The sequence below is a fragment of the Pinus tabuliformis genome, chromosome J (genome assembly GCF_031772625.1).
Source record: "Pinus tabuliformis cultivar Carrire ecotype Pingquan chromosome J, CPIR1, whole genome shotgun sequence".
NCBI classification, from domain to species: domain Eukaryota; kingdom Viridiplantae; phylum Streptophyta; class Pinopsida; order Pinales; family Pinaceae; genus Pinus; species Pinus tabuliformis.
The window spans coordinates 1,245,487,135-1,245,559,223 of record NC_142295.1 but is presented as its reverse complement, the minus strand read 5'-3'; the positions used below and the strand labels follow the sequence as shown (position 1 = coordinate 1,245,559,223).

Sequence of the window (72,089 nt, the reverse complement as noted above, 5' to 3'; positions counted from 1 at the left end):
TAATATAAATGTAACAATGTCCCCTCATAAGGGGGGAATCTAGGCCTGGTGATGTCACCCCTCCTTTGGATAATTAGTATGTTAGTTCGTAATGTTGTCAAATTGTTTATGTTTTTTTGCACCTATATGCATATACAAATGGTAGTTTTGATATAAAGGAACTCATGATTTTTGACATAGTGGGAATTCCAAATATGGATAAGGTTGAGCATGGAAATAGCCCCTCATTTGATGTAATTGTTTTGTTCACAACACATATTTTCATTAATATAAATGTTCTCGTTTTGGTTAAAAAGAAAAGGATGCAAAGTTTTTCCTCTTCATAGTTTGGTACAAATGTGAAAGGAAGGTCACAAAGACCACCTCAACCTTAGCATATGGCCTCTCTACACAACAAAATCATGTGGACAAGATTGTAGAGACTTACGGAGATATCTTCGCTCCATCTGTGGGGGTGACTCTACAGTGCCATGTCAGACACTAAATTGACTTGATACATGGTGATCCTCTACCTGATGGCCCAATATATTGATGTTATCTCTTAGAGAAAGAGGAAATAAAACATCAAATTCATGAGCCCATCCAAAATGGACACATTCAACCAACCTCCTCACCTTGTGGGAGTCCAATTATGTTGGCACAAAATAAATACAGGACATGGAGACTCTATATCAATTATAGAACCTTGAGAAAAACCATTTTCATGAACAAATATATGATCACCTATATTGATTATATTCTTAATAAACTTAAATGTTCCATGTTCTTTAGTAAGATTGAATTGAATTTAGGCTACCACCAGTTTCCAATTGAATAAACTCATGAATGGAAGATAGGATTCAAATCCGAAGAAGGAATTTTTTAAAGGTTGGTCATTGTCTTTGGCTTGATTAATGTGTTAATTTTTCTTAGGGATATATTTTTATTTTCTTTTATAATTGTATTTATTCTTTACACATTAAATTCACCCTATAACGTCATAATATTATTTAGATTTACATCATTATTCAACAACATATGCAACTATGTAGAAAGAACAATATCATCATCATCAATGCAGCGGAACATAAAGGAACAATAGAAGAAAAACATTCATACACAGTGTTGTAAATAACACTGAGAGGGGGGGTGAATCAGTATTTATCAAATCAATAACTTTTTCATTTCATACTAAGATTTATATATGCTACTTCAATGAAGTTAACTTGCGTGTACACACAAATGTCTTTAAAGCACCCAGCGTATATCCAACAAACTTATGATTCAATTAGTTCATCATATGTTGATCTTTAATTAGTGCATCAATACTTAATTAAGCATATAAACAGTAACCATGTGTAGTAATAACATAATAAACCATCACACATAAGAAACACACATGAACACCAAGATTTAAGGTGGAAACCCAATGCGGGACAAAAACCACCTGCTGATATCTTCTTTTAATATAAGAAAACTTGTTTACAATCTTGTATTGGTGCAGACTCATACTAGTATGCAAGCACCCATCTGCAGAAGGCTACAAAATTCTCTCGTTCTCCAGCTTCTACTGGAAGGGAGCTACAACCCCCTAGCTCTTGTACTAGCTGATCCGTTTACTAGTACGTAGGTGCCAGCCTACAGAAGGCTCCAACCTTCACTCGTTTTCCAGCTGCTACTAGAAGGGAGCTCCAACCCCTTGGCTCTTGTACTAGCTGATCCATTTACTAGTACGTAGGCACCGGCCTATAGAAGGCTCCAACTTTCACTCATTTTCCAGCTGCTATTGGAAGGGAGCTCCAACCCCCTGGCTCTTGTACTGGCTAATATGTCTACCAGTACGTAGGTGTCTTCCTACAAAAGGCTACGACCTTCAATTCTTCCTCCAGGGACCATGTTTCATAAATCTTCAGACTGGATGCTCCTGGTACACAACAATACACATGAAGGCCTCGTTTCATCAAATTTTCATACTGGACCCATCATCAACATTGAAGCTCAAAATCAATTACCATTGCAATACATCCATCAAATACATCTACGTCAAACAATCATTGAAACTCAATTGTCAATCTTTGAATCAGCCACAACTGAATCAATCAATCACTGAACACCCATCATCACTGAAGAAAATCACAATCAATCAATCTAAACATTCAGAACACTGTTATCAGAATACAGTCACCAGAACACAAAGCAGAACCCAAAACTCTACATCAACAACCAGAACCAACTGCAACTTCAAACATCATATTTCATAATGTATACATTACTTAGATGTGCTGAACCAGTGTATATACGTGATTTTACCAAAGTGAACCAGTGTACAGATCTACTAATACTAACTTAAAACATCAAAACTGTTCCAAACTTTAGTCATGCCCAAATTAGAACATTTATAGTGTAAATCATGCATTAGTATTTAGATCTAGACTATCCATGATTAGACCACATAGTGATAATTCATTTCAGGCCTTATGACCTCGATCCGTTATCCATCGTCAACCATGTTGGGCATGTAATCCCCCCAAGGCATGTTTTGGGCCTTAAAGCCCAAGTTTTGACTAAATCTATTGTAAAGACTGCAAATTGTGGGCGCGGAGCATGAAGTCATAATAGAGTCATAGGGTTGTCCACCCATGTTTTGTAATGTAATGTCGGCTTGATAAACCTACCCATGGTCCGCGGACCATGGGATTGTATAAATAGAGTGAGGCTCTAAGTATAGAGAAGAACATAACTAAGAATGGAAGCATGATAAGTCTAAGTGATTGATTCAAAGTGTAGAAGGTGTCTTTGGGTCGTACAGTAGGAGAAGGCTCTGCAGCGGAGTGCGCAGGGGCCTAGTAGTCTGCAGCTGAGTGTGCAGGGCAGGTCGAGTCTGTAACCGTCGAAAGAAGTAATAAAGAGAAGTTTACCATATTCCTATGTATATTTTCCTGTTTTAATGTATGATTGGGTATAAATTGCAAGTGTACTACTTATTTTCTACACGAACTCATATGAATGTGTTGTATAAATAAATATAATGTAAGACATCCCTTTACGTGAGGATAATTAATTGGTATAAGAAGATAGGTAAGATCTCAGGTACTTCTAGTAGTGTGGAAGCTCCACAGCACTTGGTTAGGGCTGCACAAAGGCAGTGTATAAGGGCACAAGGAATCGGGGAGTGCGCGAAGTAACCTGCGTGCAGGGATGAATAGTTGGATTGAACCAGAACCTCAGACATCTCATGGGTGTGGAAACCTGGTTCCAACACCCCCCCATACTACTTTGGGTGAGACCTCAGTCCACACTCCGCGAACTGTTGCCGAAAGGGCTAGTAGTACAGGGATTTGCTTGGCTAAATAACTCCAAAACTAGGTTAGGCCCCAACAAGCCAACAAATGGTTCCATTCCTGGGACTGGGATCTGCATAGATATGTCTAATGTTATATCACTGGAATTTGACAAAGAAAGGAATTGAAGATTGGATGGACAGAAAGATTCACGAGTTCGCGGTGCAGGAAAACAGGAATCCGCAACTATCAAAGGAAGAGTGGTTAGATTGCTACCTGTACATAGAGATCCACTAAATTTTCTTCCCATCTTTCCCTACTAAGCTATACGAGTGGATCACGAAGCTAGCAGATAGCCAAGGAAGGTGTAAACTCGACACTCCTATTGTGTGGAATCTAGAATTGGTGCGCAGATAGGAAGCATTGGAAGATAATATCATGCGTGCTATTGATCACTGGCTCAGTCGAATCATAGGAGGATTCATCACCGAGTTCACAGTAGATACTTCAGTCAGCTATAGCGAGGTAGAATGACGCTTCCTCAAAGGGCCGCGAGGTAAGTACGTTAAATCTTTGAACACCTAGATTAAGATGCTACTATGTGAGAAACGGGTTATGCGAATAAATTGATGTTTGGGGCTACATGAAGTGGGAGAATCTACAGAAGCGAAGGTAGCACAAAACTAGAAACTAGCCCCTCGATTTCACCTCCACGAGGGGATGGGGAAGAGCTCACAAAGGTCTCACCCAGAAGTGTGCGAAGAGGTACGGTGCGTAAAATGAAAGAGTCAGGGACATGACAAGGACCACTTCCTGGTGTTCATGAATTACCTCGTGGGAGGAGGACTAACGCCATTGAGACCAGAGGCACAAGCAAGACCAAGCATGGTGCCTGCATTGTGGTGCACAATTTTTCAAATAGGAGGAAAGCATGCTACAGATAACTGCCATTTATTGCAGAAGTACACACAGAATGCACAGTAGTTGAACTGTAATTTCTGTAGATCAGTAGGCCATGATGAGTGAACCTGTAGAAGTTATGCTCTGATTATGGATCAAACCCCTACCTACAGAGTTCAGGCTGAAACACAGCCCCTTGACCAGAATGCAGGGATGACGAAAACCAGATTTCACGAGTGCAGGCGAGGTCGAGGTGGAGGAGGACCAGGAAGAGGTCGCAGACAGCTAATATGTTACAATTGCGGAGGGCCAGGGCATTATGCCCACGATTGTACAAATCCAACGTGGCTATAATGTTTGTATTTTAAACTGTTTCATCATCAGACGGAGGATTTCCCCACACTGATAGTGAGGTTGCGCGATAAAAGAGCACTCTAACCTCCCCCGACTCAAAACTTGCAAATGATGAGGTCTAAGCTGCACGAGGAAGACCCTAATGTAAATATTGTGCTCGGAAGTGGAATTACGATAGGGGATGACAAAGGCAAGCAGCCTGAAGAAAGTACTTGGGTTCGTCAAGCTCCAACAAAGGAACCAAAGTTTGATTTGGAGTGTGCTAAGGAAACCTTCATGGAAGCCAAGAAGAGCTTCTTCGATCCCTCCACTTCAGGAAGTAAGGACAGACTGGAGCCGAAGATGGACCCATCGATCCTCATCACGTTCCTGGAAACATGCATGAAGATATTGCATGACAACAAGGCTGTAAAGGGGCTGTAAGAACTGATAAATAGATGTGTTGGGACTGCACAAGGAGAACCGCATGTAGTCTGGAAGCTCGGAAAGCACACAACGCGAACAGGAAGGGAGATGAGATTTATCGCGCAGATTGGGGGATATGAGATGGACAAATTGATTCTGGATCTAGGATCGGATGCGAATGTCCTGCCAAAGTAGACCTGGGAGCACATGGGAAGGCCTACACTGCAATGGTCTCCTATCCAATTGCAAATGGCGAACCAGCAAAATCTCCTACCTATGGGGAGAATGTAGGGAATCATTGTAGATATCGAAGGTACAAGTGCGCTAACAGATTTCGAAGTGATAGAGATAGTTGACGACAGTAATCCCTACCACATGCTATTAGGAATAGATTGGGCCACTGACATGAATGGCGTGATATATCTGAAGAAGCGCAAGATGATTTTTGAGAAAAAGTCTCAGTGCGTGGTTGTACCTTTGGACCCTGCAAAAGGATCGCGGTACACAGAGCCGGTGCGTGAATACAACAGCGACGAAGACTTGGACTGCATCTACAAAATAACTGTGCAAGAGCAAGACTGGGTGAATCCGACCGTGGATGGACAAATCTCATGGAGTGCGAAAGCTCCTGCACATCGGATTCTGACAAGGAGATAGAACGATGGCAGAACCGTTACACGAGGTAACCACACTGAACTATAACATGATGACGAGATCGTTGCTCTGCGTATCAATGGAGGTAAGGGAGCTACCTATGTATGATGGTTTAAGTGAGGTGGAGGACTTCCTGAGTAGATTTGAAAGAGAAGTGCTGGAACAACAATGTTTCGAAGCTTTGAAATGGGTATTGTGCGCTACACCCGCAAGGTGGTGGGGTACGCACCAAAGAAGTTTTGAGGACTGGCGCGACTGCAGAAGAATGATGTGCATGTGGTTTGGGAAGCCTTAGATGCAATTAACAGACAAGATTTCCAGATGAAATGGTACGCATGCCCATCTATCCAGATGGATGCAAGCATATGGTGCAAAACCTTCATGGATGCACATAGTCTTTGCATTAGGAGACACAGTCAGTAAGCAGGTGCAGGCAAGGCAATGGCGTGAACGACCCCTCTGGTTGGAACCACGGAGTATGGAAAGACCAAGTGTGCAGAAGGATATCCACACATAAGCCTTTAACAAAGTATGCGAAGCGCTGAACAAGGTCCACAATGTGAAGCGGACTGACTAGGACCTGCGTGTACCAATGGTCCTATGGGCATATAGGACTGTGTGTAAGAAACTAATCATGCAGGCACCTCCAAGGTTGGAGTATGAAGCGAACGTTGTAATCCCCATGGAGCATGAAATGCCTAGTCCGTGCATGACAGCACCGGTAGATACGACGGTTCGCAGAGCCTTGAAAGAAGGGATCGCACAGCTGAAAGAAGCAGAACGCTTGGGACTTGAGGAAGAAATCCAACAGGGAAATTTTAGGCTCCAAGAACTTGAGAAAGAAAGGGTGTGATTAAGGAAGAAAAGTGCTCTGGTAGAAGTGGAAGTCAAGAAGCTGGAGGATGAGATAAAGGAATATTTTCTTGATAAGAAGACCAGGGTGATAAAACAAGGTGCGCATGATCACACTGACAAGTTTGAGGACTATTGTCATGAATTGATCAGTCTGATGCCTTGGCTTGGACCCCATATTACTAAGCGAAGTAACCAGGGTGGCGCGTTGCAGACCATAAGGTGCACGACATCACTAGTAACAGTAAAAGGTGGGTATTTCCCAAGAAGAATGATGTATGACCGGAGGAAATAATATATAGGTGGCACAACCACCTGACTAGCAGAGGGAAGTCTAGTCTTAGCGGTCTAGGTAGTTGAAAGGAGGTGCAGGAATATAAACTATTCTGCCCGGGAGCTGCGCGATGTTGGAGTTGCGAGAAGAAGCAAAGAATCACAAGGTCCACAACCACGCACGGGGGGCTGCGCTGCCACGCAAGTTAGCAAAAAAATGACCATTGAAGTCACTATTCACGATGTGATGCTCAAGTTGAGATTAAATGGAGGAGACAGCAGGCATTTAAGACGCGATTTATGGGCAAGATTTGGAAAAATCTGCCGCCAAGGGAGCATTAATGAACTGGATTTGGGGGGAATGGTCGAATTCAAATTCAAAAGGCACTATAAATTACAAAGGGCTACCCAACAAACAACTCTTGGTCATTTGAGAATTGAGCATTTGTATACCCCACGTAGCCTGAGCTGAGCCCTGTTTCACCTGCGGAGAGCATTAATAGATCCCCTAATTCTGTGAATGATAGATCTCTGGTCACCCGACACGATGGAAGCATCGGATAATGTTATGTAAATTACACAGATGACCACCGAAGAGGCCGCACAGTCCCTAACTATGGGAGCTGCCCTTGAAGGCGTCGAGATTGTGGCATAAATCCCTAAATCATCGCGCACACTGAGGCCAAAGAAGGACAAACAGGTGATGGTTCCTGTACGTGTGTCCCTGCGAAACCCGTTGTGCACCAGGCTGACAATGGAGGACAAAGGGAAAGTTGTTACAATAGAGACCAATGAGGAAGAGGAAGAACTAGAGGACCTGATCATCGAAGAAGACGAAGACGAAGGCATGGAGGAGGAAACTGAGCCTGCGTACCCTCCAACAAAGCTGCCCACTTATATCCCCCCGCAGAAGGGGAAGGCTAAAGTGCCCAAGGACCTTGATGAGACCAAGAGCTCACTCTAGACCCTGCTCCTCCCTGACAACATCATTTTTGAAGGCACGCACCTGGGATGGGTGCCTAGCTTAAAATTTGAAGAATGGAACCTCGCTTACCACGAGAAGTTCCCTCAACTTGAGACCGCGCACCTCATGAAGCCTAAGCAGAACACCACAGCATGGCTTACAGAATTAGATCCGTGAAAGTGGTTGCGCGGAGTGGAAAAGGCAGGACTACTTAACCTGCTCTCGGTGTTGCATTTCCACCATGCCCCAATAACAGTCTTCGTCATCAGGAAGCTGCTCTGCCTGGTGCATGGTGGGTGTTTGTGGCTGGAGGAGCCCATTCCCATCACGAAACACTTGATTCACCGCATCACCTAGCTACCAAGCAAAGGAGAGGACCCCGCAGATGTCTCGGATGGGAAAAGTAGTGACCTGGCTATCACAGAGGCCATTGTTACAGGACTAAGTACCCTAGGGTTTTGGGTAGGAACCCCAACAGAGCAAAAGTAATCTATAGTAAGAAACACACATACAACTCAGACAAAATGCTTATATAAACAAACTATGCGATAGCGATCATACCCGGATGTCCTCTGTTTGGGTAGTTCCAGCAGGGTTCAGACCCTCTGCAACTCTTGATGATCTTTGAATCTCCAAATCAACCAATTCGAACATACATAGCAGCATATAGATAAATCATTTTAATGAAATCAACTTTATATCATATAAGCAAATGGTTAGTTATACATCAAAATAATCATACATGAATTACAACAACAACATCTAATGCATAAACAAGGTCAATCTCAGGAACAAGACAATGTTTCCTTTTATTATAGAAAGCTATAACAGATACGGAAAGAGTTCACCTAAGTCTTCTTCTTCCGACTCCAAGCGGAACCATCCTCCAGATCCATCTAGTCCCAGTCTTCAATAGCCTCCTTCCATAACCAATACCATGATATCTCAAGCAAGTGGGAGAATATCAACACACAAAGAAACAAGGGTTTCCTGAACTTGGGGAAGTGCTTGAAGCACATGGATACTTCAAACTTATTCAGGAGATAATCTCAGTATAGTAATTATATCTCTTCTCCCCTTAAGGCCTTCCCATATAAGTCTATTTATACTTCTCCCAATTAGTTTTTTAGTTGGGAAACAGTTGGGCCATGGGCACTAGGAGGTAATCAACACGTAAAACCCGTGAACTCTACCCATAGTTAAGGAAATTTAATTTTTTTAAGTGTTTTAACACATATACGTGGGTTGGGTATTGACTAACCCACATGTACACGCTTTTATCATAGGGCAAAGTAGCATACAGGGAGTAAAACACTATTTTTAAAATATTTGGACCAAGTCTGGAAGGAGGGGTTCCTGTAGGCCATAAACCAAGCATCACAAATACCAAGGGTGATATTTGGAGCTATAACAGATGCCCCCTAATATATGAGGTCAGAAGGGGTACATGATGGCTGAAATGTATTAAGTATATGGAAAGGAAACCTGTCAAAACTGAGAAGGACTTCACCAGATTTCAGCCTGCCAAGCCATCAAAAAGAGATCAGAAAGAAACAGCTATCTGAGGTAGGCATACCCATGCTCAGAGAAAGTAAAGCATGTCCACATATCAAGTACAAGCGGATCCACTATGTATACAAGCATAAAGAATTGAAAGTAAATAATGGATCATCTGATCGTGATTGAACAAGTACATGTCCGAATATCACATATAAGAAGATGATCAATGAAGCTGAAAGATAAAGCTAATGACTGATGTCAAAAACTGATCCCAATAGTACCAAATGAACATAATGGAATAAGATGATACTACATCACAACTCGAATGCCAGCATATAAGATGTCGTTGTGAAGGACTGCAACATATAATGTGGATGGTGTCGACTAGCAGCAATAGGAGCAATTGACAAGTGAACCAAAGAAGAAGAGGGGCTACGCCATATCTAGCATCAATGACAAAGCAGTAAAAGTGGCGACCCAAATACTTGCAGGTAAGGTTATGCGCAAGTACCACGTGGATGAGGTACCCGCGCCAGTGGTATCACTTGATGAATAGTGCGCATAGGGGGTCTAGTTTAACTGGTCCAAGTTCCTCTGCAAGGAATTCCTAGAAAATTGCCACAAGGCCCAGGAACAAGGCAAAACGTTCCATTATGCATGGATTCTACTGTCCATATTACTCATGGCAGGGGAATTGCCGAAGGATAGTCACTTCCCCATAATTGACAGGGATTTTTCGGAGGCCATGAAGTATGCTTCGCTTTGGGCCATAAAGGATGTGAATCGGATCCGTGATAGCAAGATATTCTGGGTGTTCATGGAAATGAACCTCAGAATGGGGATTAACCACAAACCACAGTTATCCCCCACTATCTACAAAAACCTGCAAAGTTTTGTAGATTATAAAGCAGACATCCACAACATATATATTAGAGCGTGCAAGGACCCGACCAATCAATGGAGAGAGCTACCCTTTGTAGCCATGGACAATGTAATCTTTAATGTATTGGAGACATGGCCGCCAGAGTGGCGTGCTCCAAACATCATGGAGATAGAGAAGTCGGTGACACAAAGGAAGAAAGAGGAGGCCAAATTGTGCATGGAACAGTTGGCAGAGAAGAGAAGGAAGGAGGCAATGGTAGCAGAAGCGCAGGAAGCGCGGGACACTGCACAGGTAGCAGCTGAACAACAAAAGGCCACAATAGCAGCAGCAGTGTAGGAGGCAGCTGAGAAAGTGTGTGAGGGCCCGAAGTCACCTTCACATGAGCTGGAGAACGAAAAGGAAATAGAGGAAGAAGAGGGAGGCACGAACCCACAAACCGCGTCAACACAACTGAAGCTCCAGCACCCGACCGAGTGAACGGGGCCGCGCAAGAAGGTCAAGCCATAGAAGTTTTCTATTGACCCGGTCACCCTTACCAAGGGTGATCTGCACGACATCGACGAGACAGTGCGCAATGTCACCTCCAAGGCCCTTCAGAATTTTATGCAAGAGAACCAGATTGTGTTGGGGCCCTCAGAGCACAGCTGCAGGAGTTGCAGGTGCGCACACCTTAGGCTAATACCCTTTCGACCAACCTTGCAGTAGGGACAAATGCAGCAATGCAGATGTTGAGCGCTCGGGTAACAAATACCATAGTGCTCCCAGAAGGGGCATTGGTGACAACAGATGAGGCCGATAGGCCTACGATCAATGCACTAAAGGGTATCAGAATCAACATGGTTGCACTCTCACGGGAGACATTATACGTTCTACAGGATGGGATTACTGCAAAACTATGGGCTAGGGAGAGTCGCGCACTGCAAGTACTAAGTGAGCAGAAAATCAACATGGAATAGCTGAGCTTGCAGCACGACAAAGTGGTGTCGCAGAATCGGCAACTGGTATAGGTACTGGATGAAGCTTGTCAAAGCGTCCTTAAGTTGGCCATCCTAGCAGACACACCAGCAGAGGCGCGCATCCATAGGCTAGAAGTAGGTGTGCGCGAGGCGCGAGAGACAAAGGTTTAGCTGGAATTGAACCTTATCGCAGAGTTGCGGTTGAAGGCGTAGCTGTCCACCCCTCCGGAAGTAAGGGAATAGCACTGGACAAGCTCGGAGTTGCAGTGAGAGACTGCACCAGCATGTTGGAGGAGTCATTTGAGGTCCTCACGAATCTAGAGGAGGACCCTAGCATCCAGTGTTTAGAGATAGAGGCGCATGAACTCTAATAGCAGTATGATAGTGTCAAAGGAACTGCGCAGATGGTGGCCCTCACTCAGAGGGTCGCGTGGATGCAACAGGCCAAAGCACTAAAAGAATAGGTGGATGTGACACAGCACAAGGAAGCAGTCTTGAAGGTGCGTGTTTAGCCTTGGATTGACGAGGCCTTCACCATCACATCAACAATTGAAGGCAAGCTCGCAAAAATTTAGGGGACACAAGCACAAATGCACAAAAGTAGTTCCGACACCACGGTCTCGGAACAATGCGTACAACAGATCCAACAAGCAACAGCTCAATGCACTGCTAACCTTGCAACAGTTCAAGTAGAGTTGAAGGGACTCTGTGCAAAGATCTCCACGGCGATAGAGTGACTCGAGGGTGAGTCACGATGTTTGTGTTGGGAGCCTGTTGGGCATGGAACCCCCCCAAGGCATGTTTTGGGGCTCAAAGCCCAAGTTTTGACTAAATCTATTGTAAAGACTCTGCAAATTGAGGGCTTGGAGTGCGAATTCGTAATAGAGTCACAGGGTTGTTTGCCCTTGTTTTTGTAATGTAATTTCAACTTGATAAACCTACCCATGGTCCGCGGACCATTGAATTGTATAAATAGAGTGAGGCTCTAAGTATAGAGAAGAACATAATTAAGAATGGAAGCATGATAATTCTAAGTGATTGAGTCGAAGTGTAGAAGGTCTCTTTGGGTCGTAGAGTAGGAGAAGGCTCTGTAGTTGAGAGTGCAGAGGCCTAGTAGTCCGCAGCTGAGTGCACAGGGCAGGTCGAGTCTGTAACCGTTGAAAGAAGTAATAAAGAGAATTTTACCATATTTCTGTGTATATTTTCCTATTTTAATGTATGACTGGGTATAAATTGCAAGTGTATTGTTTATTTGTTGCGCGAACTCATATGAATGTGTTGTATAAATAAATATAACATAATACATCCCTTTACACGAGGATAATTAACTGGTATAAGAAGATAAGAAGATCTCGGGTGCTTCTTAAGGGAATAGTGCAAAGCACTACTCTAGTAGCGCAGAAGCTCCATAGCCCATGGTTAGGGCTGCCCGAAGGTAGTGTATCATGGCGCGAGGAACCGAGAAGTGAGCGAAGTAACCTGCATGCCGGGATGAACAGTTGGATTGAACCAGAACCTCAGACATCTCACGGGTGCGAAAACCTGGTTCCAGCACCCCCCCATACTACATCGAGTGAGACCTCAGTCCGTGATCTGCGAATTGTTAACGAAAGGGCCAATAATACAGGCATTTTCTTGGCTAAATAACTCTAAACCTGGGTCAGGCCCCAACAAGCCAACAAACCACATAGGTGCATACTTAGTTCAGATCAAGCAAAGAATCAGAAACCCATAACCTACATCTTTTATCTAACTCTTCATAAGATATTCAATTACTTACACACCTTGGCCTAATGATCTTCTCCTGCTTATATACTTTTAGGCCTTTCTCAATACCTCGGACCAATACCTTGGACCAAATTCCTTGACCAATACCTCAGACCAAATACCTTAGAACAATACCTTGGACCAAAACCTTGATTTTCCATCCCATACGTGGTTTTCCTTCTGTGAAAGTGCGTGTATACATATATGCTCCTTTTGTTCTATTAACCCGCGTGTATACGCTGCTTGGACAAAGTGAACCAGCGTATACTTCTTAAATCACTCTCTTTCTTCAATCTCTGGAGTTTGATCTATAATCCTTTGATGTTAACTTGTTGCACTGTGAACTATCATCTGTGTGAGTTTCCATCAAGGACAACACCTGTATCATAATGCCAACAATCTCCCCCTTTGGACTTGATGGCAACAACAACACAAAGACACTCTCCCCCTTTGACATCAAGGGAAAAGGGCGAACCAAGATATTCTCCCCCTTTGATATACATTATGTTGTCCATGCTCCTCCCGAGTACATGCTGAATTCTCTGTTTAAGCTCCCCCTTTGTACATGATGAGATGCACTAAACCATCTATGCTCCCCCTGAGCACATGCAGAGTCTGCAAAAATATTTTTCAAAAGAATAACATGAATCTATAAGTCAACTATGTGAGTATGACCTTCATATCACCAATGAATCATACATACATCAATCTCCCAACCAAGTGGGGATACATCAATTTTAACTCATCTACCCAACCAAGTGGGGATATACCAAATGTTTATACATGACTGAAATATCAATTATTACATCATCCTTCCCATGCATTCTGGGGTTACAAATTAGGTATTTTCATGATCTTTACATCAAATGATATATATGACATTTATAACAAGGACCAACAATCTAAACAAGACCATGATAGTCATCAGCAACTATCATACACCATATATGATTTGCACCATCAGCATCTTCCAGTAGCATCAAGATCAACAGCTTGTATATTTCCATCATTAAAAGAGTCACTTGAATCAAAACAACTATGTGGATCAAGCAATATAAGTATCTTCATGTACCAAGATCTTCTAACATAATGCCAACAATGCATTATTGGAAGCATATGCTCCCCCTGAACCTGTGCCAACTGTTCATTGTCAGATCTAATCATTGCAAATATCAGTAAGAATCATCAAGGTATCATCATATATTAGATATACATCAAGTCATCAACAACTTATCAGGGCCAAAATCACTTCTACATATCATCAGAAGATTGTAATCATCATCAATCAGAACAGATAGGATAATTGATAGTTGACTGAACCATATCAGACCCGTCTTCCTAAGTCTATCCCACTGCTTCTTCAACAAAACAACATATACATGACTGTGTAGCTTCTAACTCATGTATATACGCAACTTGTCTTCATGATAACTACATATGGGAATTGGAATTCTGAAGCTTCACACTTTTAGCTCCCCCTGAGTCTATTATGTATGTATATTGTGCTAAGGCACATTTTTCTAACTGTACTTCCTTCTTCTTCCATATCCTCGAGTGTGATGATGTTTTCTCCTTTTGGTATGGTGCCCGAAATTTGCTCCTGCATTCCTTTGCTATATGTCCAAACTTGTTACATGCATAGCATCTTACATGTTTCATATTCCTTCTATAGCAGTCAATGGCTTTGTAACCAAACATATTGCAAGAAAAACAATATACCTTAAAGTACCTAGAAGCTGATGATCTTTCTGTGTGACAATTATTAGCTTGAACCATTCTACTTCTACATCTGGTTGCAACATGTCCAAAATTATGACTTACAAAACATTCAACAATATTCATCGGAGGAAATAACTGACTATCACTTCCATAGTTAGGAGTAAAATATTTTCTTTGAAGACTTTCTTTCCTTAGTTGTTGATGGGGTTGACTTCTCATCTCCTTGTTGAGCATTTCAGCTTTTTCATTAGAGTTTATTGCCTCATCTTGAGGGCTAGATTCACCTTCAATAGTTTCATGAAAACCAAGACTAGTCTTGATGGCAGGAGACCGTTGACTACTAAGAATATTATCCAAAATCTTAGTACTATCTTGAAATCGTAACAATTTATCCTTTTCTTCTAATTTACCTTTTAAGATATTTACCTGTTGACAGGCTGGAATTCTCTCCCAATAGCAAGGGGGACCTCCCCAATGTAATTTTTCAACTAGAGCCTACACCGTTTGTGATAGGGGTCCCTTCTGGTATGTAGGCCTAGCTGCCGTTCAATTTTGTTGAGCTTTCTTCAGAAGGAGGCGAAATATAAACTCAATTGAAAGCATGTACCTCAATAAATACAAGGAAATAATTGAAAAATATTTTATGCCATATAAACCATGAATAGCTAGACTATAGAAAACATAAATCTTATGTAAAGTTACTGTTAGCAGGCTTCAAATAAGACTCATGTTTGCCCAGATATAATGCTTAGTAATTATAAATTAGTTCACAATGATCAAACATTTATGAGCATAAACAAAGGCACAGTCAAACAAAGTATACCAATACCAAAGAAATAGTTCACCGGCATGAGCATAGAGTTACTGAATCAAATACCATTCATACGAAGCAACACAAAATTTGGAGTATGAGACCACATATGAGGAAACCACACATCAAAGAGCTTTCAGGAACATCCGATCCATCAAGTGAAGAAAATACTCATGGCATTAGAACATAAAAGATCTGAAGAATCCAATAGTGGAAACATACAAATACTCCTTGTATCAATTAGAAGGACATAAATTCTCTTAAGTAATGTATATATATCTCCAAAAGAGTCCTTCTCAAAAGCCCCCCTTTTACAAATGAGGCATGAGGGTATATTTATAGGGTGAGAGTGACTCTTGGCCTACCCTTGACACTTGAACTTCCTCATGACTTTTCATCTACCTGGTGACTTTTGGTATTCCACATGACCTTTCATATTCACAAACATGTTCTATGCTACTGCAGAAGATGGCGATATCTCTCTACCTTCCTTCTGCCTTGGAGCTAGCTTGACTTCAATATTTGTTGTTGACCAAGATCATGCATTTCCGCAACAATGATCCTTTGGGTCATTTTAGCAACAAATAGGCTCAAGTGTCTACATAAATGATAAGGACTTTCCTTCACCACTTCAATCCTACACATGTACAAAATCATAAATTAATCATCAAGAAAAAATGTACTTTGATGAAATATAAGATATAAATATCACAATTAATACGAGCCAGAATTTGTAGCCTTGACATCTCTTGCAATTTCATGGTCACAAATCTATGCGTTGATATGTTCCATGTCTTGGCATCAATCGTTTCTTTCCTTGAGTGGTTAGATTATCATTGTTATATCACCTTTCACAATCATTTTCATCCTCGTCGTACATGCTGGGCATTGTTGCATTGTGTTGTTTTTAAACATTTGCAAAGGTACTAAGTAAATGCCCAATTGAGGCCTATATTTATAGTCTTAGGTCACACATGCGACCTATGCGACCTATGCGACCTATGCGACTTATGCGACCTATGCGACTTATGCGACCTGTGAAACCTTTGCGACCTATGCTATCTGTGCGACCTATGCGACCTTTGTGACCTATGCGACCTTGCGACTTGTGCGACCTTTGCAAGTCGCGAAGTCACATAGTCACACGAGGGACTAATGGTAATGAAGGCAACTTTGTGACTTTGTGACTTTGTGACTCAGAAGGTTGCGGAATCGCGGGGTCACATGATAGTTGAGCGGTTGGAGGTACGACTATGTGACCTTGAGACCTATGCGACCTGCGACCTATGTGACCTTGTGACCTATGCACTACAACAAAACCAGTGATTAGGGTCCCTTTTTACTTCTTTTTTTGCATCTAGAGCCCATTTTTGGTGCTATTTGCATCCATTTATCAAATATGGTGCAAAACTTGACACAAAATTTGCATCAAGTTTTGCACCAAATCTTACACCAAGTTTAGCACCAGGTATTGCAATAGGTTTTGCACCACATTTTGCACCAAATTTTATGCCAAGTTTTGTGTCATCCTTTACACCGGGTTTTGTTCCAGGTTTTGCATCAAGTTTGGCACCTAATTTTGTTTGACATACTTTTGCATCCACTTTTTGCACCTACACTTGCATCAACTTTTGCATCGACTTTTGCATCCTTTTTTGCATCCTTTTTTAAATCATTTTTTGCATCCATTTTTTCATCCATTTGTGCATCCCTTTTGCGCCAAGTTTTACATCGTGTTTTGTGTCTAGTTTTGCATAAAATTTTGCATCTACTTTTGTTGCATCCACTTTTCCCTCTTGTTTGGCATCCATATTTACATCCTCTTTTGCATCTATTATTGTACCCACTATTGCATCTAATATTTTTGTGCCACAATTAGCGCCTAGTTTGGCACCTCCTTTTGCACCCACGTTTGATTATAATTTTGCATCCACGTTTGCATCCTCATTTGCGTCTAGGTTTTCATCAACTACTACATCTATTTGTGCATCCCTTTTTGTATCCAATTTTGGACCGGGATTTGGATCGGGTTTTGTGTCTTGTTTTGCATCTACTTTTGCATCGACTTCTATTGCATCCACTTTTGCACACAATTTTGCATCCACTGATGCACCCATTTTAAATTTCACTTTTTTGCATCCCTTTTTACATCTTCATTTGCATCATACTTTGATTCTTTTTTTGCATCTATCATTACATCCACTTTTGTTATGCCACAATTTGCACCATGTTTTGCGCTCACTGTTGTATCCACGTTTGCTTCCAATTTTGCATCCATGTTGACATCCTCTTTTGCATCAAATATTGCATCTATTTTTGCATCCACTTTTATGTCAGGTTTATGCATTGGGTTTTGCATCTCGTTTTGTATCTACTTTTGCATCTACTTACATTATATCCATTTTTTGCATCCAATTTTGTTTTGCCTGTTGCATCAATGTTTGCTTCCACTTTTACATCCATTTTTGCATCTTATTTTGCATATTTTTTGTCTATTGTTACATCCACTTTTGTTGAACCATATCTTGTGCCTACCATTGCAACCACATTTGCATCCCCTATTGCATCCACTTTTGTTTCATCCATTTTTGCATATACTTTTGTTTCCGTTGTTGCATCCACATTTGTTTCACCACAATTTGTGCCAAGTTTTACACCTACCATTGGACCCATGTTTGCTTCCACTTTTGCCTTCATGTTTGCATCCAAGTTTGCAATGACAACTGCATCTACTTTTGCATCCACTTTTGTGTCAGGTTTTTCATGTTCTTGTGCATCTACTTATGTTGTATCCACTTTTCATCCAATTTTACTTCTATTGTTGCCCCCATTTCTATGTTCGCTTTTGCATCCCTTTTCCAACACTCATCATATTTTCTGCATTGATGATATTCCTTATGGCATTGACAATTATGAACAATTGATGACAATGTCAATAATATTGACAATGATGAAAATGAAGATGATGGTGATGACATGAATTGTGATTATGATGATAAAGACGATAGTGGTCACAATGACAATGATGATGATGGCAATGATTATGATGATGACGGTGCTAATGACGTTGGCGAATCTTCCCAATTTTAGATGTTGTCATTGTCATAATCATAAGCATTATCTTTGGTGTCATGATCATCATTTTCATCTAGGTCATCATCAAAAACAATAATGGCATGAATGATGATGATGCATGATTACAACAATGTCGATAGAAATTGCAGTAATGATGATGATGGGGATGATAAAAATGACAATGACGATGATAATGGTGGTGATGATGATCATCATCGATCATCTGTCAAAAATAGAGTTGTTATTTCTCTTACGTATATCAATGTGTCCTAAACAACCCTTTTCTAGCACTGATCACATTTTTTGGGTTGATGATATTTCTTACAACATCTACAATTATGAACAATTGCAAATAATGTCCATAATGATGATGATGATGGCATGAATGGTGATTATGATGATAATGTAATGATGGCAATAACAATGACAAGGATGATGGTGATGATGATGACAATGATTATGATAATGAGAATGACCTTACAATCTTATGGATTCGTGAACAATTACTAGTTTCAATACCATCTTCTGGATACGTATTACTATCATACTTTTTAAATTTTCTGTCTCTCTTGAGGTATCTTACTATAATGGTGTTGTCAACACTAGAAAGATATCTTGTTGTAATGGTGGTTCTAATGTTAGCACTAGCAAAGTTTAGTAGGGAGGATGCTACTACAAGAGGAATTCCTTCTAAGTGACTATGGCATTCAAAATTAGGCTTTATGGGCTGCTTGTTAACACATGTTCTCATGCTCATATAAAATTAATGTGAAAAGTTGCTTTAATTGATTCCCATGCATAATTGATATTGATAATGGGGTGGTATAAAATTGTAATGGGCATATCCATTAGTTAGTTATGATGGGTCAACAACATTGAAACCATCCAAGTGACATTTCACCTTGGAACAATCGTCGCTCGTGCGAAAACACGAAGTTTATGTAAATGAAAGTTGTGATTGTAGTGGAATTAAAACCATCGAGAAATATCGAAGAAGACGCTGCCTACCAGTTTTGAAAGACAACCAAGGCATTGAACAACTATTTGCGTTAGGATGTAGTGAGGGAATCGAAGGAAATTTGGCAGCCCTAAGTTGCCATTACTATTGCCAATCACACATTCAATAGTAACCATAAAAGGTAGCCACATATAAACAGAACCTCGAGGTGTTGACAGTCAGAATCTATTGTAATAGCTTTGACGTATATATAGTTTTGTGTTTAGATGAGAATGAAGTGGGCTTCATCCAGGGTTCGGCTCAATCCTCGTCCATTCCATGCAGTGGTGTTTAATTCGCCAAGCAAGAGAATATTACGTGAGTGTTCAGAGTTAAATCAACAGAAATCAAGGACGTGTGATTGTCAAATTATTGCTCCTCCCTTATGATTGAGCGCTTGATGCGATGGTCATTATCCTTGGGTGATACTTTTATTCCCCATTTTCTATTGAAAAAGTAGCGTTTTTCTGTTCAATTATGATAGGATTGGATGAACGCTGGTTTGGGTGGATGTAGACCCATGTTTTTTTGTGGTGATCTTCAAATGTCTTGAGGATAAGAAAAAAATTCTTGACCAAGGTCCATGGTTTTGGGGATGAGTTGGTCTTCTAGTGAAGCCATGGTTTCCCAACTTCAATCCTCTCACTATGTTGCCGATGACTACTCTAGTATGGGTAAGATTCCCAGTTTTCCCATTCACTTTACCCATCTAGATCTCTTAGAAAAAGTGGGCAATTTTATTGGAAGATTCGTCAAAGTAGACAGGGAAAGACTTTTGAAAGGAATTTTCACCTATGTTTGCATATGTGTTTAGGTAGATCCCAATGAAGTTTTGCGAGATAAAATTGAGCTCAAGTGGATGGGAATTGTGTATTCCCAACCCCTGGACTATGAAAATACAACTTTTCGATATAGGAATTACCAACAAGATAGACACCTTCAAACTATCTGTCCCTTTCCAATAGGGGCTTCCTCCTTACAGTCATCTAAGAACTATAGCTGCAGTTGGAGGGATCTTAAGGAAAGAGAAGGATGGGAATTGTGTATTCCCAACCCCTGGACTATGAAAATACAACTTTTCGATATAGGAATTACCAACAAGATAGACACCTTCAAACTGTCTGTCCCTTTCCAATAGGGGCTTCCTCCTTACAGTCATCTAAGAACTCTAGCTGCAGTTGGAGGGATCTTAAGGAAAGAGAGGGATCCAAAATGTAACACCCCTCCCTTGTGTGTCAAACCTTGCAAACCTAAGCTGAGAAAATCTAGGTATGATGTGTAATATAAAAAGTAAATACATTATTAATAAATTAATCACTTGGAAAAGTGAGACACCAAGAGATGAGATTCTTGACAAATCACATTGGTGAATGGGAAAGGATAATTCTTTCATGGTAAAGCTTCTCGATTTAATTCTAGATAAGTTGGATGGATTGGAGATAAATATCCATTGAGAAAAACATAAAAGTTGTGCAGGAGAGAAAGGCAATCTTCTATGAGGAAAATCCTCATGGGAGAGAAAGGTGAGCTTTTATGAGATAAGCCTACGCAAATGGATAAAAATATCCATAAAAGCGAGACACCGCTAATGGAAACCATATCATGAAAGAAGGTATTAAATACCCATTGCATAGATCAATTGGAGGCGGTTGATCCATGGCAAGAACCTTGACTCGGTGGTGAACTGAAGAGTCATTTCTAGGTTGGGTAGCGGTGCTCTGTTTTCCAAGTCTCGTTCTCTCTTTTGATCTAGTTTGACTCACTTGCGTGGATTGTTCTGTATGTTGGTTTCTTACCCTCTATGTTATAAATTCCTTAGCATATGAGAGAATTTGCTTGAGTTTTAAATGCACTGCATGTGGCGTTAATGAGATGATTTTATGGATGCACATAAATGAAATTCTAATTACAGTCACAATATGTGGATCTTATGTAGAATTGGTGTTAACCTGTCTTTTGTTAAGATAGTGAATAGTCGTGCTTGAGCCGCTATGCAAATTTGTTAACTGTGGTTAAGGCTCGACTGTATAAACTATGGTACAAGTTATTTGTGCTATGCATCCAATGCTGCACTTCTGATTAATTGTGCATAATCCCTAAGATACACATGTTAACGTGTCATGCAACTGTGGCAGACGGATTATTGATTATGTATGATAAATGATTTTGTTTTGAAACGGTAGAGCCTATGGTTCGGGTTATCTAATATATGCATTATGCATTATAGGATGAATTGCATCCATTGAGGCGTTCTAATTATTTATTCGTATTGCATAAGATATATGTCGGTGGTACTTTCGGCCATGACAATAGGAATATGAACATGCTATATGGCAAAACTAGTTATTGTAAATGGATGACCTGATCTCCATAAATGTTGGATTGAATCCTCAAAGGAGGGATACTCGAATGCGGGATATTGAATAATATTGATTGATTCCTCCTTTGTGATGTGATGTAGGCATGGGTAGAAGTGCTTGTGTTAGCTTTGTTATGAGGTAGTTGTATATGAACGCGTGTGACAACCATTACATCTAAATTTATTACAAGCTAAAATTAGTAAAGGAAACCAATATGTTGCCTTTAATACTGTGGCTAGGATGTGTCTACTGAAAGAGGACCCAAAGTTGATCATAATTCATGGAACAAGGTACCAATCAACCTTAAGCACAATGCAAGAATAGGATGAAAACCTTAAGCATGACCACCAACTCATCGAATGGCCTTGAGGCTGAAATATGCAAGAAGAGGATGAAAAACATTGACTTTGAAAGCTTTTACAACCAGAGAACCTTAAAACCCCAACTCCCTCCTTAGGACAAGTGTATTTGAGTTTACCAAGAGTTGGCTTCCAACACACCCAACGCTCAATGCCAAACATGACATGGTACACTAAAACACAAAGACTGTAAAACCTTTCAACATATCGACAAAGTACACATTCTTCCTTGAAATACACATTCTAAGGAAACCCACAAATGACTTCTCCTCATTTTGAGGATGGTACCTAAGTTAAATTGGATTGCATAGGGATTTCTTAACACAGGGTTCAAAATTATTACAACAATATACTCATTAATCACTAAATATGTCATTTGTAGGAATTGCAGTTAGGTGGGGAGGATAACACTCCTATCCATTTTTAAAGCTACACCCAATTAATAAGTTCTCCATGTGCCACAATAAATGCAATTTTTATGACTATAGTGACACATCCCTCGAGATTTCCTTCCACACCAACACTTTTATCCATGAACTAAAGAGTGACTATTTCATTATTATATTATACATACATGTTAATATAAGCATTAAAATTTGTATTCCTTTGTAAAAAATTCTAGTCCAAGAGATACATTTGATCACCTTGTCTTGTATCCAATATCCAATGTTGACCCCTATATCCTTAGATCTAGAGTGAAGGTTTCATTTCTAATGTTGTGTTTGAGCTTAAATTCTAATTAAATATTTGGGTTAGCCAAGGTCATTACTTAACTTAATGGCTTTGCAATATACAATGTATCATATTTTTTTTAAGTTCAATTGGTGAGATATGTCTGGGGGATTGAACTTTCGATCACTTGGATACACAAGGGCTTGCCAACATGCTTTTTTCCAATTGTGCTACTACCCTCAGAAAATATACAATGTATCATATTAACATCCACTTAAACCAAATTGACTTTTGGAACACATGTCTCTTTGATGATGAAGGGAATCCAATTATGTGATGTCAAACACATTCCCTCACAAACACTCACAAAGACCCTGCACTTTTTAGGGTTCGAACCTAGGTTGTCTGTTATGAAACCAACTCACAAAAAGATAGAAAAGATAGATCAACAACTTAGAAATCACCCTCTTCGAGGGGGCAACCTCCTTTACATTACACAAAAGAACAATTATTGGATGATACAAATGACAAAGCCTCATTTCTATATATAGGAGTCTAAGGGGTCACAATATAATCAAAGTCAACATAACAATAATAATATAAGGGCACAAAAATAACAATAGTGGGCTTCTATGGGGCACAATAATAACAATATGGGGACAATAAGGGCACAACAATAACAGTAAGGGCCACAATGACACTAGTAATGGGGGAATCACTAGTGTTATAGGGACCTAACATTGTCTATATGGAAACACTGTATAATTTTGAATTTATTTATTGTAGATTTGTACATAGATGGATATTCCTTTCTTTGCATTTATCTTTTAGACTTCTTGCTTTCACCAATTGATTTAGAGCTTATGGAGTCTCAAGTAGCACCAATCCCCTTGCTTCTATTGGATTGAATAACATGATTTCTCTTCTGAAATCCATAATATCTCATTCACATGCTTCCTATTTCTCCCATAAGACTTTAGCATGGACTCCATGATCATGTTTGTGTCCCTCTTAATAACGCACTCCTTGGAAGGGGCCATAAAATCTTTTATTAGGACTAAACTTGGATGTCTCTTCTTTCTTGCCCTTTGATTCTTCATTCAATCATACCACCCATCAACTTGTTATTTTTCCATTTTTCTTATAATGACCTTTGTTGTTGGGAAGGTGCCTTTCAAGTATTTTGTCTTTGCATATAGATACACATAAAGTATCATTATTTTAATCTAATGGACGTGGTTGTTAAAATCACCAATATTTAATTAAATATGCATTGTTATACCTTTGCTCAAGTCAACTTCAATTCAAATTCTAACACATGTGTGTATACCCTTCCTTGATTAGTTTGTATATTGTTGTAAGTCCCCAATATATTTATGTTGGCTTTTGAAAGATCATCTCATCCCAAAATAAGTAGGGGGGATTCAATATTCAAATCTAGAGTGGGGTTGAAGAAATGGATATTGAAGATGGATTCAATTATAGAAACTATCTTTTGAAAAAAGGTTAGTTTTGCCCCAAAAAGAAAGTCCCTCCTTTGAGACCTTGCCACAACTTCCATAGTTGTGAAATTTTACAATAATAGAACCTCTAGAGTAGAGGTTTACCATATACTTAGAACTTAGGTTGGAATTGATTTGATTCTTGAACTCTTTAGATGATGACTAGAGATCATTAAATACATAGTTTGAAGCGTTTGCTTGTAGTTATTAATGAACTTGTTAACCATCCATAGATGAATACTTCCCTTGCACATGTGCTTGATTTTGTCAATAATGAAAGAATCCTACTATGTTTTTGGTATATTCGACAAGATTACATCTTTAAAATAAAGAAGATTCAATTCGTAATGCTTTGCAATCCTGTAAGAGGGAGGGACAATCGAAGTCACGCAGGAGGAGGTATTCCCTTTGTTTAGCGAAACTCTACAGAGATAAAGCACTAAATGCAAGATTAACCCCTTGTTTATGTGATAATTAGGGAATATATATCTATTCTCTCAAAGATTAGTCTTATATATTCAAAAAGAATTTCTCATTTATTCTAAATAACACTTAACACTGTTTATAGAATAATTTCTCACCATTACAATCACAATAATCATTTTTCAAGGCAAAAACTACATCAAAACTTTTTGAATATGCAAGTAGATAATCTCCACAAATGAAGATGAAAACATATTTTGAGCATGTTTAAAGTGGATTAAACTATAATAATAAAAGACACAACAAAAATCTTGATACAATAATAGCTCAAATAATTATATTTAACAAAAATCTATTAAAAATTACTATAAAATTATAAAATGAAATTAACATTAATAAATAATCAATTAATTTATATAAAATCCCAATTTAACAATGAATAATTACTTAATTCTTTAAGTTCCACTTCAAATAAAGCATTGACACATCAGCTAGAGAAGGGTGCATTATTTTTTTAGGAGTAAGAGAAGGGTGCATTATTGTTTCAGAGTTCTATGTCCGTCGCATCAATATTTTATTTGATGTGCCCAATTACTTTTCCAAAGTAAAACTATTATTCAGCTTAAATAATAGAATGTATAATATTTCAAATTCTATAAAATGTATAATATTTCAAATTCTTTCAAAATCCGTTTTACTAAAACACAAATATATGGCTGTCGATGACATGATCGGACGGTAGATATTCTATCCCGCCTTTAAATTCAAATCTTCTTGGTAGTTTGGCACCATTGCGCGTATCCCTCTCAACGAGCTCAGTAGCTCGCATATGAACAATCATGGTTTGCAATCACATAAACATTGCCCCAGAATCAATCCATGAGCCACCAGATCTCTCTCTGCACGACTTCCAACAATTCATCTGCGTTTCTTCGTGGTCAAAACGATTTCTTTGTTTCTTGATACAGTTCATCTGTGTTTCTTTGTTTTCTTTAGCACCGGCTGAAGGGGATAACTTTTGCCACATTCCGGGGTCATCTCTGTTCATTATAGAAGGAGGTCTTGTAACCTGCTCCAAACTGCCAGTTTCTCTCTTTGAAATTTTGTATTGAAAACCAGTGCTGGGTCGAAGGTTTACTCATATGAAGGATGCAGAAAATGAGAGTCCTTTAGTGAGTCCATGAAAAAGGCTTGGCGAAGATTTGGGGCAAAATGATACCTGCAGCAGAGCCAACAAAGTTCCAAAATTAGAGCCAACCTCACCAATTAAAATCTGCAAACAACCTGGAATCCTATCTTTAGGACGAGATTGTTTGAAGCACCCCGAAAACTCAAGTATGTTATTACTATGCTACCTTTCTATAGACTGGAATTATTTCTTTTATTGTTGCAATATCCGTGATATAGTCCTGGTTCAAGCAATTGAAAGATAGACTTGATTTTTCTTCTAGTTGATTATGAGACTCTGTACTCAAGGTCATAAGAAAAAAAAAATCCAAAACTTTTTAGCTAGTGAAGTATAAGTTCCTGAAAGTTAAATAGTAACTATCTCTATCCAATTACCCACTGTGTAGGCAGGCATATCATTGATTTTAGCAAGCCTTAGCATTTTCCTGTCTACCTGGATAAGGAAGCAAAATACAAACGAATAACTATCTTATCCCTGGTTGAACAGGACAGGTAAAAACCATTGTTTCCTTAAATTAGTTTCATCTTTTACCCCTATAATAAGTTATTGTGTCAGGTTTCTGAACTCTTCCCTGACACACATGAAAGTCACATGCAGTTTCAACAATGGTATTGATAAATTATAACAAATTCTTGTACAAGAACATTCTTATAGTCGTTGCCTCTCAATGCCAAGCAGATGTTGCAATGAGAATTTTGTCCAACCATCCAAAATAGTAAATACATAGCTCCTCCTTCTTCCTTAGTCTTATAGCTATTGCAATATGATTAACAGAGCAAAGATTTAACCGTGTCCTTAACATTAGCACTAAGATGATATACACTAAATCCTGCCATCGTCACTCTAGCTCTCCATTTTCCTGTAACTTCATACCTCTCAATCCTTTCTTCTCCCTCACAAGCAATTATGTTCACTGTGTCTCAGGCAAGGCATTGTTTTTCAACATTCATACGATTTCTGCTATCCCTTTTAAGTGTAGCATCTAGCGACTCAAACACTGATGAGTAATAGTTTAATGCTTCCATGGACTGGGGGATGAAAGGTGTATTATTAGTGTTAACCTCTTGTTTTATGATCAGAAAGTAGAATGTCATGCTTGGAGGCCTTTTTTAACATATTGTTATTCGGTAACCATAAACTGCTATTCACAAAAACCAGGTATCATAATTTCTTTAATTTCAACTTGTTTCTCTTATTGGGGACAATGAAATGTACTGTCTTGCAATCTCTCTCACATGCAAATGAGCTAGCAGGTTTTCTTGAAATACAATTAAGAAACTGCTGCAAAATTAGCAAATTAACTCCATAAGATTCCCCCACAAGACAATGTTGTTGCTTGCCCCTTGTCATAGTTAGTTGCTTGGAGTCCACAAAATACTCCCACCTCCTTTAAGAATTCAATTCATCTCCAATCATTCGCTGCTTCTGTGGGGAAGGGTGCATTCTTCTTGTTACCTCTCAAATTGTATGTAATGATAAGAGCCCTAATCCACAATGTACAACTTCAGGGAACTGTTAGGATGGTCACCACCTTCACCTCAACAACCTATCCTCTTCACTTTAGGCTGGCTCTCCTTTGGCTCAAGGGGATATACCTAATACTATTAATAAGACAAAGAAATGAGGCACAAGGTGAAGTTGAGAGAAGCCTTAGTAAAATAGAGTTTTGGAGTTTTTAGGGTTTTAGAATAAGTGATGGAAGGAGAATCAAATGGCTTATGAGGTCAAGAAGAAACTCTTCGGAGAAGTGGCTTATTTCCTTCAAGGATTAGGGGTTTGAGACTAGAGTCTAGAACCAAAAGGAAAGAGTGATCCCTCACTCAATGAAGAATAAAAATGAATATCAAGGTCTACAAGAAGGGAACTTTCAATGGAAAACCTTCACCAACAAGATCAAATATGTTTTGATAAATGTACTTAATACTTCTTACTAGGGAACCAAAGGAAAAACATAGCAAGGTGCCAAATAATCACCAAATCAACAAAGGAATAATGCAGAAGAAAAACCCTAAAACATCTCCCTTCCAAGTGGTAACTTACCCCCTAAATGGATTGATCTTGAAGTCTTGTAGAAGACGAGCATTTCATCATTAATCTGTATGCACCAAAATTCAAATAATAACCAAGAAAGAGAAGCTTCAAGAATTGAAAACAATCATCCACAAAAAAAGAATCCCTTACACCATAAATGCTCCAAGAAAGATATGTCAATTAAGTTCCAAGGAGTGAGAGCTACAAAAATCCAACCATGAGTGAAATTGAGGAAGTGCATCTCTTTACACATGAGATTGACCTCCTCATCAACAAACACATCATTGACAATAAAACCAAATAAAATTCTCAAGGGAGCTTATTTTTGTTACACTACTGCTCAAGTGAACTTATTCATTTTCCTACCCTACTGTAGCATGTACAAAATGCAGCTACTAGGTGAAGTCAGTGATCCGATGCAGCCACCTTAACATCTTGGAAGCACAATGCCCCTTCCCTCAGTGCTTAGTCATCATGGAAAACAGGGAGACATCAAACTCTGAATGGTTACAAGTTGGAATCTCTGTCAATGCCTCTCTGGGAATGAATTTGGATGCCTGCAAATGAAGTATGTCATGAAGGGGCTGTAACTTTGGACATGTTCTGCTACATGATATATCTACCCATCCCTGCAAAGGACTGTTATAATTGTTGCCAAACCATAAGGTGTTTTCTTGGCTCTTGAGCATCTCTTCCGAGAAAACAATATCCCCCTTTACTACATGTTTTTGGATTCTGGTTTTAAGACTATATGAAAAAGTACAAGACTGTTGTATTTTTGAGTCTTGCACAGATTCAGCAGTTTGCATGTCAAGGCCATATTATCAGTTCTGCACTCTTCTGTTCCCTTTGGACACAAATCACTGTTCTTTTGCAAGGCATTCCCGGAACAAATTTCAACAATGTGGTGATCCATATGACCAATTGGTGTGTTCTTCTGCCTTACAAGAGAATCAATTTTATTTTCTAAAGTATGCCAAAGAATGGCACCAATGTCATTCTCAGGGCATCTTCAAGCATGTATTCTTGAGTAGGGCATTGATACATCCTTGAAGGACTGTCCCCAAAAACTATCTGAAAAATGAATACAACATTTACTATAATAGCTACAAGTTGATACTTTCCAGGAATGGTTATTACCTTGCTCAATCTACCACATACATCTTTTTTATTGTCATTTTCTATCATGGTGTATACATTTTTTTCAACAATTTTGAAGTGTGCCCTGCCTTCAATGCAATGTTGGTTCCAGGAAGGAATATAATCACTGTCGAACTACCATGACTGCCATTTAATGATATCAGGCCTGTTTCTTCAAAATCTAGCAAGCTCTCACAAGGCAAAGGCCAGACATTAATAGAACAATGAGGTGCATTTCCATTGTCACCTCAGCAATCCTCCTTCTGCTTTTTAGTGGAATTATACCACACAGGAGGCTTCCCAATTTTCACCTAAATGATATTCTAAGTTATATGGATCAAGGTGATATATCAGATGAATCAAAGCTAAGTAAAGGTACTTTCAATGGACAAGGGCACAATTGTCTATGTGTAGGAGCAGTGTACCATATACAAAGCCCTAGAGAGGTACTTGTGACCTAGGGTTACATCGTGTAGATCAACAAAGGGATGCCTAGGTATACAAATACCAAGAAAAGGTTTGCAAATAAGAAAAGGCAAACCTTCGATTTAAGACCCAAGTTGAAGCCTTAGCCAAAGTTAGGATTTAGCTAGGGCACAAATTGCCTAGGGTAGACTGTTGGGGAAAATTCAAGCATGAAGAGAGCTAGATTTTGAGTGCCAAGGATCAATCAAGTTTAACTCAAGCTACTAAAGCCTCAATGTCTATCCAATAGGAGACCCTTGTTGAATTTGACCCTATGCCCTAGCCCTAGCGGCCTGCTTTAAAGGACTTCAAAAAATAGAAGAGGAGATAAGATGAAAGTTTTTATGATTTTTGATCACCAAAAGGATTCCTAGTGCCTTTTCCTACCTGGGTGATGTAGTCTATAGGGCTAAATTTAAGATAAATTAAATTTATGCTTGGAGTAAGAGGGAAAACCCTAGTTTTCACTTGATAAACCCTAGCTATCTTTTTAATGGGGGGGAAATTAAATAAATGAAAGCTCTCTAGGAGGTCCTTTATGGTATTCAAGGTTTAGCATGCAATAATCAAGCAAGATTTCCATATAAGATATGCATGTAGAGATGGAATAAGAAAAACCCTAGCATAATTTTATCACATGAAAAACAATAAAAATCTGCAATTACACTTAAATTCTTCCAAGAAATAGCCTTCTTTCAATCCCAAAAAGACACCTCCAAGACACAAATCATTCGCCAATAGCAATGGGTCCAAAAAGATCACATCTCCACAAGTAGCGAGTTGCATCTAGGCTAAGTAGAGCTTTATAAAAGAGGTTGAAATCCACAAGTGATGATGATAAACAAGGGAGTGATCCTCTATTTATATGAGGTCAATCACTTCCATTAGTTTTCCTAAAAGCCTTATAAGAAACTTAATTCTGAGTGGGCTTGAAGTAAATGGGCTACCAAGCCAACTCAATAGTTCAATACAAAAAAATAAGCCACTAATGCTCGCATGCATGGGTTGAAACTCTTCCCAAGCATGATGTTATGCCCTTTTAGGGGTAATAAAGCTCCAAAAATACAAAACAAGGGCTAGATGCATCTCCAACCATCATAATCAATCATGAATTGAGGTTGAGTCATCAAATCAAGCCTTAAAACATCTCCCTTTATTTTCCTCCCTTCCTATGGATTATAATTGATAATCTAATATTTTTTAACTTCATTTGATTCTCTGAAGTTGATTCCCTTCCTCCATTTTCATTAAAATCATCATGTTATAAGGCAAAAGGGCATACCTTTATATGAAATTTTGCCAGCAAAGAGTCCAAAATTAAATTTTGGACAATTAAATTTTCATGCAACTAAGCAACATTGCTTTTTAACAATACTCTTGGTTCAACATTTTTTGACAATGGTCTTGGTTCAGTACTTTCTTACGAGCAGATCCCTCTCCATTCCTTCAAGCAAGAGTGGTCTCCTTGGAAAAACAATAAATCTGACCATTTCAATTTTTTCATAATGTAATACCTTGTACCGGATATCTTTGGTTTATGCCTTCTAAAATCTTGGATACCTCATCAATTTTTCCCTTAGAGAAACACTGTTTTACAGAGTCAAAAAGTTAGTTTCACAACCTCTTCTAATTATTTTGCCTTCTAATTGTAATGATTTTTCCACTTCACTGGTCTGAAATAGAGCAGACATTACTTTTGTGTATACTTTAACATGTACAGAGGATTTACAATCTATCACTTCTTCAAGAACTTTTTATGCCTCAATTTTTTTTCCTACCTCTCCAAGATGATGCATGCCATAGATAAAACTTGCATGACTTGGAACAACACGTTCCCTAAGCATTTTGTTCAGTATCTGGGCAGCGGCTTGAACTTTCTTTGATTTGCAGTAAGCTTTGATGAGTGAATAGTACAGAGCATCCTCCTACAACATGGCATAGAGAAAAATATGCTTAACAGAAGTAGTCATTCACATCAATAGCAGGAAAACCATCCTGATGTGTTTCCAACAAAACATTATCTTGTGATACCCTACACACCACCATATTGGGTAAAAATGTAAAACTAGCATGTGTACCCCCAATGCCAACATTTTTTTCAAGAAGTTCCAAACCATAGCAGACAAGACTCTAGATACTAAAATGACAAGAAAAGTTTACAAAACTTTGAGAATTGTCAAGCCTGTTTCAGACTCTCAGATATCTAGTGGGCTATGCCTATCCATGAATGCACGTGAGATACCAATAATATACAAGAAGGCAATGAAACAATCACAAAAGCACCTACACTCAAAATTCCATTCTGGAAACAAGGAAAAGACCCACTAAGGATACCAAGGGGTGCAAAATTCTAGATGTGAGGAATAGCAGTTACTGAGGAATACGGTTCATCTATTATTACTGTTATAGATAATGCATTTACCAGATTGACTCAAGGTCTATTTCCTATTGTCATGGAACACTGTGTTTTGATGATGGCTTTTGGTCTTGTTCCCATGGAACTGTAGTTGCATCTGGCTTAATCAATATGAAAGGGCTGCCCTGTGCGCGATTAGGAAGAAGTTTCCTTTCTTTCTCCTCTGGGTTATGTTTCAAAATTATAACCATCAACTATCGGCATGTTGAAGGGATCACACACCTTTAAAGCAAAGCCCATTTTTCTGCAGGATTGTCCATAGGCATTGTTGCAGGTAACACCCCTTCATACAGAAGCCAGTTTTCCACAGAAGAATGGTGGCTGTTCAGTGACTCAGGGCCTCTCTGTGCAGTCACAAGTAGTATCAGCATTATAACATATCCTTTCAGAATTCAAGTATATCTTCTCACTGGAAAGCAAAACAACCTCACTTCAGAAACAACAAACAGTGTAGATTAGGGTGAAATTTGTGATCTATGATCTTCCTGATATATGTCATTCCCTTTCTAATCTTGATGACATTTTACAGGTCTGTATGAGCAGAAAGAATTCTCTCAGTGCTTAATCATTTTGAATTTTTATGGCTTCTCATGTTGGTCCCCATGTGAGTATCAGTTAATACTGCTGTCAAATTGTATAAAACAGATAGACAGGAGGACTGAACACAGAAGGTCTACATAAACCAGTTTTGCAGTGCTTCCTTTTGCTATTCATAAACAACTTGCACTATGGGAATGTACTACCTGCAAGGTTGCGTTGTTTGTTTCATGAAAGGCTGGCCGCTAAATGGAATTGGGAGCCCAGTTGTTTACTTTCCAAGTTAGTCATTCCTATTAGATTTACTTTGGCTAAATATCGTAAGTTAACACCCCATCTTTTGTGTCATATGAAGTTGAAGTTGAATCTTTAGAGTAACAATATTCTCCAAGCTTGTTTCTTTTGTTCAGCAAAATAGATTTCTAAGTTTATTGTTCTTTGTGTCACTGGCCCATAGTAAGGTTGCTTATTTAAATAATTTATTCAAATTATCATTTCTGTTATTAAACAAAAAATATTGTATAGCCCAGAATTGGGCCCACTGGAGTTCATTCCCCTGTTAGGTCAACATAAAACCTTTGTTGCATAGATCAATGGGCCATGCAACATTGGGCATATCATTTTTTAAATTTCAATAAAAAAAAATTATTTGAAAATTAAATTTTTAATATAGTTTTTTTATGAAGAACCCAAAGAACCCGAAGAACCCAAAGAACCCAACCCGAAGAACCCGAAGAACCCAAGAACCCAAGCACACGAAGAACCCGAAGAACCCGAAGAACCGAAGAACCGAAGAACCCGAAGAACCCAAGAACCCGTTAAAGGAAAAGAACCCAATTTTTTTTTTTGAAGAACCCGGTTCTTCTGGGTTCGTCTGGGAAGAACCCGTACCCGAATCCGGTACTTGGGTGCGGGAACCCGGGACGGGTTCGAGAACCCTACCCCCGGGTGCGGGTACCCATGCAACACAGATTTTCATGGATATAACTTAATATAACTTTCTTATGTAGAAAACATGGCTTATCTTAGGCTTAACCATGCATATAAAATACCACCTATCATCTTCATTGAAAAAAGAATGGTGTCTTTGTTCATAAATATCAGTGATTAATCATAGGAATGGCTATTATTCTCTATCAAACAAAATCAAGGACTAAGTAATGAAGATCTTGGTCGACAACAAAACTTATGATTATTAACTTCACATTAAAATTCACTTCATCTCTGCCACCTTCAAGGAAATCTTTGTTATCCATCACCATATTGATGTTGTGACTTGGTCCTTGAAAAACATTCAGCATGTTTGATTCATGGAAACCTTCAAGTTAGACAGTATATGTCATGCTAACTTGCAAGAGATTGGTGTGAGGTACATTGAGGCTTGCAGGGCCTGCCCTACAGTTTGCCCTCATGAAAGCATAGAAGTAGATTATAACTAGTTTCTTAGGAAACCATGAATCCTTTCTAGCCTTGACAACACCGTGACCAACAAGATATACAACTCCTGATAATTCAGAACACTTCCATAGTTCCAAATGTACATCACAAGAAGGAAGCAGGTGGCAAAAACCATTTATCCAACCATTTTCCCCCACTTTCATCAAAACTGCAGTAAAATAAATTAGCTCAGTTGATCCAAATAGAACAGGAAATCCAATCGCAAGGAATATATTTTTTGCCCATATAAGAACCATGACAAGAGTCACTAGGCTTGTAGTCACCATAATCATCTCTACCTTTGCAATGCCATATGCATTTGATATCTCGACCGTTCTCTTAAAACAATCACATACCAAGACACACATTATCATTAGAACCCAGTTGATGACAAGAATGTAGATCTGACCCATGAACCGTCGGGATGTGTGAATTATTTTCAATCTGGGAAAGCATCCTAGGGCCATGGACATTTTAATAGATGAAATTTTTGTTGAGATCATTGCCTGGCTTGCAATCATGGCAACAACACTAGCTATCACGAAGACTGGCCAGATAAAACCATCTGGAATTGAAGCAGAGAATACGTTCTCCACCACAGAGGGATGCTTCATAAGATATGCAACTTGATCCATGTAAACCAATAGTAGGCATGGGAATACTACACATGTGAAGGCTATCTGGATGGATCTTACTGAGAAGTGACCCAAATCAGCAAACATAGCTTCAGCTCCTATTATGCATAACATGCAACCTCCTAGGGACATCCATGCTTTGATAGTGTTCCTCTTGAACAAGTAATAGATATAAACAGGATTGAATGCCCTTAAAATTGTCATGTCATGTTAAATAATATTGTAAAGTAAAATAGAACCAATAGATAAAAACCATATCATGAGTGCCAGAGAAAATGTCATGCCTACTTTGCTTGTACCAAACTGTTTTATGCTGAACAAGATCACCAAGAATATGATTGAGACAATGACCACTGTGTCTTCCGTAAAGCTAGATATTTCATCTTGCATGCCACTAACAACAGACATGACTGATATTGCAGGTGTAAGTATGCCATCCCCAATTACCATGGAAGTACCCATGAGAAACAAGAGTAGCAGTAGGGTCTTCAATTTTGTACTTCTCTAAAGGCTTTCTTTGATTCGTAATCATCTTTCCAGTTTCGGGGTGGGCAACTTGAGCTTGAAACTGGAATTTTTTTCATCTGATGATTGCTAGTTGGGGAGCAGATTGACCTTCGCATATGTGCAAATCAAAGAGTACAAGGAAAATGTCCCCCTTTCACCATTGTCATTGGCTTTGAGCATAATGAACACCTATTTAGCCAAAGGGATGAGGGCTATTGTGTACATCACTAAAGCTAATGCACCCAAAACATCTTCCTCTCCTTTGGTACGAGCTTGGATGAATACACTAGTGAAAACATACAAGGAGTTGGTACCCATATCTCCATAGACCACTCCAAGTGTTTGGAATGCCAAGTCGAGCGTCCGTCCTAATGAAAGGTCCTTATCATGGCCCTTATGAACACCAGGCACGTCCATGGCCTCCACATCAAAGGAATCCACTCACTTGGTCTTCAGAACGAGCCCACGCCTCATTTTGTGTCATGTCTGATCATCGTCAACAAACCACCTTGGGGATTACCCTTCCATTTCACTGCCATCAACCGACCTGGACTCTGATGACAACAAAGACATTGAGCCCTCACTCATCCCATCCCTGTCTTTCTCATCCTAGAAATTGATATGATAATGGGGTTGACAATGACAAGAATGATACACAAAAGAGAAATCAATAAAAACTTAGGAGAATCCCCACAACTGTTTATAAAAAAAGCACAAGTTTATCATCCAAAGAAGCAATTTCTGCATTCAAAGACCACAATCCTCAATCTCATAATTTTATCATCCATAGAAACAACTCCTGCATTCAAATCCCATAATCCAGAAAAAGAAAGAGCTCAATCTCTTCGACCCACATCGTAACATCGCATCCCACATCCAGATTTCCATTGAAATCTTGAAAATCCTCATACCCAAATGATTTTTTGCAGTGACTTCTATGAATACATTACCATCCTTCGATCAGAGCGTTTTTGTTAAAGAAGAAACATATTATATATCTTCAAGGAGAAACATATAATGCCGTAATGCAAAGTTCTAAAAGGTATGTGATCCTTAGGCTTATTGGAGAGTATATAAAAAATTTCACACCTTTTTATGAGATATGGGAGGAAAACATGTTAAAGATTTTTAATAAATATAAAATTTCCAAAATGATGCTAGTTACGTGTGATTCTTTTTTCATTGTTTGTGATTATGAAAAATGAAACTCAATGTTTTTTCATTAGTGCACACATATTTAATTATATAATTGCATATAGAAAAATCATTCCAGAGCCGATAACAATAAAAGTGAAGAATTTATGGTCCAACGTTATATTTAAGGGAGATGTTTAAGGATGACGTTTGAATTTTGTTTTTCATTTTAAGACATTTGGAGCAAATATTAGGAAGGACTTTGAGAGAGGATTGTCCTTGATTTTCTAAAATGGAGTTGTTCCTTTCCAGCCATATGCCCCAAGTGACCATCAAAGGGAGAGCTCATAAGTTTTTTGGATGTTTTCTTTATAGCCATTTTTTTACACATATCCATAGAGTCCCCATGCCATTGATGTGAATTACTTGTTCGTTTTTTTTTAACCAAAATTTTTAACCAAACAAGAAAAATTAAAAAAATGCCTCAAGATCAAAGACTGAAACAAAGACCTATTGACATACATTTTAAAGTATGGAAAGAACTTGTAAAATCATATGAGAAGTTGGATGCACAAAGAAAAGCCGGCAATGAGAGCATTCAGGTATTGAATTTTTCATTAAACATTATTTAGAATGTATTAATACTTATCAGTATCTTAGACATGTATTTGTGTGAAAATAAATTGAATTGGTTTATGTTTAAGGACAAGGCATCCAAGGCGAGGTTAACCAAGACAAAAGTCACTCATCGTAGTGGCCAGAAAGGTTTAAAAGCACTGATAACAACCTTTGTAAGTATATTAAACATGTGATATTTTTTTAATAAATTTTGTACTAGAAGAAAGTCATTGTTATCTAATTTCTCCCTATTTACTGATTGATAGGAACTAAAATATGGAAGACCTCCAAATCATTTGGAAAAGGAGGTGCTGCAGCAAAAGAGATGGGTTGAATTTGTTGTTTGGATGGACTCTATGGTATGTAATCTTAGTTGGATTTCCAATATACTTTTAAACCATATTTTCATTTTATTTTTTAGTACTATTAGATATTATATCTTACCTCATTTTATGGTTAACATTGTATAACAAAAACATGCGTTGTGTTATGTAATTAATACTAACATGTAATATTGATTTTTTTTGTCAGAATGCTATAGGTAATGATGGCCAAGACGATGATCCAAATTATGTTCAACATATATCAGGAGATGACGAGGATGAGGATGAGGATGATGGTGGTGAAGGAGGAGATGATGATGATAGTTGCGGTGTTGGTGATGATGTGGATCAGAGTAATGAGGATGGTCAAGATGATCATGAGGATGATCTTGGTGGTGGTAGCTAGGCATGCACATGCATTGTTTTTTATGAAGAAATTATTGTGTAGAATGACATTGTTATGTTTAGATGGGTGTTGTGAATTTACCCTATATCAATGAGACATTTTGATTTTGTAATCAACGATGAGTTTGATTTATGTATGTTGTTAATTTATCGTAGAATAACGATATTCATGAAATATTTTGATTTGTTAATCATATTTGAATTTTACTTGTTTTGATTAAAAATAATACTGATTTTATTAGTATTATGTTGCTATTTTATACATGTTTTGAAAATTGTTAATGACACATTGTTATTTTTTTCGATGGATGTTGTCAATTTCTCTTAAATTTCTTTACAAATGATTTTGAATTGTGATATCTACTTTAATGATATTTAGAAACTATCATATATTTCACTATGAATCTATAAAGGGGGTCATATATGTAAAGAAAAATATACTCTATATAAGAAGTCAAATGCGGATGTAACCATGGATGCAAAATTGAAAGTAAAATTGGGTGTTAAACTAGGAATTAATACAAAATGCAAACAATTGACATACAAAGTGTTTTAAATTAGAAGTGAAAAATTGTGCAATAGTTGACACAAAGAAGGGAACAAAACATGGCATACAAAAGGATATCAAATTGGGCAAAAACAAGGACACATAAATGGGCACCAAATTAGATGCAAAAAAAGACAACAACTAGATGTAAAATAAGATGCAAAGTTGAGCGTTAAAAAGAAGCAAAAAACGTTACAAATTAATATGCCAAATGATGATGCAAATAATGGTGTAAATTTGGGATGCAAACTTGGGTGCAAAAAAGGAAAAAAAAAGATGTAAGAAAAGACATAAAACAAGATGCAAAATGGGGCTGAAAAAGGGTGAAACCAAGGATGCCATATTGGATGTAAAAAATGATTCCTAGTCACATGCAAATTTAGGCTCGAACTCAGACACAAAATTATATGCAAATGTGGACACAAAATGAGGCAAAAAAAGATGCAAATTTGGATGGTGAAAACGATGTAAAACTAGACACCAAAAAAATGCAAAATTGGATGAAAAAGTCGGTGTAAATAATGGTGCAACATTGGACACAAGTAGACACAAAAAAATGGTGCAAAAAGGGGCATAAAATAGCTTAAAATTGGATGCAAAACTTGGTGCAAAAACAAATACAAAAGTAGACGTAAAAAATGGCTCTAAATTGAATGTACCATTAGACACAAAATAAGATGCAAAGGTGGACACAACACATGACTCAACATAAGATGCAAATATAAATGCAAATTTGGATGCTCAAAATGATGTAACATTAGATGAAAGAGATGGTGTTAAAAATGATGCAAAATTGGATGAAACAAATGACGTAAAATATGGTGCAAAATGAGATGGGAAAAATGGAGACAAATCAAACGTAAATGTGGATGTAAAAAATGGTCCAAAAAAAGATGCAAAAATGGGCACAAAAATGGATGCAAAATTTGGTGCTAAATCAAATTCAACACATGGTGCAAAGATAGGCACCAAAGCTGGTGCAAAAATAGAAGCAAAAACTAGTGTAAGACTAGATACAAAACCTGGCGTAAGACTAGATGCAAAAACTGACACAAAATGGATGCATAAAAAGACGTTAAATTGGATTCAAAATACAGTGTAAACTTGATGCAAATGATGGTGAAAAAATGGAAGCAAAGAATGACAAAAAATAGGAAGCAAAAGAGAATGAAAAATAGATGCAAAAAATGACACAAAACTAGAAGCAAAACCTGTCATAAAATAAGATGCAAATCTTGGTTCAAAATTTGACGCAAAAAATGATGCATAGTTTGGTGTAAAAAATGATGCAAAATCTAGCGTGAAAAAGGATGCAAAATCAGGTGCAAAAAAAGGACGCTTTAAAAATTGTACAATAGAGCCAGATTTAGTGCCAGGTTGCTCATCACAATTACAAAAAAAATGCACTAAAATCTGGCGCTAAATCTGGCGCAAATCGCTGGTTTTGTTGTAGTGATGTCACCTGTGCGATCTTTGCGACCTATGCGACCTGTGACCTTTGCGAGTCGCAGAGTCGCATAGCCGCACGAGGGACTAGCGGTAATGAAGGTGACTTTGTGACTTATAAGGCCACGGAGTTGCGAGGTCACATGATAGTTGAGAACTTGGAGGTGCAACTACGCGACCTTGTGAACTATGTGACCTGCGACCTATGTGACTTGCGACCTATGCGACCTGCGACCTGCGACCTATGTAACCTTGCGACCTATGCAACATATGCAATCTTTGCGACCTATGCGACCTGCGACCTATATGACCTACGACCTATGCGACCTGCGACCTATGCAACCTACGACCTATGTGACCTGTGACCTTTGCGACCTATGCAACCTGCGACCCATGCGACCTATGTGACCTACAACCTATGTGACCTGCGACCTATGCAACCTACGACTTATGCGACTTGTGCGACCTTTGGGACCTGTGTGACTTTGCGACTTGTGCGACTTGGTTTGGCTTATGAAAGAGACATGAGTCTTTTCTAGACCTTTCTGGGGTTTCCCAGCTTCCAAATAGACTCTAAGGATGGGTGGTAGCTACAGAAAAGGTGGAGGGGCTCCAAAATTTAGAAGAGTTTGAAAATTTTGGAGGGGTTGTTGCAGTGGCTACAAAAATTGGCAATTCACTGGTAGAATTCAGCATCTCGGCCCACATCCCTACAATAGCTCGAGTCTAGATAACGATGCAAGGGAATATTGAACAATTACTATGGGTACCTGTTACCTTGACCTTTATAGATATGCCTACTCTTTGTATCTCATCCAAGTCGTGTTAGGCAGTAAACACCTAGTTAGCAGTTCACACGTGCCAATAGTCAATGATGATGCAAAGCATGAGGCAAAGGGCTTATTATAATCAAAATTTTAAAATAAGTTTCTAGTGTTGCTCCACTACCAGCAGGCCTGGATAGTACCCCGGTGGAGTCACTCCAAGAAATCACAAATGTTGCTCTACTGTTAGTGAGCCTAGACAGTACCCCGACGGAGTCGTTCCATTACCTCTCTATGCAGGAAGACTTTCTCGATCCTTTACCCTTTATTTAACTTCATTTTCTTTTATGTGTAAATTTACACTTATTACTGGGCATTCAATGCGCTAGGGCAGATGAGGGATCTCGACTTATTTTACGAGCAAGAGAGGTTGTTTATTGTTTATTTTTTGACAGAAACTAAAAGATATCTTGATTTAGGTTTGCCTTCATGTCAAGCTTTCTCATCTCATCTCCAATTAACAAGTGAACAAACAAAACAAGTCATTGAGACAGTCATGACCATGGTGAGCAAAAGGTTCAGGTTAAGGGTATAGGTCATTCAAACTAATTAGGGTTCCCCACGAGCAATCTATTCTTATCTTCCTTGTAAGTAAATTAGACTCGTAGGAAAGATATCCAGGAGGCAACTTTGATGGCTGGTTCTAAGAGAAGCTACCCATTGCCTTGACCGTCACAACTTCAAACAATCATTAGGGTTTAGGTTTTAATTCTAGGGTTTCTGATGACTAGGGAAACTCTCTTAGGGTTTCAACATGTGCGAAGAGGTCAAAGTAACATAGTTTAAGGTTTGAGAAAGTGCAACAAAAAAAAGGCGTGAGAAATATATTCACAGTACCAAATGTTTGAAATCTTCAGGCTCATGGAGGCTCAATCAAGTGGTATGCGAAATAGAGGGAATTTCCAAGTTAGGTCCAAGGCAAGTGTTTGTTAAGCAAGAAAAGACGTATGATGTAAAGTAGCAGATAGGGCTTATGATGTAAGGTAATGATATGTACAGAAGAGATAAGCTAATTGCAATTAAAAATACCAATGCAATGCATATGCAGAGGTTTCACAGATTCCATGTAATAATAAGCAAATGCAAGGACATGAGTGCAAAATAAACATGCAGGGAACTAACTACCTACAGTAAAGAAAATGAAGCATGAAAAATTTCAATCATAAAGAAAATTCCAATTAGCCAACTAATAAGCAAAACTAAAACCTAGCTAGTCTAAAGCCCTAAATCCTAATTTAACCAAAGTCTAGGTTGGGTTATGTGAAATCAAACTTCCAATGCAGCCAGTGCAGTAGTTCCCAACCTGCAAAAACAAAGATGATAGCATTGTGTATATTATCTTCCGGATACATCGCATTATATTTCCTTCTGATCGACATTTTGAACCAGCAACGATGGTTCATCTTCAGGGTGTGAAATATTATTTGAAAGTATGTTCTCAATTTTTATTCACATATATATAGATGAGATGCTTAGCCGACAAATTTTTTTTTTCTCTGCATCTCTTCAAGAATGTAAGGTCAGTCTTCCTTTTCGTTAAGAGCAATTTGTGTCGTTCAAATCTGCAAACTTCTTTCATTGTCTCCCTTCCGTATTGGGTGATTATTTTGTCTTTGAGGTTTCTGCGAGTTACATCATTGTGTAGATTATCTTCTGGATACATTGCATTAGATTTCCTTCCGATCGACATTTCGAACCAGCAATGATGGTTCATCTTCAGGATGTGAAATATTATTTGAAAGATTGTTCTCAATTTTCCTTCACATATATATAGATGAGATGCTTAGCCGACAGATTTTTTTTTTCCTTTTTTTTTCTTTTTATCTCTTCAAGAATGTAAGGTTAGTCTTCCTTTTCATTAAGATAAATCTATGTCGTTCAAATCTGCGAACTTCTTTCATTGTCTCCCTTCCATATTGAGTGATTATTTTGTCTTTAAGGTTTCTGCGAGTTACATCATTGTGTAGATTATCTTCCGGATACATCGCATTATATTTCCTTCTGATCGATGTTTTGAAACAGCAACGATGGTTCATCTTCAGGATGTGAAATATTATTTGAAAGACTATTCTCAATTTTTCTTCACATATATATAGATGAGATGCTTAGCCGACAGATCTCTGCATCTCTTCAAGAATGTAAGGTCAATCTTCCTTTTCGTTAAGAGCAATCTGTGTCGTTCAAATCTGCGAACTTCTTTCATTGTCTCCCTTACGTATTGGGTGATTATTTTTTCTTTCTCTGCATCTCTTCAAGAATGTAAGGTCAGTCTTCCTTTCCGTTAAGAGCAATCTGTATCATTCAAATCTGCGAACTTCTTTCATTGTCTCCCTTCCATATTGGGTGATTATTTTGTCTTTCTCTGCATTTCTTCAAGAATGTAAGGTCAGTATTCCTTTTCGTTAAGAGCAATCTATGTCGTTCAAATCTAAAAACTTCTTTCATTGTCTCCCTTCCGTATTGGGTGATTATTTTTTCTTTCTCTACATCTCTTCAAGAATGTAAGGTCAGTCTTCCTTTTCGTTAAGAGAAATCTGTATCATTCAAATCTGTGAACTTCTTTCATTGTCTCCCTCCGTACTAGATGATTATTTTGTCTTTCTTTGCATCTCTTCAAGAATGTAAGGTCAGTCTTCCTTTTCGTTAAGAGCAATCTGTGTCGTTCAAATATGCCAACTTCTTTCATTGTTTCCCTTCTGTATTGGGTGATTATTTTGTCTTTCTCTGCATCTCTTCAAGAATGTAAGGTTAGTCTTCCTTTTCATTAAGAGAAATCTGTGTCATTCAAATCTGCAAACTTATTTCATTGTCTCCCTTCCATATTGGGTGATTATTTTGTCTTTCTCTGCATCTCTTCAATAATGTAAGGTCAGTCTTCCTTTTCATTAAGAGCAATCTGTGTTGTTCAAATCTGCGAACTTCTTTCATTGTCTCCCTTTTGTATTGGGTGATTATTTTATCTTTCTCTGCATCTCTTCAAGAATGTAAGGTCAGTCTTCCTTTTCGTTAAGAGAAATCTGTGTCGTTCAAATCTACGAACTTCTTTCATTGTCTCCCTTCCGTATTGGGTGATTATTTTGACTTTCTCTGCATCTCTTCAAGAATGTAAGGTCAGTCTTCCTTTTCGTTAAGTGCAATCTGTGTCATTCAAATCTATGAACTTCTTTCATTGTCTCCCTTCTGTATTGGATAATTATTTTGTCTTTCTCTGCATCTCTTCAAGAATGTAAGGTCAATCTTCTTTTTCATTAAGAGAAATCTATGTCGTTCAAATCTGTGAACTTCTTTCATTGTCTCCCTTCCGTATTGGGTGATTATTTTGTCTTTCAAATAATATTTCACATCATGAAGATGAACCATCATTGCTGGTTAGAAACGTCAATCAGAAGAAAATTTAATGCGATGTATCCGGAAGATAATCTACACAATGATGTAACTCGCAAAAACCTCAAAGAAAAAATAATCACCCAATACGAAAGGGAGACAATGAAAGAAGTTCGCAGATTTGAACGACACAGATTTCTTTTAACGAAAAGGAAGACTGACCTTACATTCTTGAAGAGATACAGAGAAAGAAAAAAAGGAAAAAAAAAATATGTCGGCTAAGCATCCCATCTATATATATGTGAAGAAAATTTGAGAACAGTCTTTCAATAATATTTCACATCCTGAAGATGAACCATCGTTGTTGGTTTGAAATGTCGATCAGAAGGAAATCTAATGCGATGTATCCGAAAGATAATCTACACAATGATGTAAGTCGCAGAAACCTCAAAGACAAAATAATCACCCAATACGGAAGGGAGACAATGAAAGAAGTTCGCAGATTTGAATGACACAAATTGCTCTTAACAAAAAGGAAGACTGACCTTACATTCTTGAAGAGATGCAAAGAAAAAGAAAATCTGTTTGCTAAGCATCTCATCTATATATATGTGAAGAAAAATTGAGAGCAGTCTTTCAAATAATATTTCACATCCTGAAGATGGACCATCGTTGCTGGTTCGAAATGTCCATCGGAAGGAAATCTAATGCGATGTATCCGGAAGATAATCTACACAATGATGTAACTCACAGAAACCTCAAAGACAAAAAGATGATGGCAATTAGAATTTTTGGAAAGAGTTGTGCAAAACATAACATGTTTAACTGTAAAACATGCACAACAGCAAGAACATCTCATCCACCTATAGGGAAATGTGTCAGAGAAGACCTTTCAAGGCAAACTACAACCCAATCCTAATAAACCAAACCACAAGCATGAAATTTATAGTCATGCAACCATAACATACATTCGTTTATGCCTAACCCTAAATCCAATGCAAGTAAGGCAAGATGATGCTGGCTAGTAAAGGCATCTGCCAGATTTATCCGATCAATGACCCTATCATGATGTAGAGAATGACTAACTTGATAACCTTGAAAAGAGGGGCCCCTGTCGAGTGTAACTGAGATCCCTGAGGATTCAAACACAAAAACCCCAATTTCAGAAACCCTAGTTTGAAATTGTTCATGGACTTCATCAAGGACGTGAGGACCTGACATAACCATCAGCAGATGCTGAAGTGCCTCATTGTCCTGGCCAACTTTTGAACCTTCAAACAACACACCATCCAATATTGGTAGCTTCGCAAGATTAATATGTGAGTGCATATGGTTATCGTTGGTTGTGATCAGACAACTATCAGTGAAAATATTTTGGATTGGATCCATTGACTGAACATTGATAGAATGGTAGCTCGACAAATGAGATTCTTTAGATTCTAGAGAATGAACTGAATCAACCGCAAGAGTATCAAACGAAGGGGAGATCAGGTGATTGGCACCCTCCCATCTAGGATATTGTAAGGTATCATTTGATTGCGTATGTTGACAGACTGTATTGGCTGGGAGACAATAAAAAATATTTGAGACAATGGCCAGAGCACTCCCCTTAGCAAAAAAAATAGGATAAAGAGGCTGATGCGCCTTAGTTGAAAGGTGATGGAAATATTTTCTCAAAGAAACATTGCTCCAATTAGAGGGCTTCCAAGATGAACTCACATCTGGCGAGAAACTGTTGTGAGGAGCGTGATGTGCAGAAACCCTAATTCGACTAGGTTCATGGGTCTCATCAGGAACATGGGAACCTGACATAACCATCAGTGAAAGCTGAAGTGCCTCAACTTCCTGATGAGTCCCTAAACATTCGAAAGGTGGGTCATCAAATTTTGGGGGCTCCGTAGGATCAACAACCGGATAAGTAGGAAAATCACCAGAGGTGTGAGTGAATATATTTCTGGAAAAATTAGGATTGCTGAAAAAGGGATCAATGAGAGACCCAGCTTGAGTTGGGCGAGATGCAAGGCCCTCTTCCTCACTTGTTAAAGGCTGCAAGTGGCAAAGATCCAGCATAAGGGATTTAGACTCTACATCCCTTGACTGCAAAACCTCGCCCCCATGCACATGATTGCAATCAGTGCGAGCAAGATAAGGATATGAATGATCTGAAGGAACCGCCAGTGCAGTAGACCCATAGACTAAATAAAGGTAGGATGGATGTATAGGGTCAGATGAAGGAACACCAATCAGACCTAGACTCACATCCTGCCCATTTACGTTCACCAAAGAGAAAGAAGAAGTTAAAGGCCTGATATATATTCTCCCTGGATTTGATAAGATAGTCAACATTACTTGAGACAAGACTAACGCCATCACGACAGTTGAATGAGATCCCCAGATATAGTGTGACGTATGTTGAATGGAATCAATCAGTACAGATGTTAGGTGATTTTCATATTCCAAACCAAAAGAATGTATGAGGGATTTAGAGATGAGACCATCAGATTTGTTTCCCAGAAAGCATTGTTCATCATTTGAACCATTTACGATCACAATATTATTATGTAACAAGTCAAGAGGAGGATGAGAAATCCCACAAACAGTAATATTTTCCACGAGGGTTTGAGGTTGTTCCATATTCAACGAGACAGGCCAAACAAAATTACAGGAAGAATTTGGACACTTTGTAATATGAAAATTATGATGATGCTCATGTGGAACAGGACTTGTTTCTAATTGAAAATGTTGTAAAGAAATGAGAACCAATCACTGAAAATTTATATTCAAATACACCCATTCAATATCACTTTCAGGAAATTCAAAACAAAGATGCACAAATCTAAAAGCAAAACCCTCTAAAGATTCCTCAAGTTTCATCCTAAGCTCATTTATCCTCTTTAACACATCTTGAAAGTCGTACCTGTCAAATTCTTGTTGGAGCTTACCGACGAGTTGCTTGAACGAATGAATGGACGCCACTGGCAACGTGTGGCACCATTTCTTGGCACAACCTTCAAGGGTGAGGGAGAGAAATGCATAAGCAAACTCTTCATTGTCAATCTCAAAAGATTCACAAAACTCGAGAAAATTAGAAATGTGCTTGTTTAAGGTTGTTCCATCCTCACCATCAAACTTTAACTGAGACAAGTGATGGAGCTGCTCCTGGGGGATGGAAAATCGGAAAATAGACAAACTAGATAAACACCCTGGGAGAAAGATTTTGGTCAGAGCCATTAACAGATATGAGACTAAACTGCAAGCTCCAAGGGCTTAGCTTGTCAACTAGCCCTCCTTCTAGTGCCAAATCTATTGACGGGCTAGAATTCTCCGCCAACAGCAAGGGGGACCTCCCCGGTGTAAGTTCCCAACTAGAGCCTGCACCGTTTGTGATAGGGGTCCCTTCCGATATGTAGGCTCGACTGTCATTCAGTTTTGTTGAGCTTTCTTCAGAAGGAGGCGAAATATAAACTCAATTGAAAGCATGTACCTCAATAAATACAAGGAAATAATTGACAAATATTTTATGCCACATAAACCATGAATAGAACGACTATAAACAACATAAATCTTATGTAAAGTTACTATTAGCAGGCTTCAAATAAGACTTATGTTTTCCCAGAGAAAATGCTTAGTGACTGTAAATTAGTTCACAATGATCAAACATTTATGAGCATAAACAAAGGTGTAGTCAAATAGATTATACCAATACCAAAGAAATAGTTCACCAGCATGAGCATAGAGTTAGTGAATCAAATACCATTCATATGAAGCAACACAAAGTTTGGAGTATGAGACAGCATATGAGGAAACCGCACATCAAAGAGCTTTCAGGAACATCCGATCCATCAAGTGAAGAAAATACTCATGGCATTAGAACATAAAAGATCTGAAGAATCCAATAGTGGAAACGTACAAATACTCCTTGTATCAATTAGAAGGACATAAATTCTCTTAAGTAATGTATATATATCTCCAAAAGAGTCCTTCTCAAAAGCCCCCCTTTTACAAATGAGGCATGAGGGTATATTTATAGGGTGAGAGTGACTCTTGGCCTACCCTTGACACTTGAACTTCCTCATGACTTTTCATCTACCTAGTGAATTTTGGTATTCCACATGACCTTTCATATTCACAAACATGTTCTATGCTACTGCAAAAGATGGCGATATCAATCTACCTTCCTTCTGCCTTGGAGCTAGCTTGACTTCAATATCTATTGTTGACCAAGATCATGCATTTCCGCAACAATGATCCTTTGGGTCATTTTAGCAACAAATAGGCTCAAGTGTCTGCATAAATGACAGGGACTTGCCTTCGCCACTTCAATCCTACACATATACAAAATCATAAATTAATCATCAAGAAAAAATGTACTTTGATGAAATATAAGTATAAATATCACAATTAATACGAGCCAGAATTTGTAGACTTGACATCTCTTGCAATTTCATGGTCACAAATATACGCGTTGATAGGTTCCATGTCTTGGCATCAATCGTTTCTTTCCTTGAGTGGTTAGATTATCATTGTTATATCACCTTTCACACTCTTTTTCATCCTCTTCGTACATGCTGGGAATTGTTGCATTGTGTTGTTTTTAAACATTTGCAAAGATACTAAGTAAATGGTCGGTTGAGGCCTATATTTATAGTCTTAGCTCGCACATGTGGGGTCGCATGGGTCGTAGGGCCTGATATAGGTTAGTGTATGACCTTTGTGACCCATGAAACCTATGTGACCTGTCAAACCTTTGCGACCTATGCTATCTATACGACCTATGAGACCTTTGCGACCCATTGGACCTTGTGACTTGTGCGACCTATGCAACCTTTGTGAGTCACAGAGTCGCATAGTCGCACGAGGGACTGACAGTAATGAAGGCGACTTTGCGACTCAGAAGCTCGTGGGATTGTGGGGTCGCATGATAGTTGAGCAGTTGGAGGTGTGACTACACGACCTTGTGACCTATGCAACCTACGACCTATGCGACCTGCAACCTATGCGACCTTACGACCTGTGCGATCTTTACAACCTATGCGACCTCTGACCTATGCGGCCTGCAACCTATGCACCTTGCGACCTATGAGACCTGCGACCTATGCGACCTGCGACCTATGTGACCTATGACTTGTGTGACCTATGCGACCTTTGTGAGTCGCGGAGTCGCATAGTCGCACGAGGGACTGACAGTAATGAAGGTGACTTTGCGACTTGGAAGGTCGCGGGGTCATGGGGTCACATGATAGTTGAGCGGTTGGAGGTGTGACTACGCAACCATGCGACCTATGTGACCTGTGACCTATGCGACCTGTGCGACCTATGCGATCTTTGCGACCTATGAGACCTGCGACCTATGCAACCTATGACCTATGCAACCTGTGACCTATGCGACTTGCGAGCTATGCAACCTGCGACCTATGCGACCTACGACCTTTGCAACCTATGCGACTTGCGACCTATGTGACCTATGCGACCTGCGACCTATGTGACCTGCGACCTATGTGACCTGCGACTTATGTGGCTTGTGCGACCTTTTGGGACCTGTGCAACTTTGCAACTTGTGCAACTTGGTTTGGCTTATGAAAGAGACATGAGTCTTTTCTAGACCTTTCTGGGGTTTCCCGGCTTCCTAATAGACTCTAAGGATAGGTGGTAGCTGCAGAAAAGGTGGAGGGGCTCTAAAATTTAGAAGAGTTTGAAAATTTTGGAGGGGTTGTTGCAGTGGCTACAACATTACCTCGACCTGATATTGCTCTTCCTTTCCCAAATATTGCTTCTTCATGATTTCTTCAGCCTTTCTTCCTTCTTCCACTTGTTGCCTTAATTTTAGAATCTCACTTTCTTGTTCTTCATCTGCTTGAGGTAGTACTTCATTCTGTTTATTTGAGTTTTCAAGATCTTCTTTTAGAGAGAGGATCTTAGCTTCAAGACTTTCATAGTAACTAGATCTATCTTTAAGTCTCTTGATTGTTGTATTCTTTTCATTTACTTCATTCCTTAATGATGCTACTTCATCCTACAGCTTTTGACATTGATCTTCCTTTTTCCTTGTATTGCTTCCTTACCTTGTTTCGTTTCTCCAGCTGAGCTTTTAACCTGGTAGTCTCTTCTTTGAAGGCACACTCCCTTTTGTTAAAGAGATCTTTTTGATCTCTAATTTTATCTGTGAGTCTTTTAATTTCTACCTCTATATTCCTTTCACTATCATTTTCAATATCTTCAACATTGCATGAACAGAGAAAAGTATCACCAGAAGACCAAAAAATTGTACCTGATACTTCTTTTGCTTGTTCATCTTCAATCTGATGTGATTCTGAATCTGAATACTTGCTTCCACCTTATGGCCCATTGTCTCTCCTATTGTCACTGTTCCTTTGAGATGTCTTCTTCTTCTTAGGTGCTTTGTTCTTCAGCTTCTTTCCCATTTTTTCTACGAATCTCCTTCAAGCGACCAAGCTTATGCCAAAGGACCAAATTTGATACCAATTGTTGTAAATAATACTGAGAGGGGGGGTGAATCAGTATTTATCAAATCAATAAATTTTTCATTTCATACTCAGAATTATATACGCTACTTCAATGAAGGCAACCCACGTGTACAAGCAACTGTCTTTAAAGAAACCAACGTATATCCAACAAACTTATGATTCAATTAATTCACCATATGTTGATCTTTAATAAGTGCATCAATACTTCATTAACCATATAAACAGTAGCGTTGTGTAGTAATAACAGAATAAACCATCACATATAAGCAATACACATGAAAACAAAGATTTAAGGTGGAAACCCAATGCAGGAAAAAAACCACCTACTGTTGTCTTCTTTTAATATAAGAAAGCTTGTTTACAATCTTGTACTAGTGCAAACTCATACCAGTATGCAGACACCCACCTGCAGAAGGCTACAACCTTCTCTCATTCTCTAGCTTCTACTAAAAGGGAGCTATAACCCCCTAGCTCTTGTACTAGCTGATCCATTTACTAGTATGTAGGTGCCGGCCTACAGAAGGCTCCAACCTTCACTTGTTTTCTAGCTACTACTGAAAGGGAGCTCCAACCCCCTAGATCTTGTACTAGTTGATCCATTTACTAGTACATAGGCAGCGGCCTACAGAAGGCTCTAGCCTTCACTCATTTTCCAACCGCTACTGGAAGGGAGCTCCAACCCCCTGGCTCTTGTATTGGCTAATATGTTTACCAGTACGTAGGTGCTGGCCTACAGAAGACTGCGATCTTCACTTCTTCCTCCAGGGACCACGTTTCATAAATTTTCAGACTGGATGCTCCTGGTACACAACAATACACATGAAGGCCTTGTTTCATCAAATTTTCATACTGGACCCATCATCAACATTGAAGTTAGAAATCAATTACCACTGCAATACATCCATCAAATACATCTACATCAAACAATCACTGAAACTCAATCATCAATCTCTGAATCAACCACAACTGAATCAATCAATCATTGAAAACCTATCATCACTGAAGCAAATCACAATCAATCAATCTGAACATTCACAACACTGTCACCAGAACACAAAGCAAAATCCATAACTCTGCATCAAAAAATAGAACCAACTCCATCTTCAGACATCATATTTCATAATTTATATGCTACTTAGATGTGCCGAACCAACGTGTATATTTCCTTTTACCAAAGTGAACCAACGTACAGATATGCTAATGCTAACTTAAAACATGAAAACTATTCCAGACTTTAGTCATGCCTAGATCATAACATTTACAATGTAAATCATGCGTTAGTATTTAGATGTAGACTATCCATGATCAGACCACATAATGATAATTCATTTTAGCCCTTATGATCTCGATCCATCATCCATCATTAGCCACATAGGTGCATCCTTAGTTCAGATCAAGCAAAGCATCAGAAACCCATAACATGCATATTTGATCTAACTCTTCATAAGATATTCAATTACTTGCACACCTTGGCCTAATGATCTTCTCCTCCTTATATAGTTTTAGGCCTTTCTCAATACCTTAGACCAAAACCACTTAGGACCAATACCTTGGACCAAATACCTCGGACCAATACCTCGGACCAAATACCTTGGACCAATACCTTGGACCAAATACCTCAGACCAATACCTCGAACCAAATACCTCAGACCAATACCTTGGACCAAAACCTTGATTTTCCATCCCATATGCGCTTTTCCTTCTGTGAAAGTGCATGTATACGTATATGCTCCTTTTGTTCTGTTAACCCGCATGTATACATTGCTTGGACAAAGTGAACCAACATATACTTCTTAAACCACTCCCTTTCTTCAATCTCTGGAGTATGATCTGTAATTCTTTGTTGTTAACCTGTTGCACTGTGAACTGTCATCTGTGTCAGTTGCCATCAAGGACAACACCTGTATCATAATGCCAACACATAGAGACACCAAGATTGGTTGGAGACCAAGTTAAAACCAACTATGGGGAAAACCCTTTCTAATTCTTGTTCTTATTAGATTGTCAATGAATGATTCAACAAAAGAGAGTACAATGATCCATATCTTCATCCATACAACTATCCAGCAAAAATAAACTAAACAATATCCATGAGATGAATCCAACCATATTCATACTCAAAAACCATAATTCATAAGCCTATAATGAATTGTCATTGTCTGCGGTTAGCTATCGAACATTGTAGTTTATGAGTGAAAAATTTGGTCAACAGAAAAATGCAACTTTAGGTCCTAGTGGCAGGGAGGAAGTGGGCATGCAAGAAACTGGGAGATTCTAGTCACTCCCTTTAGCCTGTAAGCCAGAGACCAGTTCAATCTGTCCTTTAGAAATCCTATGAATGAGAGACAAAACCCTATAAAAATACACACGAGCTCCGGACCCTGCAGTTTCACCTTTGACCGAACCCATTTCTCCACGAACCTGCCTCAAGCCTATGTGAGCAAAAAAAAAGAAAGAGAATATAATAATGATCCATGATGATATCCAAATGAGGTTTAGGACACTTGTATTTATAGCCTTCCAAGGGTGTTCAATTTTCTTTAGGGCTGACCTGATCAAATATGCACATGAGGGCTCATAAATCAAAAATATACTTTCCCTTGTCCAAATTAGATGATATTTAGGTCTATTGTGGTCATCTCGAGAAGAGGAATTCGATGCAATAGTCATCTCCAAAAAATGAGCTTTCCGAAGTGGAATTTGGCCCTAGTTTCCAATTTTCACGCTCCCTCTCAACTAGGGAGAATTCCACCTGCATCATGTCATGTGTACCCTAACATCAAATCATATCCAATATCAAGTATCTTATCATCACTTATCTTCATTGTTCATATCGATTCATCTCTTTGTTATTCTTGCTTATCTCTTGATTTTCCCTGCTCATACGTTGAACATTCTTGAATCTAAAATAAGAAGAATTTGACATCGGAGGTAAGTTCAATCTACCCCTCTCTATCCATCAGGGAGCCACTGCTACCACCCGGAATCTCTTCCAGCAGGGAGCCCAATGCTACCACCTGGGAAACATTGGTAGGGAGCCAAATCTACGACCCACGTCAACATAGAAGAGATTAGCTCAATCTAAAACAACACTAGAGAGCTTAATCTCAATGTGGAACCTGATGGGGGATCTAAACATATACAGCCCTTATCAAGCAATAGGTGATATAGGGGAGCACATCTCAAGTCATCCTATTGCTTATTGATCTTCCCAATAATGACCCTTAAGACTCATGTGGTAGAAAACTTGCACCATAATCCAAGCGATACCTAACTTACAAAAAGGTAAGGATCACATGCCCCTAAGCCTCCTCAACCCGTTGGCTAGACGGGGAGGGATAATACAAATAAGCCCTGTTTGTGGGTATGATTCCAACTCAGGTATACTCTACAAAGAGAAATATAGGGGAGAAACAAATCTAACCTTATGGGTAACAGATATGGGTTATAACCTATTTTATAGAGATCCCTCAACCCCTAGAGCCCTCCATCTCAATTCCACACCCTGGGCGATCAGACAGGGGGGAAGAGCTGGCTTGGCATCCTCTATCAATGATGCTTTGTGGATAAGAAACATATCGTTGTGATCACATCTGGTATCAGGTTAATCATCATGTCGCAATATAAACAGTCTCTTTTTCATATAGGACATAAAATCTAATATCATATTAGAACAATATATATATATATATATATATATATATATATATATATATCACAAAAAGGATACCATATCTATTCTCCCTATCACGAAGGAAACAACCATAGTCCTAAGCTTGTCTCGTATAGCAGCATTATCTCAATCTATGAAATCATCTCAGCCCCAGCTATATGCAGGATTCTTTGCCAATCAATTACCACTCTTTTTCATTGCAATGTATCCATATCATATCCAGAACCTACAGAAACATCTCTCCAAAGAGCTTCTTCATCCCGACTCGCAACTAACCATGCTAGAAACATCGTACTCAACCTCGGTCGTGTTTAAAGCTACACACTTCTCATCCAAAACATCATGGTAGATCTCATACCAAGGAAGCACCAAAATGTTCTTATCTCATCAACAAAGATCCCAAATAGCATCAATACATCCATGTAGTCACATATCATAAGAAGAACGTCTCAGACCAAAAATAGATCATCCCATGCAAATATCTTGAAATTAACTTGATGGTAACTCAATGTGTATGAAGCAAATAAATCATGCATTAACTCATAATATATGGACGAGTGTTCACATCGAACATCAATGATTCAATCAAAAATCAGTTTCCAAGTTAGGTTCAAAAATATCTTTTGATCAGGGTGTCCGAGGATTTTCATTTCCACTTTCTTTAGTACCTTCATCATCTAGATTTAATTTTTGCAAATTCAAGACATAATACATCATGCCATGATCCTTCATTTCGAACTTCAGAGGCCATATCCCTCTTACTTTGATCATTAGAGGCGCATTTTCTATCAAGAATATCCCATCAATGTATAAAACCAAAATCAAATCCATACCTTGGACCACTTTTGAAGTAGATATTTGGATGGGCACATCTTCTCGACTTCACCAAATGACTATCAATGGATACATATCAGGCTCAAGGAGCTTACTTCATACAATTCTTTCTGCAAACATAACACTTGACCAAACCAATATGCATAGCCTTACATAGATCAATATTGTGCAACCAAATAAACTAAGTTAGTTTAGATTCCAGATCAAAACTAATATGAAATCATCAGTATCACTTTAACAAATTCTTCAAAACATGTGACAGGTAGAGCTCACATCCAAATATCAAGTTATAACTTCATCTATTGTCATGCTAACGAATTGTCATTTGCCAAGCAATATAAAACCAAAATTCATCCTCATGATCATAATATAAATCATTTCTCTCACTAGATGAAAATGCATACACCAAGGATAAGTCATCTAGATTCCATTCATTTATTGTGAGATTACTTCATACTGAATCACAACTATTTATACTTCAAACATTGTGCCAAGAACATATTATGGGAATTTTAAGGTCTAAAATGAGCCTCTTAAGGAAACTATAAAATAATAGTGGAAATAATAAAATAAGATTAGATTACATCATCAAATTTTAGAGGGAAGAAAGAAAAAACTATTCTTTTCAATTCATATTTTCAACTTATCTCCCTATGGGTTTACTCAAATTTCGACTAGAAACACTCATTGGATGTAGAATTTGATTCCTCATCCAAGGAGTAACCACGTTGCAGATTTTCGATGGACCCTACTCCATGAAAAATGAGAAATACATGAAAAAATGTGATTGCAATCACGTTTTTTCATGTATTTCTCATTTTTCGTGTAGAAAGGTCCATCGAAAGTATGCAACATGGGTACTCCTTGGATAGGAATTAAATTTTTCATCTAATGAGTACTCCCGCTCAAAATTTGAGTAAAACCTTAGGGAGATAAGTTGAAAATATGTGTTGAAAAATTAGTTTTATTATTTTATTATTTTTTAATCTTTGTTTTTTTACTCCAAAAATGGTGAATCATCCCCCATGGTTGACATCATCAACTTGAATCCTATTGTTTCTTATAAAGTTTATTTTGGTTTTAAATTTTTCTTAGGAGGCCCATTTTAGACCTCAAAATTCCCCTAATGAATGAGGCCAATATAAAATATATTAGTCATTAAAAGTTACTATGCTCACATAACAATGTAATCAAGGCAAATCATTAGTCGTCAAATCAAATCATTAGTCATCAGGTCACAACCCAAATTTTCTATCATAGTGAGATCTGTAGCCCAAGACATATATCAACATCAATTCAAAGTTCTAAATCATTATCAAGCATCATGTAAAACTCCAAACACTACTCATCTATATCAATTAGCTAAATCTAGTCAAACCTTTGCAACTATTATCAAATATTGTCATATAAAAGCCTCAATGGTTAAATCATAATGACATAGTGATACACATGTGATGGTCCCTTGCAAACACAATTTTAGTCAACACATTCACATTCTCTTTAGTAAGTCAAATATTCAAACTTACTTACTCATATAAATTTCAGTTGTCATATCCATGTCTATACGATTGCCACCCTTCAGGTGAACATCTGATTTCATGCAGAAAGCTTATTTTTTGTGTCCTACAGGAATAACCGTACTCATAGGCCTTCTTTTGTGTGGTTGAGAGTCTACAATCACACCCATAGGCCTCCTTCTGTGTGGTTGAGGTTTAGAGTAAAGAAAATGCTTCCTTCTTAGACCAAAACTTTGCTACAAGCCAACAATAGCATATATTTTTATATTCATGTCCATAGATCATACTTCAACAGTAAAGAATATTCTATACATACAATGAAAATGATAATAGGTGTAGGGATCTTATGAATAGATTCTCCCTTTGAATGAGCAGCCCCTTCAGCCATTATTATTCACGTCATCAATCTGTCTATCATAATACTATCATGCATCAACGGAGTTGTTAGATCATGGAATTGAACTATATTAGGTTCTAAAACATATATCCATCATGGTCATAACATGTCAGCATCAGCTACTTCATCATCATATATGAACATGGAATCAAACTTTCATCAAAAGTTAGAGTCTTATTATTAGGGAAACAAACAGGTGTAAGGATCATGAACACAATAGTACTTCAATCAAGTCAGGTCGTTCAATTTTACCATGTGTCATAATTACTAATCTCATCAAAACCTAACCACGGTCAACACGAAGATCATGAATATCAATCTCATTGTTACACTTCTATCATCATGGTTACCATGCTTATCACATTCATTAATAATTGAATCAAATTGCCATATGAAAAAAATAGTGAGCTAGCCCTCTTATGAAATCCATCATGTCTAAGATGTGATATTCTTTGTGAAATGTCAAGTATAATAATATATCAAAAATCAATGTTTCTAAGTATCTTTATCATGACTTAATATAATGTAAGATACTTGTCCAATACCAGTGCATCATCTCATCATAAGTACCATGAATCAAACTTACTTACATATTCATACATGCGCCATTTGTGAAGGTCATATACTCATTATATATTAGGGCTTACCTTGCCATCCAATAATGTAGTTGAGACATAACATTGAAACAATACAACATACATACCTTGTATTATTAAGATATATTTGCACCTTCTTATTTGACATTAGCAGTGGGAGCATTTTGTACAGTTCTTTGTCATGGACAACTTTAGCTCTTCTCTTCTTGCACTAGACATATTTTCTTTCATTTCAGATGATCCTCAAGAAGGATCCACTTATCACATCCCATCACGAAGTTAGAGGTTCCAAATACTCACATATACATGCAAGAAGTATAAGTAATAATCAAAACAAAAATCATATCAATAAGTCTAAACAGAAGTAAATACATAAAGGAGCACCATAAATTGAAAATTACTTATCTTCCATGAGATCTGATCATCTCCTTATTGAACTATCCTTCAAGAGCCATCATTGTCCATTGCCCTTCAATATTTCCACCAACTTTATCAGCAACTAGGCCTAGTAGAGACTATCCCATCTAGGGCTTCATCAAATCTGTCACAAGTTCTTGAGCATATTGACCATGTTAGGGTTTCTAGATTTCATATCTCAAACTTTTGCCATAATCCATGGTTTCTCTTAAATCCTAACCATCAAACCCTAATACAAAAATTTCCTAGGGTTTGCTTCAAACCCTAGAATTCATTTAGGTCTCCTGCATCTTCTCATGCTTCCATCAAAGATGTCTTCATCAGGGTGATATTCAATGACTTTTCTTCAGTCCAACTTTGATTCCATGTTAATTTTTCTTATGGTTATATTGTTATTTTCTTTGATAATTGCATTTCTTCATTGACACATTAAATTTACCCCATAACATCATACATTATTCAGATTTACATCATTATTCAACAACATATGCAACTATTTAGAAAGAACAATATCATCATCATCAATGTAGTGGAACATAAAGGAACAATAGAAGAAAATAATTCACACGTAAAGACACTAGGATTGGTCGGAGACCAAGGAAAAACCCACTGTGGGGAAAAAGCTTTCTAATTCTTCTTCTTATTAGATTATCATTGAATGATTCAACAAAAGAGAGTGTAATGATCCATATCCTCTTCCATACAACTATCCAACAAAAATAAACTAACAATATCCATGAGATGAACCCAACCATTCTCATACTCAAAAACCATGACTTAGATGCCTGCAATGAACTTTCATTGTCTGCAGCCAACTATTGAATACTACAGTCAATGAGTGAAAATTTCGATCAACAGAAAAATGCAACTTTAGGTCCTAGTAAAAGGGGCAAAGTGAGCATGCAAGTGACTAGGAGATTTTAGTCACTCCCTTGATCCTGCAAGCCATCGACCAGCCAAATTTTTCCTTTGGAAAGCCTGCGACTAAGAGACAAAACCCTAGAAACATACTCATGATCTTTGGACCGTACAATTTCACGTTCGACCGAACCTCTTGGAACCTGTCTCAGACCTGTACAAGCCAAAAACTAGAAAGAGAATATAAGAATGATCCATGATGATATCCAAATGAGGTAGAGGTCACTTATATTTATAGCCTTCCAAGGGTATCCAATTTGCTTTAGGGTCGACTGATCAAATATGCACTTGTGGGTTCATAATTCAAAAATATTCTTTCCCTTGTCTAAATTAGATGATATTTAGGTCTGTTACATTAAAAAATGTCACCATGACTATTTACAGTCAGTATGGCTCCATCCACTGTCATACTATCCTCCTTGGCAAGTCTCATGCCTCTGCTCTTCATGTCAAACTTCAAGAAAGAGAGAAAAGTCATTCAAAGTCAATTATCTCTGGTACGCAGTTTCTCTTAGCCTTACCTGCGGGTACGCAACCCAAGTTCACAAAACCTGCGTACTTGTACGCTCTGTATGTAAAGGGATGGGTGCGTACTCCTGTAAAGGTCAAAAGGCGCAAGTTTCACTCCAAAAAAGTTACTTGTGGTCATTTCTAGAGTCTTCTAGAAGCATGTTTGACGTGTATGAAGCGCCTCCAGATGGTTCATGTATCCCTACCAAAGAGGAACTTATCCCATCAATAGGGGAGCTATCCCATCCAAAGAGGGGCTTATCCCATTGATGGTGGACCTGAATAACTTCCTCTAGAGCACTATAAATACAGGCATTAGGCCAAATGGAGGGGAGGTTGAAAGCTGAACATTCCTAAGGGTAGATGCTGCTGGAATTAGGACTTCCTTGTAGAAGCTTGTGAGGAGAGATTACCATCTTTACTTGTTTCCATTAGGAGGTGGGTGAGCTGATCAGAGTAAGGGAGAACTCTTGTGGACCCTGGGAGGAGCTTGCACAACACCAAGGCTCAGGTTGTAATGGTTCCTTTTGTTACCTTTTAATACAAATTAGTCCATTCTTCTCAACAATTTGTTATTAATGAGTTGTTTCATGTACTCCTTGGTCTACATGTTAAATATGTTTTATTTTATGTGATATTCAGGTGCTATTTAATCGTTTGATTGTTGGTGAATGCAGGTTTCGAAGGGAAGGAGGAGCTCATCCGGATCAACGAAGCTGGACTACTACAACAGCGTTGGATTACAGGTAGGATCTAAACACTTGATTTCTCATATTGTAAAAGCATATTTAAGGAAGGATTGCTCTTATTTGTCTTGTTTGTCATTAGAGAGTCTTAGGCTTTCTAGGAAGGTCGGTTGTGTCCGCACTAACGACTCTTTCCACGTGACAAAATGGCGACTCTGCTGGGGAGTCCATGAATGTGTTTGAGTTCTTTTTGATTTGATATTTTGGTCTGAGAAAAATTGCTTGCTTTCTGATTTTTGGTTGTCTAGCTGTGTATTTGGGTGGGTTAGCTTAGATTCAATTTAGTTTTTTATTTTTCTTAGCCTTGCCAGCAGTACGCAGTCTCTGGGTTTAACACAGTGTGTACTTGTACGCACTGCGTCTTTGTGCACAGTGCGTACCCACGCCTGTGTGAACAGATGACCTGCGTACCCCTGTCAATTTTGAGAAAATTTTAATTTTTGCTTTTTGCTCTTTAGATTTTGCTTTTACTTTGTTTTTACTGCCCAGATCCATCAGTTTACTGTCAAAGATCTTCACCTGAACTTGTCTCGTTAGTGTCGAGGGTTTTGGTGGAATTCATAGGGATTTTGCCTTAGGGTTTGATTTTTAACTGGTCCTGTAGTGACTTTGGCGTTAGGGGTTGTCAAACTTTGGATCTCCTTGGTTTTGATCAGTCCTCTTAGGAGTTGGACCTGTCATAGAAGTCACCCTAGTGAGAGACCTACCTTTGTGTCTTCTCTTTGCGAATCTCGAAAAGTTTGTTTGTTAAAGCCTTTGAATTCCATTCTTGAGAAAAAAGAACAAAAAGATTTTGATTTTGTTTTTTGGTTAGTTTATGATTCTGCATGAACTGATCCTTAGTTACATTTTGACTATGTAAAACATCCGGGAATCATCCTTGTAGGCTTTTGTCCTCATTATTTTTTGTTTTTAGGTAAAATTCCTTTTAATTTGCTTTTGAGTGAATTTGATTTGATTGTTTTAGATTTGTTAAATTCGATTTGATAAAATAGTTTTATATGCTTTATTAACATAGAAAAAACACAAAAATTCTTTTGGAAAAAGTTTGCTTTGGTAGCACTTGTAGACTTTTGGGAGAAAAAGGAAATTTCGTAGAGTAATTAGTGGTCATGAGTTGTGTGTTTTGAAAGGATAAAGAGAATTGTTTCTTTGATTGTCTTTACTAAGAAAGTTGTTTTCTATAGAATTTGCATTTTCCAACTCTCTTAGTTAGGAGATTCATTGAAAAGGAAAAGTAGTGTAAATCATCTTAGGTGCATCTTTGTAGTGGTTGCGAGTTGAGTCTACACACCACCAGTTTCATCTCCATCACCTTTTTGTCTTTAAGAAAAACCATAAAATTAACGCTTAAAGTAAAATCAACATAGTAACTTTTATTTACTAGGGCTCTGAAACACCAATTTAGATCAGGCTAGTGCCTTGGAGTAGGAGAGTAATTAACTCTCCAAGACAACAAAACCAAACAAGTAGCTTATCTTGTGATATAATAAATCCAATTGTCTCATTTGTACTCTGGGAAAGCTCCTCTTAAAGGAGAAGCACGAGCTCGTGTCCGAACCAGTGAGGGGATCAATCCTCCCTCGTTGGGAATGACGCCAGACACGCACGTATTACAAACGGTAAACCTCAGATTAATCATTGTCGAGGAGCCAGGGGTCACTTGTCGGTAAACCTTGGATTATTGTCAAGGAACCGGCAAGGGGATTGAGCTTGATACTCTGCCCTTGCGTGTTGTCGGAGTGTAGACTGTTCCCCCAGGTGCATTTGTTGCGGTTGGTAACCTTAGTGACCATTATCTTTAGGATTATACCGAGGTGACGGTGGAGGGAAGATCCCACTGTACCTGGAGCAGACATCGGCTAGACTCACTTGGATTTTCCGGGGGGTTCACTTCACTCGAGACGGTTAAAGTGGAGGAACTTGTGTCGGTCTATTCATTAAGCAGGTTGCCGGGGTAACTGTTCCACCCGCCACTTCTGTACTGAATCCGGCGATGTTGGGTTTCATCTCCAACTAGCGTTTTCGGTCTGGAAGGCTACTGTTTGTGCTTGGTTTGACACCCTAGATTCTTTAGGCGTATGTTTCAAATTTGTTTTGTTCTTTAGAGACTTTAGGTGGTTTGCTTTGAGATTTTACTTTGTTTGCGTGTGCAGTAGTTAAAAGTTTTTAACTGTGGCGGAATTACCGAGACAATCCCGTAGACTTCGGGGCAAGTCTCCTGAGGTTGTTTCTGTGGCCGAATTGTTGAGAAAATCTCGTAGACTTCGGGGTGAATCTCCTCAAGAGGTCCCAAGTCATTACGAAGGTTTAAAGGTCCTTGTAACTCCTCCTAGCGGCAGTAGAGTAGGTTCACCAGAAGAAGGAGAGTCTTCGTTGGTAGTCCATCAAGATTACCAAAGTCTAGAAACAGGTTATAATCCTGAAGCAGTTGAAGTTTCTGAGCTTGCTGGTAGTTTTTCATCTACTAGTGATATAGGCGAAGAACCTGAAATATCTGAACCTGTTACTCCAACTTCTAGTGTACCAGATTCACCTAGGGTAGAAAGAGTCATCACCGAAAATCTTCCTACTGGTTTGATAGCTATTGAAGAACATGCTCCAGAGGAAGAATTAGGCGTATCTACCCTTGAAGATCAACCTACTATTGATCTAAGGGAGCGTGAATCTATCTTTTACAGTCCTCCTAGAAGTACTACTTGGTACCTTTCGCTAACCAATTATTTAGACAACTCAGGGGTAGGTTTTTCTCCACCTCGTACTCCTTTTCCACCTGGAGGTATTTATACTCCTGTAAATATGTCTGGTTAGTCGTCCGTGTTTACTCAATCTCCTGAATATTTTTTACACGGCGGTCCTTCTGTTCCCACCGGGTATCAGTCACTTTCTGGTACCTTTGCGGGGGCATCTCCTCAACCCATTGATCATGGGTTATTAGCTGGAAACAATGGTAATAAACCGTTGGGTGTAGGGGACATTTACATGATGTCAGGTTCAGTTCCCGTTTCTCAACCTCAAGGTGGTCAATTACCGCCTGGGGGGCAACCTCAATTAACGCCTGGGGGGCAACCTCAAGGTACCCAAATTGTGTCTGGGGGGCAGCTTCAAGGTCAGTATGTACCCATGGTACAATACATGCCTCAAGGTCAACCCCAGCCTCAATATGTACCCCAGGGTCAACCTCAGTATCAATATTTACCTCAAGGGTATCAACCCCAAGGGTATCAACCTCAAGGGTATCAACCTCAAGGTCAAGGTCAACCCCAGTATCAGTATTTACCCCAAGGTTATCAACCTCAAGGTCAATACTCGAGTCAAGGTTATCAACCACCTCAAGGTCAGTCGTATGTTCAAGGTATGGGAACTATGCCTTTCAGTTATCAATCCTATCCTCAATCCAGTTATGGATCTCAGTATCCTCAACCTGTTACGGGTCAATACCCCGGGATGATAGTGTGGGATCCATCACAGGGTCAACAGGTGTTGCAGCCAAGTATACAGTTGTTACCTCAAACTGGACAACCCGTAGTTTCTAGTTCACCCCAGCAACCGCAACCTATCCAGTCAAACGTTCAAACTTCTGTAACTTTGGTAGTTACTCAGCCGCCAATTGCACCTAGTACTCCATCTCAAACGGCTGCTGCAACTACCACAACATCTACCGCACTTACTTCTGGAGTATCGAAAGCTCCGGTTTCTACCGTCTCTGCAACCACTCCTCAGACATCTTTACCGTTGTCCGGATCTACGATTCAAACTACGGTCTAGATGCCTGTAGGGCAGCCTGGTATAAGTACTGTTGTAACAAGTCAACCTCAATTTACCCACCAACAGTACCAGGGACAGTACCAATTCGATCCTGCTATCCAACAACCGGTTTACCAGTATCAACCGTATCCTGGGTACACTTATCAACAACCTCAACAACCCCAGTACGGTCTAGTTAATCCTGGTTTTCCAGGAGGATATAATATCCCTAATGTGATTCCGGTTCCTAGTTATCCTGGATATCCTCCTCCTGGGACTGGTCTTGTGACCCAGAGTTTTAGAGATCCTAATCGACAGTTACCGTTTATCGCAACTTTGGATTTACCAGACTTGACGCGCCTAACGAACAATCCAATTCAATATCTTCCGTTCTGGCTGCCAATGCCAAATAAGTTGCCCAGTGATATACCCAAGTTCGAAGGTAAGTCTGGAGAGGATCCGTCCAATCACGTGATGACTTACCACCTCTGGTGTGCTTCCAATTCTATCTCCGATGATTCGATCCGCTTACGTCTTTTCCAGCGTACGCTCATTGGTCTCGCGGCGAAGTGGTACATTGAGTTACCACGGGCCTCTTTTAACAATTTTAGCCAGTTAGCTACCTCGTTCCTAACTCATTTTCAGTTGCCGGTCAGATACGATAACGACACGGAGCTATTAACTTCATTAAAACAGTCGACCTCCACTTATATTTCCGATCATATTCATGAATGGAGACGTCGAAGACGTTTAGTGAAAGTTTTTATCCCGGACCAAATCTTAGCTGAATGGTTTGTAAAATCATTATTACCGAAGATTACTGAAGATGTAGCTAAGGCCGGAGTAGTTACTGAGGAGCAAGTCATTGCTCAAGCCCAATACCTTGACTTAGTTTACACTCAGTCGGGTACGTTGCACGAGAAGATCCCAGATCTTCCTAAGTCGAATCAAATTGCTGCTGCTCCTTCGGGGTCTCATGCTGTTGATGGCATGATTGGTACGGTAAATACTAAAAGTAAGAAGAAATCCTCAAAGAATTCTTCTCCAATAATAACCTTACCAGACTCCCCGACAGGAGAGTCTTCCCCTGAAATTACTGTCGATATTCACGCTGTAGAGTCATCTACTGCTAAATCAAAAAACGGTGGTAAGAAGAAAGGCAAGAAGAAAGATAAAGCAGACAAGGCTCCAAAGGAGAAAAAAGAGAAGTCGGAATCTAACGACGAAAAGTGCAAACCTCGCTATCCTTGTTTAATTTGTGAAGAGGATCATTTCACAAGAGATTGCCCTCATCGGGCAGAGGTTGTGAAAATCGTTAAAGGTTCCCCAACTCCTGCTGTTTTGAAAGATCCATTTCCGAAGCAGGAGAGTAAAATGATAGGTTCTTCCTCGAGTGCCAGTGAAGAACCCATATTGATGATGTCTCATGTACGGATTGCAACTCGATCGCAAGATTATGGTAGTAAGAATCCTGTTGATGGTAAAGAAGCAGAATCTTCTCATTCTAATCCATCAACCTCAGCTCCCGGTTCTGATCCACTACAGATCGAGAAACCTAACCCGGACTTGGTAATTAAACCGCCCACCAAGGGTATACTTCGAAAGTCTGCTTTCAATCCACATGCGAGAGCAGCTCAAAATTATAACATTGTTGAGGATTTAGCTGTTTCACCCTCAGCAATGTCGGCTTTGGAAGTGCTGCAATCATGCCCAGCACAATGAAAATTACTCTTGTCGGCTATAGGAGATGTTGATATTCAGGACCCGAACCTGATAATCTTTGATCTAGAAAATAGTACACCGCGTCTCCCTCATCAAATGGCTTTCCAAATTCCACTGATAGTAAAAAACAGACCTATTCATCGGACTGTAATTGATAAAGGAGCTTCTACGTGTATTATGTCGATTCAGTGTTGGAGATCGCTTGGTTCTCCTTCACTTAACCAATCCCCAACGATTCTTAAGGCCTTTGATGGCCGTGGGTTCCATCCGTTTGGTATTCTACAGGATTTGCCTATAGGGGTTGAAGGAAAAACCGTTAGTCTGGATGTGGAGGTGGTTGATGCCCATCTAGACTACAACCTTCTTTTGGGTCGCAGTTGGTCTTACGCTATGACAGCGGTCGTGTCACCGGTCTTCAGAGTTATAAAGTTTCCACATAATGGTAAGATCGTGACGATAGACCAGCTGGCTTACTTTTCATCTGACCCAGCCTCTTCAGAGAGTATCCAGCATGTCGGTAAAACGACTATCCCTTACAGGGATGTTGGTGTAGGATTGGTTAAAGATTCCGGTTTACTGGGAACTTTTCCCTTTCCTTCGATCAATGCAGACCCTTCATTCACATCCATTCATATGATTACTTTAGACACTATTATTTACGATGATCCTTGGATTGTCCCATCTGAATCTGAAATAGACTCCTTCAGTAATGCAATGCCTTTGAGTCCATATGAAATTGCATATGAGGCCGTGCAGTCTTTTTCCGACTCCAGTTCAACCCAATTCGACCAAATGAATGTGGTCCGTGAGGAATCACTTTTCACATCAACCTCAGAACAGATAACGTTTCCCGAAGTTGTGTCATCTGACGAACAACTTCGCGAAATCCTAAGTGTAGACGATCTACCATGGGAAGATCTTCATCATAGATCTTCCTTTTTACCTAAGGCTGATGACTTTGAAAATGATTTTTCATCAATTTTTACAGCTGAATATGTCAAGGACGCTCAGAATCCCACGAAACATCCTGATTCAGAGTTGAATTTGGGAAACATTTCCCAAACTATTGCCATCGACATTTCAGTCAAAACTGGAGTTATTGAAAGCATTCATATAGGTGCCTCGTGTACAGATAACGAAATTCAAACATACAAGGTCCTATTTCAAGAATTCCGCGACGTGTTTGCCTGGTCCTATGAGGAAATGCCAGGAATTGATCCCTCCATTGTTGTTCATGAAATCAAGACCTACCCGGACGCTAAACCTGTTCGGCAACGTCTGCGTCAGATACACCCTAGGAAAGCGGCTGCGATTAAAGTAGAAGTCGAGAAGCTATTGAAAGCAGGTTTCATTTATCCGATCTCGTTAATGGATTGGGTATCGAATATTGTTCCGGTTAACAAGAAACAAGGAACAATAAGAATATGTATCGACTATAGGGATATAAATCGTGCTTGTCCAAAAGACAACTATCCTACACCCTATATCGATCAAATAATTGATGATTGTGCCGGCAGTGAAATATTTTCCTTTATGGACGGTTTTTCCGGTTACAACCAAATCAATATTCTACCTGCCGATCAACCAAAAACGGCTTTCATTTGTCCTTGGGGGACATTTGCTTACTGCAAATTACCTTTCGGACTTAAGAATGCCGGAGCCACTTTCCAACGGGCAATGTCTTATGCGTTTCACGACATCAAGCACATTGTGCAACCGTATCTCGATGATTTGCCTGCTCATTCTTTACATCGAGCTGATCACCTTGTCCACTTACGCGCTATTTTTATGAGGTGTCGGCATTATCGAATTCGGTTGAACCCACACAAATGTGTCTTCTGCATCGAAGTGGGACGATTACTAGGATTTGTCGTTTCAAAAGCCGGTATCCGCGTCGATCCCTCGAAGGTCGAAGCTATCATCAAATTGCCTCCTCCTTCGAGTTTGTGCCAACTCCAAAGTTTGCAAGGGAAAGCAAACTTTTTACGTCGATTCATTCCTAACTACGCCGAGGTTACAAATGGTTTACCCGGTTGTTGAAGTAAAACGCTCAATTTTCTTGGGATGAGATAGCTCAGAAATCTTTTGATGCACTTAAGCACGCGTTGACCCATGCACCGTTGCTGCATCCTCCCAACTACAACCAGGATTACTTTTTGTATCTCGCCGCCTCCCACTCCACCATTGGAATGGTCTTAGTTCAGGAAGATGAATTCAGAACGGAACATGTGATATATTATCTTAGTAGGACGTTAAATCCCACTGAGCTCAAATATTCACATGTGGAGAAATTGGCCCTGGCAGCTGTTCAGGCTGTCCAGCGTTTCCGTCATTACATTCTTCTCCGTAAAACTACAGTGATTTCGGATTGCAACCCTATGATCTACATTTTTACAAAACAATTTCTAGGGGGCAAGTACTCCAAATGGATTGTTATCCTGCAGGAGTTCGATTTGGAATTCGAGAAGTCCAAGTCTAAGAAATCCTTAGTTTTTGCGGAATTGATGTGTGACTTCCCACGTGCTGACACGGAGACTGTGGCAGAGGAACCCATTGCGGACAAATCTTTGTTTCTTATCAGCACTTTAGATCCTTGGTATGGGGATATAATCGTCTATCTCCAAACCCAATCCTTTCGGCCCGAAGCTTCAAAGTCGGAACGCCGGCAGATTCAATTACAGTCCCAACAATACAGAATTATTGGAGATACTCTTTATCGTCGTGGGGCGGATTTGGTTTTTCGTCGTTGCTTAACTCATGAAGAGGCAGAAAGGGTTTTGAGTGATTGTCATTCTAGAGCATGTGGCGATCATATGTCTGGGTATGCCACAGCTCAGAAGGTGTTGCGTGCTAGCTATTTCTGGCCGTCCATGTTTAAAGATTGTATCATTGCGGTCCGAAAATGCCACAACTGTCAAGTGTTTGATCGCAAGATGCGCGTACCACCTGCTCCTCTCCACCCTATAATTGTCGTTGGTCCTTTTGCGAAATGGGGTATCGATTTTATTACTTGTAACCCTCACTCGGCTGGGGGGCACGCGTATATCATCCTTATGGTTGATTATTTTACTCAATGGACCGAGCCGATGCCTACATTCGAGGCAAGCGGCAAAACAGCAACGATTTTTGTATTCAATCATATTATTGCTAGGTTTGGTGTCCCACAAGCGATAATCACTGACCATGGGCGCCATTTTCGAAACATTATGATGACAGAACTTACAAGCCAGCTTGGTTTACGCCATGATAGTTCTACTCCTTATTATCCTCAAGCAAACGGTTTGGTTGAATCCATCAACAAAGTTCTATTTATCATGATCCGACGAATCATTGGTATTCATCGGTCGAATTGGCACAACATGTTATTCTCAGCGCTTTGGGCGTATCAAACCTCAGTAAAAACATCAACAGGGTTCACTCCTTTCCAACTAGTTTATGGTTTGGAAGCAGTGTTGCCCATTGAATGCGAAATCCCATCACTTCAAATGGCTATCGAATTACTCCCAGCTACTTCTGAAGAGGAGAAGCGTCTGTTATACTTAGCTAAATTAGATGAGACTCGACGTGATGCTGCTTTGGCAATCGAGACTCACGCAAAAAGGATGAAAGCTCAGTATGACCGTAACGTAACCCCTCGTAATTTTTCGGAAGGAGACCTAGTGCTATTATATGATCAAGCTAACGATAAATTAGGTGCTGGAAAATTCGTTCCCATGTGGCATGGGCCCTACATTGTCAAGCGAAAGCTGGCAAAAGGGGCCTATGAGCTGGTAGATTTTGATGGGGACTCTTTGGGTAAGCCCAGAAATGGACTTTACCTTAAGAGGTATTATGCTTAAATGGTGGGTATGGAGATTTAGTTAGTTCTAGTTAGGTTAGTTTTCTTTCTAGCTGGTGTGTTTGCTTAGTTTAGGCTGTGTGCTTAGTTTAGAGAGTGTGTTTTTGTCGTTATTCTGGCTTATCTTGGTTTTACTCTTGATATTGCAGATGTCGACGCCTCTCCAAATGTACATTGGATTTGTTGATGGTGCTTGTCGTAGTACACAGAATATCTCTTCCGCAGCTTGGGTTATCTATTCGCCCTCTGACGAGTTAGTTTCTGTCCATGGGGTGAGCCTCGGTCAAACAACAAACAACATTGCAGAATACAGTGCAGTGATTGAATTATTATCTGAATCTATTTCATTTGGGATTCGGAGTTTGATAGTGAGGTTAGATTCTGAACTTGTTGTATTACAGCTTAATAGAGTCTATGCCATTAGAAATCCGGTGTTATTAAGATTGTTTTTGAGGGTGCGTCTCTTGGAACGTGAATTTGATTACATTGAATATCAGCATATTCCAAGGTCTTTAAATACATTAGCAGATGCAATGGCGTCTCGAATGTTAAATAGACATTTGTAACAATCATAAATGTAAATTTATAAACATTTCATCACACATGTTTAACAAAATAAGCCGGTAATAATGATATATATAGATAGGAGTGTGTCAAAAATATACATCGTCTTCGATCATAGGTTGAAAAACACCTTATGATCGGCAAAAATGATAAGTACAAAAAACCAAAAATGTCATATGTGTCTACAAAAGTGACTAGCCAATCACTGGTGGTGCTCTCTATACGAGACCACTGCCCGCGCTACCCTACACAGGAACCTCCTGAAAGGTCCTAGGACTGCGACCACGTAGCGCTGAAGTCGGATAGGAATGTCATCTATAGTGGTCTCTGGTATATCCGCCGTCAAACGCTCTAGATCCTGTTCCAGCTCGGCTAAGGTCTCTGCGGCCGCATCCTGTGGGGCTGGTGCTGGTACAGCTGGTACTCTCCTCTCAAAAGCCCGGAGGTTGGCCGGACGCCGTGGACCTACATCTGCATTTTGAAAATTTGTGCTGTCAGTTTTGAGACGATATATAAAAAACAAAAAAAATACATAATTTAAAAACTTGTGAAGAATGAAGTACCTCTGTCGTCCCATTGTTCTCCCTGTGGAAGAACCATGTCCGGATCATTGCGAAAATCCATTCCGGCATACGGAAAATCCTGAATCGCAAAGACCTGGCCCTCCAGCCAGTGAAAGTAACCATCAGGAAATCGAACAACTGCTGCTCCCTCGTCAGGATGCCGGGCCATTACCGCAACCCATCTCGTCAACTTAGGCTCCCGAGGAACCCCAACTGGAACTCTAAGATGCTGGAGGATCAGCATTGGAACTCTCTCTAGGGAAAAGCTCACAACTAAAGGCCCGTATCCAAAGGTCTTCAGTTGTCCTCTCTTTGCCTTGGTTAGTTGGCCCTTCATATTGGCCAACACAGCATCGCACCAGTTGAAAATGGTGCCTTGGAAGCAATCTATAGCCATCCGCATTTGGGATCCAGTGGCCATGTGCAAAGCGGCAGCGCCGCAAAGTCTGGTAATTGTAAAGGCAATTACAATAAGTTCAGGTCGGGATATATATTTGATTTCTATCCCCTTCTCCTAGTTTTGATTGTTGCACCACTCTAGCCGGAGACTAGCAAGGGATTGGCCACCCGGCCTAGTCCCGAATAGAGAGAGTTGCTCGCCCCTGTAGGGCAAGCCAGTGAGAAAGTATATGTCGGAGGACTCTATCTCGAGCTAGTGTTCTCCGATGTAAAAACATTGATCCTGAATATTCCACCTTTCAACCAGCCACTCTAAGAATGGCACCTGGGCCCTCATGCCAGGTATGGCCCAGTACTTATAGAGACCATGAAAGGACATTTTTCAATGTATTTTTACCCATCTTAAACAGGTAAGAGTAATGTGTCGTTTTTGTGCAGGACAAAAGGACTTTAGAGTAAAATCATCATTTTTCACGAAACAAAACATCAGAGTCATCTTTTAAGCTCTTTTCTGACTCCTAAAAGATGAAAAGATTGCCGAGCGTTTCTTTTACACTCGTTAAAACGGAACTAAAAGACGGTCCCCTTATAGCTCTTTTCTGACCGAAAAAACAGGAAAAGATTGCCGGGTTTTTGTCGTTTCAAACTCGATATGGAAATAAAACGATGTGTCCTTGATCGCTTTTTACTTTTCAGGTCAGAGACACTAATCATGAAAGTACTCCTTGGTCGCAAGATCAAGCGGTTCTCTCAAGTATTATTTTATACTTTTTCGGGCTTGGGAGACACAAATTTACGAAAAAGTTCACCTTGGAGTCTTCTTTAGTTTTTTCAGACTCTCTAAAAATGAAAAACGCCGAGTTTCTCCTATACTGGACTCGTTAAAATTTCACAATACAGGACCTGTTCAATTACAAACAGGAACGGACCACTCCTTCTTAGGGTCTGAATCTAAACTAAGTTGGACTCATCCGAAGGATGAGCTTATAATCAAGCATATGTTATCCTCCTCAAGCTTGTAAAAAATAAAGAGGTACTTTCCAGAAATGGTGGGGGAAAAGAGAGAAGAATGAACCGATTTGTCATCCTTTGTTACAGAAGAACCTTATCACCACTCTTGAACACAACACTTTTCATTCACCTGGGTTGGGAAATCCTTTGCCTTAAAAAGTTGATCAAACCACTTTGAAAGTCTTCAACCGTTTCCGGGTATTAACTTTGGGTCAATCGTCACCAAGCCATCTGTTGTGTCGTTATGTGTTCAAGAGGTCTCTACAAATAAACCATTCATATGCAAAATACTTGTCATCCATTTGACCATCCCTGAGTCAGTCCTTACAGCAACATTTCTTCAACTTGAACAATGATTTCATGTTGTGGGCTTGCCTGCAACGAGTCGCTTTCTATCGACATCAGCACATTATCTAGAAAGATGACTTAGAAATTGACAGTACCTTGAAGTCTGCATGCATCAATGGCAGGTTTCGCGCCTTTGACGA

The 72,089-nt window shown here is 39.1% G+C and overlaps 1 long non-coding RNA gene across 1 annotated transcript; it reads left to right on the top strand.

Annotated features, from left to right (window-relative positions):
* Nucleotides 1-25,794: 25,794 nt before the first annotated feature.
* LOC149231713 (uncharacterized) lies at nucleotides 25,795-37,640 on the top strand. Its single transcript, XR_016247473.1, has 4 exons — nucleotides 25,795-26,021; nucleotides 36,882-36,968; nucleotides 37,062-37,154; nucleotides 37,327-37,640. It is a non-coding gene; the product is annotated as an uncharacterized LOC149231713 (long non-coding RNA).
* The last annotated feature ends 34,449 nt before the right edge of the window (nucleotides 37,641-72,089 follow it).